The sequence below is a fragment of the Quercus lobata genome, chromosome 11 (genome assembly GCF_001633185.2).
Source record: "Quercus lobata isolate SW786 chromosome 11, ValleyOak3.0 Primary Assembly, whole genome shotgun sequence".
Classification (NCBI taxonomy): Eukaryota; Viridiplantae; Streptophyta; class Magnoliopsida; order Fagales; family Fagaceae; genus Quercus; species Quercus lobata.
Window position 1 is genome coordinate 79,229 of NC_044914.1, and position 72,089 is coordinate 151,317.

Genomic DNA, 72,089 nt, shown 5'->3' on the forward strand with positions numbered 1-72,089 from the left:
TAATTGATATCAAATACATCATTCATGATAAAATTTTAATTTTCAAAAAAGCTAAAAAGTATAGATGATGTCACATCATTTTCATTTATTATTATTATTATTTATTTAGTAAATTGAAATTTTAAATGACAATAGCATGACATTATATATGTTTAGATTCTTGAAAAACTACTTCCTCAAAAACAAAAACAAAAAAACAAAAAAAACAAAAAACTAAATAAATAAAAAGAAAATAAAAAAGGATTCTTGAAAAACTAAAGCAAATGAAGAGCTGTTGATAAAGGATATTAACTAGAATTCGGTGGGGTGCCAATGAAATACCATGGGTCATAATTCTTTTGTATGAAAAATAGAATGAAAAAATGGTATATATGTGGTCCCTGAAATTTAATTCCATTTCTATTTTAATACAGAAAATTTGGAAAGTTTGTAATTAGCTCTTTGAGAATGACAGTATCCCTGAAAATGATGACATATATTATTATTATTATTATTTGTCAATATGGACTAGGAATAACAGATAGACTTTGTAAAATGAAACTTGGGCCCAAACTTGTGAAATTTTAACCTGAATAAAAAAGGGGTTAACCAGTACCCGATCCTTTTTCTTTTTCTTTTTTTCTTTTTCTTTTTTTTATGGGCTGGGTTGGGTTAACCTATCTAATCCACAACTCAAAAAAAAAAAAAAATATATATATATATATATAGAGAGAGAGAGAGGGAGAGAGAGAGAGAGAGAGAGAGAGAGAGAGTCTATGTTATTGGGCTAAGCTCATTTTGCTATGCTAAGACCTATTCTAATGTGGGTTAGAACGTTAGGTCTGACTCACTATTCTAGCAGGACCATGCTAAAGGGCCAGTCTTCACACAAACTCAGCATCCCAAAAATAAAGACAACAACCATTAACAAATACATGTATATTAATTCACAAATGTTAGTACGTATTTATAGATTTGAGAGCAAATATCTTGTGGCAGAAAGATAAGTAACATCGGGAAAAATTAACTAGGGAAGCAATTAACATAACCAATATGGCAGAATGTTAAATAGTAAAGCATAATGTAAAATAACACAGCAAAAATGTAAGAATGATAAGTCCTTCTGCAAGAAGTGAACCAAAGAGAACCCAAACCCTAACTTGGATAACCTTGCTATTGGGTTGAGCCATCAAAGTTGTGCATTCTAGGGAATGGGCCTAGATGACTACTTGTTGCTGCTTTGGAATTTTTAATAGTGGGTTTCTTGTAAGATAGCCTATTGATGCATGCATTTTCTGCCTTTTTTACTCTCTCTTCTTTTAATTCACTCTTTCTCTTTTCTCTGTTATTTCTCTTTGAGTTCTCTCCGTTTTCTTGCTTTAGTCACTATCCTCCTTCCCTTTATAGCTATTGTTCCTATTTATACTGGGCTGATACTATAGAATTTCTTTCTTTTACCCTTATAGCTCACCAAACATTTTTATCTGCTGTGAGCACCTCTTTAGAGCTACCCACTAACCTATTGGTTGCTCGCCCCCACTACATCTGGGCATGCCCATTAGCTTCTCTCTCTTATACTACCCATTCCACAATAAATTCCAACTCGTTTGGTTCTGCCGTGAGCCTTTCCTTCTTGCTTGAAAGGATAAGAATTTGGGTCTCTCTCTACTTATCTCTCAAGAATGCATCAAATGGTCCCAACTGTCTTCCTCCTATTTTGGGCAAAGATGCCATCCCAGCAAAGCATCTCCCAAAAGAGGCCATGACTAGATACCAGAAATAAGCTATTTTCCTTTTTCCACCAAACCACACCCTCTGTAAATCCCTTGACTGTGAGCCCACTTCCCTTGCATTGGTTGGGTATAGGTTGATGGTGCTCCGGCCATAGTGTTGCTGTTCTACTACTCTTTGTTTTTGTTTTCTTTCTTTCCCACACTGTTTCTGCTATTGTGCTCATCTTTGTCTCGTTTTGCTCTTGCTTCTTTTTCTGCCTATGCTTATCCTTTATGTAGGATGGAAATGGGCTTATTGGGCTTACCTCACTTTTGCCTCTTCTTGGGCTTGTGGGCCTGCCTGTTGTTGTTTTCTACCAGGTTGGCCCATTGTACCTTTTTTCTTTCCCTCTTCCCTTTCAAACTTTTATGGCCCTTTGTTTTTGCCATTGCTTACTAACCTCTTTTCTCCATCTCTCTTTGCTGGTTATTGGGCTTTTATGCTATTGGGCACTTTTTATCAAAAAAACGGGTATCAACAAACCCTAAATTTCTACAATGAAACTCATAACATTCTTATCATTATCAGTTTTTGTTACCTTAGAACAATACCAGAACTACGGTCACTTAGTGTACTTTGTTTATTCTAAAAATATTATTACTTAATTTTAATAACTTTTTTAATGTAAGAAATTAAAAAAGAAAAGAAAAATAAATCGTTTTTGGCACTTAACGGCAAATCATCTAACTTTTATGGTGATTAGGGGTGTGCATCAAAACCATACCCAATGAAATTGACCCAACCCAACTCAACCTAATGCGTCGAGTTGGTTTTCATGGGTTGTGTTAGGTTGGAATTTTATTTGAGCCTTGGTATGGATCGAGTCTAAGTTGATAGTTTTTTCAACCCATATGACCCAACATGACCCATCATTTATACGAGTCTGTTTTATTATCGTTATTTCAATTCTTTAATTTAATTGATTTTGGATTTTGGTATTTTGATACTTAGTTAGGATGAATTTGAAATATTATATAAATTTTAATAATTTATACAAGTTTATTTTATTATTTTTATTTCAATTTTTTAATTTAATTGATTTTGGATTTTGGTATTTTGATAACTAGTAAGGATGAATTTGAAATATTATATAAATTGTAATAATTTATGCAAGTTTATTTTATTATCGTTATTTCAATTTAATTGATTTTAGTATTTTGATAACTAGTTAGGATGAATTTGAAATATTATATAAATTGTAATAATTTATTAAAAAAATTGTTTAAATAATTGATGAAAAGCTCCATTTTTTTACAAGGTTATGCATGCATAAACCACTGACCCAGACGTCAGGTTGAGTTGAGTTGAGTTGATAATTTATCAACTTGACAAGGTTAGATTGGGTTGAATAAATTAACCTTTCAACTCAACTCAACCTATACACACCTCAAGTAGTGTTAATATCATTAGTGAACTTTGATGCGTGGAAAACTAAAAATTTTATATTACTATTTAACTTTTATTTTTGAAATTTAGTGTTTTTTGTTCATTATTATCATTGTTATGCGAACAAATATGGGTCGATCTGTAACCTGATTAACTAAACCCATATATACTTAATCGACCTGATCTATTCATACCCCATTTAAGATGATCCATTTTTTTAACCTGAACCCAATCAATAGCCATACTTGACCTGACCAATTTTCCAAGTTTAATATTCACAGGTTTTACTAGATATGGCAAAACAAGTCAAAATTTTCTGACTCGACCCAACCAAAACCCAATTTTTTTGACCCGAAGCAAAAACGGGTTGATTCGTGACTCGACTCGTGTTTTTTTGTGGGTCAACCCAACTTGACCCGCGACCCGACCTGAACCCGAACCATTTTTTTTTTAACTTTTTTTTTTTGGGTAAAAAATAGTAAAATTAAGACAATATTGGTTTAATTGTTTATTGTGAGCTTTTAGGAAACAATGGATACATTTACATAACTGCATGCAAATTAATTGAAAGATAAATGCATGTGGTTGAACATTTTGTAATGAGTAAATATTTTTAAATATCAAATAGCAAAGTACATGCCAAGATAATCTGTAGAGTTAAAAACATAAATTTAAAATTGTAGACATGTGTAGAAACATTCACAAGTGTGAAAATAGTGAAGCCAAAGTATTAAATTAACATAAATTATGAATGCTTAGACCTATTTTTTAACAATTTATATACAAAGTAAACGGCTTTTTAAAATAAATTATGATATTTCCTAGAATATGTGTTACTTAACAATGATATGATATTCATAGAAAAGACCATGTATAAATAAGTAAGCAATCAAACTTTAATGTATATCTCAAATTGAAATAGAGTGTCAACCACAATTGATAATAGATTATAAAATTAATTTTCAAGATTGTAAATTTCTTAGATATTTTTATTCTGTATCAAATGAGTTATCCAATAAGTCATTTGTAATTTTGTTTTATGTTTTGGGATGTTGATATTTTGTAAAAATAAAACTTGTGTTTATTTTGTTTTAGATAGCAATTAGGATTTATATAATTTTAAAATTACTGAATAAGTATTAATAAATTTAACTGAGTTTATTCTTGATATAAGTGGTAAATTCAAAATAATATATTTTACATCAAGTAATTAGTTGCATAACTTTCCAAATGGCAAATATATGTTGTTTTCTTTATAAAAATAAAAAATAAAAATAATTCATGTGAAAAATATGGGTCAATCCGACCTGACCTGCAACCCGATTTAAACCTGCTTAAAATGACTTGTTTTTGACCCGTGATCCATTTGACCCGCAACCCGATTGACCCAACCCGAACCTAACCCGACCCACCCATTTTGCTATGTCTAGGTTTTACGTAATTAACAACAATTTTGTAACATTTTCTAATAACTCAAGTGAAATTGAACAACGACTCCACGTTGAGTATGATACCCACTAGTAATATTAGAGGTAAACACAGCATAACGTAGGTACAACCAACAAATTTTAAAACGGTAAAAGAAAGATGTTCATATGTACGACCCTTTTTCATTTTAAATTCGAAAAGATCTGCACAAATTTTTAATAAAGTACACGTTCCTTTTTCTTTTCTTTTTTTTCTTTTCTTCGTTTTAAGAAACTCTTCCTAGTTTTTTTAAAACTTTCTTTTTGTAATATTTTTTTATGAGAATCTTTTGCTGAATTAATAGTTTGTTTTAAACTAACTGAATGATACATGTACATACACCAAGCTGGAAACTCTACTCCGTGTATTGCTAAGCGTACAATAGTTTATTAATTAATCTCAACATTTGATTTACTTTGTAATAAAAGAGATCAGGTGATAATGTTATTGCAAAAGTGAATTAAGGGAAAAAAAGAAAAAGAAAAAAAAGTGCTTATGCATGTAGTAGTAACACAAAAAAGTGGGAGAGAAAGAGAAAAGAATGTGTACACCAAAGTTTGCGTAAGAAGGAAGCGAAAGTAAAAGGATCAAGAAATGAAAGAAAGCTCTCAACCTTCCCCTTCCCCCAGTGAAGAAGAGGAGGACGCCCTTCACCGTAGTACTAAAAAGATTAAGGATGGACACACCTCTCCATTGCCCAACTCCCCATTCCAAGCCCCCAGCTACAAGACTAAGCTGGTTGGATAGTTACCCGGAGCTTACGAAGTCGCTTTTAACCTCGTTGAACAGATGCAAGAAGACGTTGAATTGGATTCTGAGGAAGAGAATGTGGATGAAGGAGACGTGGTTCTTGCTCTCACAAAGGATGAAGAAATCCGCATCAGATCCCAATGGTCCAAAGCTCTCATTATTAAGACTTTTGGCAGGACTGTTGGCTACTTTTTCCTTTCACAAAGAGTCAGAGAGCTGTGGGGCCTTGCAGGAAGATTAGACTTGGTAGACCTTGGCCATGACTACTTTCTTGCACGGTTCGAACTGGATGCAGACCTGGATCACGTTCTCAAGGATGGACCCTGGTTTATTGGCCAGCATTTCCTAGCCATTAAATCCTGGGAACCTGAGTTCAAAGCCTCCTCGGCCAACCTCTCACAAGTAGCTATTTGGATTCGTCTTTCTGGACTCCCCATTGAATATTATGACTCGGTTATTCTCAAAAAGATTGGATCAAAGATTGGACCTGTCCTAAGAATCGATGGAGACACTGCGTCCAATGCCCGGGGCCGCTTCGCTAGACTTTGTGTTCAAGTAAGTCTCGATAAACCTCTTGCTAAGAATGTCATTATCAGTAAGTTCCGTCAACCAATCACCTATGAAGGCATCCATTCCCTTTGCTTCTCTTGTGGTCAGCTTGGGCACAGGAAGGATGCATGCCCTCAAACCATTAGAGAGCCCACTAAACATTTCAACCATGAGCACGGAAACCACTCTACCCAAGTGCCTATCTCTTCCTCATCTCCCAGCTCGTCTGAACCTTCTTCCTCGGACCGAGTTAGCTCGCCAAGGGAAGCAGTGCCGAACGCTTTTGGGCCTTGGCTGCTGGTTTCCAGGAAAAAACCGAATCCCAAGGTTAAGGCTGGCACTCCTAGCAAGTCACCTCAGCCAGTTTTCCAGGCTCCTTTTCCGCCTACACGGAACAATCCCATCCCCCATCATGTCCCCATTCCCAGCGTGGTTAAAGGAACTAAACCGGGTTACAATAAAGGTAAAAGGAAACAAACTTCTACAACTACGCCTACATTGAAACCAAGCTATAAAACCAAGCCTAAGGCCCCAAGCCCAGCCAAACATTCTAAAGCCCCAAGCCCAGCCAAACATTCTAAGGCCCATTCTCCTAATGTGAACCCAGCCACTCGGCCCAGCCAACCCTCTACCAGTAACTTTAACCTCACCGACCCTCCTTTAACCTCTGATCATTCGCCTTTCTCCTTCACTGCACAACGTTTAGCCGCTGCTTCCCCCACTCCTTCTCACCATGACTTAGGTAATCTGGCACAAGAACAAGATCGTAGAGCTCGGGGACAGAACGATCAATACCATCTATTGGGACCCGCTGACAGTTCTCGGTTGGATGGACAAGGAGTTGATGGAAGCTTGGAGCTTCATTTTTCCTCTGATGGACAAGAGCAGGGTGGACGGTTGCTTGCCGCTAACGGATCCAACATGGCATTACACCCCCAACCCATGGTGGCGGTTCAATCTGGATCGCCCGCCTTTGCTGCCTCCGGGGCAAACGACCTTCAACACCTCAAGCATTCTCTTGGAATCAGACCTCTCCGAAGCATCTCTCGACCTGATGGAGAGGGAATTAGTCCCCTTGGAGATATGTCAGAGGAAATTTCTCACCAGGGAAGCCACCGGAGTGCTAATCCAAGGCACCCTTCCTCAACTGAAGCTCATCCAAACAATTATGGCGACAGCGAGCTTCACGCTCGGGACTCTAACCAAGCAAACGCAGTTGAATCTGCTGGAACACTCCATGACTCTGTTGACGGGAACTCATGTTCCCAAGGAGGACCTTCGGCAGGTGGGATGGACTTGGATGACTTCCAGGAGGGTGTTTGCCCTAGATGTGAGAGACCGCGCCCCCGGCCCATTTTTATAGGAATGTTGGGCCAAACCCATGTGAATGGGTGGAGTCGTGTTATTGTCTCTCAAAGTGGAGATTCGACTAGTTATATTTTTCCCTTTAGATTAAGGGTTTTACAATGGAATCGCCACTTATTTAATTATTGGAAAAATAAGAAAACCATGAATGAAAAATTCCTCATTTTATTAATTTGAAATTGAATTTACATTGATCATAGAAAAATTACATGGTTTTGGTCCTAGATACAATCTAAGATAAAGTACATGGCTTTATTTTCTAGTTACAATCTAAAAATCAAAAATTACATGGATAAGTATTTGATCTACTAACCCTTGATCTAAGCTCGGAGGCTATGTTACAAGATGGGAAGGTGTTAGGCACCCACCTTGCCCGGTGAAACCGGTCTTCTAGACTATGGTGGCCAGCATTCATATCACATCATCTAATATGTCAATCAATTTGTATGTTGAATTTAATGTGTGTGCATGTGATAAACCATAATTCAATTTATTAAGCATGAAATTTGGATTGAAAAATAAACTCTAGTGAATGTGTGTGGATAGTGATAACCTAGATTCAAGGATTTGAAAGAATTACTAAACAAACATGTTTTTCATATTTTTGATGTGGATTTAAGATTAAATCTAGTGATATGCATGAACATATGATGAACAACTAAGAACATGTGAAGAACACATAAGAACAATTAAGAACATTCAAACATATTCAAGAGAATTATGATGCTTTAATCTTAAATTCTCATCATGACAATATAAGCAAACAGTTAGGGAAGGGGATTATACCTTCATGCAAGATCCATGTAATGGAGGAGGAGATTCTTGATGGAGGTCCTAAGGGTGGAGGAAAAGAAGAACTAGGAGAGGGAGAGTGAGTCTCACTCAATACCTTGAGTCTCAAGAAGACCAAGATATGACAAGACTACTCAACTTCACTAGAACTCAAGAGAAGAGAAGAGAAGAGAGGGGGATTTTTTTTGTCTTGAATGAAGGAGAGGGGGGTTTATATAGTAGTGGTGGAAGAAGTATGAATGAAAGACTATTTAATGAGAGTTGACAAGGAATCATGAACCTAGACCTCATTTTAGCCTTTGGGAAAATCTGGTGCATTAAATGGAAAGATTGGTGGGAGTGAGGAGCAAGCCAAAATTCGGTTTTCCCGTAGCTGCTGTCACAGCCTATAGAGCCAACTTTGAAAAATCATATCTGCCTCAATTCTGATCAGAATTGTCTCATTCTTGTGCTCAAATTGAAGCCCCGGATGTCTAGTTTCTGGAAAAAATAACCTCATTCATAGATTCAAAATATTCTGAGAGATATCAATGAAATGGTAAGCAAAGGTCATTTGTTAGAAAATGGTTTCAGCACAATTAACATTAATAGGTCCCCAAATTAGCTCCCAATTAACATTAAATGGCTCCAATCACTCCCATTTCAGACTTAATTGGCTCTAAATTTACTCTAATTAAAAGATAATTGCACAAATTACTCATTGAATAATTAATGTTTAACTATCTAGTTAATTAAGTGTATGCAACTCTACCATAAAATGCAGTCCTAACCAATCAAATTATGACACATCATCGATCTCAAATTGATTATATTTATAACCAATTGAAATCAATTGTTCATAATCACATATAGTCAGACTCAATTTGTAATAGTGCATCTCAGCCATTAAAACTTGATTTGATGATAACTTTCAATCTAATGGTCCGATTAGGGCTCATGACCAGTCGATTTGATCGTTACAACATCAAGATCATTTTGGTGAAATGAAATTAAGGATCTAATGACCAGAATCAAGATGCATATTTCCAATGTGAAATTACCCTTTTACCCTTCATGTGAGGTTAAATACGGGTTGCAAAATTGGGTGTCAACACTAGAATGTGAGTCCTTCAACCCTCATATCTCCCCCAAAATGAATATTTTAATTTGGAACTGCAGGGGGGCCATGAAACCCTCCTTTAGAAGCTCTATCCGTAATCTAACTAATTTCCATTCTCCTGGAATCATCGTCATTACTGAGACCCGTATTAGCGGATCCAGAGCCAGCGACATTCTCCGAGCCCTGCCCTATGATGGCATTCACACTAGTGACCCTATTGGGTTTGCTGGAGGTATCTGGCTCTTATGGCGCAGGGACATGGTCGATTTGGATGTCTTGACTGCTACGGAGCAGGAAATCCACGCCATTGTCAAGGTAAACTCCTCTGTCTCTCCCTGGCTACTCTCTTCTATTTATGGTAGTCCTAGATTTGCTGAACGATTAATTCTTTGGGATAAAATCCGGGCTGTCTCCCTTCTCCATAACCTTCCCTGGGCAATTGTTGGGGATTTTAATGATGTCCTTAATGATTCTGAGAAGAAGGGTGGTAATAGGGTTAATATGACAAGAGCTACAGCTTATAGTAATTGCATGAGTTTTTGTAACATGGTTGACCTTGGTTTTTCTGGTCCTATCTTCACTTGGACCAATCGTAGAGATGTGGATAGGCTTATTCAAACTAGAATTGATAGGTGTTGGGCCAACCCGAATTGGACTCTTACTTATCCTGAAGCTAATGTTACCCATCTTCCCCGTATTAGCTCAAACCACTGCCCTTTGCTCTTTAGCCTCTCTAGAATTTCCGGTTGTAAAGCGGAGAGGCCCTTTAGGTTTGAAAAAATGTGGCTTAGCCAACCTGGTTTTCCTCTCATTATTGAAAAGGCTTGGGATGGGAGCCCCATGCTTGACCAAGCAATCTCCTCATTTGTTAAGTTTGCCACCACCTGGAACAAAGAGGTTTTTGGTAATATTTTCGTTCATAAGAAAAAAAATTTGGCACGTCTTAATGGTGCTCAAAAAGCCATGGCTTCTAGTCCCTCGGCTTTCCTCATTGCCCTTGAGAAAGATCTATCCCTTGAGTACAACACTATCCTTAATCAAGAAGAAAAATTTTGGGCTCTTAAAGCTCATTTGAACTGGCAGCTTCAAGGAGACAGAAACACCACTTTCTTTCACATTAAAACCCTTAACAGAAGGAAAGCTAATAGAATTGATCGCCTTCAAAACTGTGCCGGGGACTGGCTGGATTCGGAACAGCAAATTATAGACCATATTTTGGGCGGATACTAGGAACTTTATAAAACCCAACATGCCCTTCTCTCTCTTAAGCCTTACAAGGCTCCTGGGCCGGATGGGCTACACGCGGGCTTCTTCCAACATTTCTGGCCCAAATTGGGGAATTCGGTCACTGAAGAAGTCCAGAGAATATTTGCTACCCAGAAAATGCCCTCTTACCTTAATCAGACCCTTGTCATTCTTATTCCAAAAAGAATTGGACCCGAATTACTGGGGCATTTTAGGCCAATCAGTCTTTGCACCACGGTTTACAAAGTGGTTTCTAAGGTCATTGTGAGCAGAATAAGGCCTTTCATGTAACAACTTGTCTCCCCCCTCCAAGCTGCGTTTATCCCCGGTAGGAAGGGTCTTGACAATATGATTATAACCCAAGAGATTCTCCATTCAATGGAAAGGAAAAAAGGCGTTGGAGTAGTGGCATTGAAAATTGACTTGGAGAAAGCTTTTGATAGGCTGGAATGGAGTTTTGTGCGCGAGGTGCTAGTCCATTTCAACTTTCCTCCAAACCTGATTGCTCTCATTATGGACTACATCTCATCATCTACTGTCTCCATCCTCTTCAATGGAGGCAAGCTAGATCTGTTCACCCCTTCCTGCGGGATTAGGCAAGGAGATCCTATCTCTCCTTACATCTTTATCCTTTGCCTTGAGTACCTCGGGCTGCTCATTCACGATAAGATTACTCTCAAGGCTTGGAAAGCAGTTAAAGTATCTAGAACCGGCTCTGCCTTCTCCTATTTGTTTTTTGCTGATGACCTTATTTTGTTTGGTCAAGCTACTCTTTCAACGGTCCATGCCATTGATGATGTACTCAGCCATTTTTGCCATTTGTCAGGGCAGAAAGTTAGCAATGAAAAATCTCAAATTCTTTTCTCTAAAAACACCCCTGACTTGATTAAGAATAGCATATGCTCCTCCCTAGGTTTCATGGAGACTAAGAAGTTTGATAAATATCTGGGGTTTCCTCTCAAATTCTCCAACCGGGGCAACAAGGACTTTGACTTCATTATCCAAAATATTCAAGGAAAGCTTGTTGGTTGGCAAGCCAATCTCCTCTCCTTGGCTGGAAGACGTATCTTGATTCAATCTTCTTCTAGTGCTATTGCCAATTATGTCATGCAAGGTGCTTTGCTTCCTAGTAGGGTCTGCCAAGAGATTGATCGTGCTAATCGCAATTTCCTGTGGGGCTCCACACCTGATAAAAGGAAAATCCATTTGGTGAACTGGAATACTGTCACCTTGCCTATTGATCAAGGTGGGCTTGGCATTCATGCCGCTCGGCCAAGGAATTTAGCTCTCCTTGCTAAACTTGATTGGAAACTCTCCACCGGTGAGAACTTGCCGTGGGCTAAGGTTTTGAGAGCTAAGTACATTTCCAGCCGCATCACTTGCTCCCCGTGGCTCTCTAAAGGCGCCTGCTCTCGAACCTGGGCTGCCTGTAAGGCTGCCAAGCCCATTCTTGATTCCGATTTGAGGAAAGTTATCTCTTCGGGTAACTCCACCTCTTTCTGGTATGATACCTGGACCACTCTTGGTGCTCTTAGGTCTACCATTTCTGGCCCCCTTAATCTGCAAGAAGATCAAAAGCTGGTTGCTAATTTTCTTGATGATAATGGGAATTGGTCATGGGATAATCTCTCCTTTGTCCTTCCCCAATCTATTTTGGATGCTATTAATGCTATCCCTATTAGCACCTCCTCTCCTAGTGAAGACTTAATTGCTTGGGCGCCGTCTAAGGATGGTTGTTTCTCTCTCAATTCTGCCTATTTGTTGGCTAAAGGGTTAAATGTTTTGAACCCTCACACTTTTTCTGCTAGCTGGATCTGGAAGCTTAATGCTCCCCAAAAAATTCTCATCTTCCTTTGGCTGTGTTCCTACAACAGCATTCCGGTTAGAGAAGTTTTAGGTTCAAGAGGTTTAACCATTAATCATTCTTTCCCCTTATGCAACAATCACTCTGAGTCAATTATTCACATATTTAGAGAATGCCAAAGTTTTGTCAGCTTCTGGAACCAGCTTGGGCTGCACTCTAAAGTTATTCAATCTTTTGGCTTGCCTTTCATGGAATGGCTTCATTTTAATAGCACCTGTGGCTTTCCTTCGAAGACTCTTGGTATACCTTGGAAAATTGTTTTTATTTTTGGGATATGGACTCTTTGGCTGAATAGAAACTCTATGGCTTTCCGGGGTAAACATATTAGTCCGGATATTGTGAGGCTTTGCATCGTGAAAGCTGTTGAGTTTTACGTCCTTATTCAAGGTCCAAGTTTGCATGCCCAGAAAATCCAGCGCTCTGTTCTCTGGTCTAAGCCAAGTGTGGGATGGTTTAAATTGAACACAGACGCCTCTGTTCTTCCCTCTTCAGGCTGTGCTGGTGGGGGTGGTCTTCTTAGGGACTCTAATGGTGCTTGGGTTCAAGGCTTCTCTAGGCTTATCGGTACCTCTAATGTCCTCCTTGCGGAGTTGTGGGCGTTAAGGGACGGATTAACTATAGCCTCTAACCTTAACATTGATAAACTTATTATTCATGTGGATGCATCTGAAGTCATTAATCTTCTCTCAAAACCATATAACACTAACCGGCTAACTCAACCTATTGTGACTGACTGCAGGAGCATACTCCAAGTTTTCCAGGAGTATCGCGTGCAACACTGTTATAGGGAAACCAATAGAGTTGCGGACCTGCTTGCTAACATGGGGCGCTGTCAAGATGTGCAGTTTATTTCTTTTGTTAATCCTCCTTTTGCTATGTTGGAGGCTTTAGAATATGACTCTAATGATGTAAACAGGCCCTCACGGACCTCTATTGCTTTTGGTTAATATTATGCTTCCTCCTTTGTTTACCCCAAAAAAAAAAAAAAAAAAAAAAAAAACGCAAAAAAGTGAAGGATTGTGGGGCCATGGTTCCCTAGCCTTTTGAACTTTTTTATTAATATATAATAACAATCTCCCAAAAACATAAATTTAAAGTGATCAATTAGTTCGTATATGTAACCTGTGATCAAAATAAAAATAAAAATAAAAATTATTTGTTACGTAACAAACAAAAACAAATCCTATAAAAAAAAAAATCTCAGCTAAAAAAAGAAAAGGCAAGCGACATATGCATTATAACTATATGTTTCATGTGAGGTTCACTTATTTGGGACCTAAAACTAAAAGTTGGAACTTTAGAATTTAATTGTTTATTCTTCACTCAACTCAAAATCTTCAAGAGATATGTGAAACTTTGTAGAATTGATGATATTTTTGTCATTAAACAAGTTTTTTCCACAAGAATCACAAATCATGAAAAACTCATGTTGAAAATAGAAGTTCACCATTATTAGCATAATAATATAGTTCTACATCTGGATTTTAAAAAAACTGTTGGACTTTTTAGAATTGTGCCAATTGCTAATATAGATCAATAGCCTACCAATTTATTTATGAAATATTTGTACTTGTACTTATTCTTTTGGTATTTATTATAACCATGGAACGAGCATTTTGAATCTTAAATATTATAATATACTCTTTGATTTTTTACATAAAAAAAAAAAAAGAAAAAGAAATTATGGTAAAATTTAGTAGAAAATTAATCATAGATGAATTGAATAATACAAAAGAACATTGAGTTCAATTCTGATATATAATAAATGATAAAGTTGAAATATTTTAAAAATGGTTACTTGTATATTGTATCTTTTATTTTATTAATATTTAATTGATGCTAGTTTCATTTTTCATTATTAATTTTGTTTTATATTTTAGTATATATATTATTCTTGAATAAAAAAAATTACTTGATTCATATCTTACCTCCCAAGTCAAATTCCTCGCTCTGTCCCTAGCCACCAGTCCCACCTTTACAATAACAAAAATAAATTAAAAATAAATATTAAATGGAAAACTCATTTTGCCAAACCATCGACAGTGTTTAATTTGCCTCCAGTTTGAAAAGCCCCATATATAGACGTATAACAAAACACATAATACGCCTAATTGATGTAGTAAAAAGAAAAAAAGAAAAAAAAACATTTTGTTATAAATCTGTCTTCAAGATAATTTTTCTAAATTAGGCCCAGATTCTAAACCAAGCTTCGGAGATGAAGATTGTACCAGAAATTCCCTACGATTGGAAGCCCAGCCACTGTTCATCATGACCCATTTCCTCAAACTCAACCGCACCCTAGCAAACAATTAGGCTATAGCACAAAAAATGGGACATTGTAGATTTCATTAAGCACTAACGAGGATATAACTCAGTAATTGAAGCTTCATTTGTTTAGACAAAGTGAAACTCCTGTTGTGATGATGAGGTATTCGATTTAACACTGCTGTGCCTGAAAAATGCAGGTTGGGAGAGTACAGGAAGATTGCGGGAGAAACTATTAAGCATGAGAACGGAGATTCTAGCCTTTTGCCCTTAATTTTGAAAAAAATTAGCAATATGCCCCTTTTTCGAAACTATATAGGGATATGCCCCTGTTTCGATACTCGATTACTTTAAAATCGAGTTTCATTAAAATACTCAATTCGTAGAAAATCGAGTTATTTCAAATAAAACTAAAAAAAAAAAAAAAAAAAGCATAGAACTCGATTTTAGGGAAGTCGAGTTCCAAAACGCCGCCATAGGGCTTTAAAACGTCACTATAGGGTTTAAAAACGCCACTATAGGGCCCCTTGAACTTGGTATGGGGACTTATAAAATTTTTTTGCAGGAAAACGCCGCTATAGGGCTCTAAAACGTCACTATAGGGCTTAAAAACGTCACTATAGGGCCTAAAAACATCACTATAGGGCACCCAGAACAAAGCGATTACACTTATAAAAAATTTTGCAGAAAAACGCCGCTATAGGGCCTTAAAACGTCACTATAGGGCTTAAAAACGCCACTATAGGGCACCGTGAATATGGGCCAATCACACTTCTAAAAATATTTGCATGAAAACGCCGCTATAGGGTTTTAAAACGTCACTACAGGGTTTAAAAACGCCACTATAGGGCTCCCTGAATATAGAGCAATCACACTTATAAAATTTTTTTTGCATCGAACTCGATTTCCTGAAACTCGAGTTCCATGGAAATTTTTTTTTTTATATATATTTTTTTAAGTTTGATCGGGCATAACTCGATTTTCTACAAATCGAGTATTTAATTGAACTCGATTTTAGGATAATCGAGTGTCGAAACAGGGGCACGCTCCTATATAGTTTGCAAACAGGGGCATGTTGCTAATTTTTTTCAAAATTAGGGGTAAAATGCCAGAATCCTCGCATGAGAACCACTGAAGCCATAGATGGTCTCTCAGCAATATTTTCTTGAACACACAGTATAAGCCGATGTGGATGCATCTCCATATTTCAGTTGTTGAATTTCTTCTCAACGTTGGATCTATAAGATTTGACATATTCCCCTCCCTCCAATTTTTCCATGCCTACATGGTTGTATATAACAATATGTACATACAAAATTAAAAAGGAAATACTTCTATTCCTTTTCAATGTCATGATCACAATTTATGATAAATTACCAACTTTCTCTAGAGTCCTAACTGTTATAAACCTGTGAATTTAATAATTCAATCAACGTATTAACAATTCAAAGAAAAACCTTAACGAATTAGTTGGGAATTTGAGATTTATACTTACATGGGTTGGAAGATACTCTACATTCTCCTCGTCACGAAAACAACTATTTCTTTGGCCACTCACAATTTCCAAAATTAACACACCAAAACTATAAACATCTGATTTAACAAAGAAATGTCCATGCGTTACATATTCTAGAGCCATGTATCACTGCATATAAAAGATAATATTCTTTACAAATCATCTTCAATTCAAATGGTAGTAGAGCTTTACAAATCAAGATAATATTCAAATTGTAAGGTTGAATTTAATCAACCATCTTGTTAGCTTTATTTCGTACTAAATTTGCTTATAATTTAGCAATTAGTAATCCTGTGTTTAGGTGGGAATCATGTAAGGGTAGTGTGTGAGAGAGTATGAAGAAATGCTCAAGACTGTACAGTGAAACAGGGACTCACGGGTGGCTCGTGGCTTACAAGCCGCCAGATGATGCACATGAGTGAAGCATGCAGAGAAACTGAACCGTCATGCCAACTATAGCACTACAGGACAAAAAGTCCAGACCGGCCATTCAGTTATCTCACGGCTTGGACTCGCGACTCAGTCAAATTACGAGACCAAGTCGCCAGTTCACTCTGTTATGGAAAAACTCACTCTTTGCATTCCTTTCTCACTCCAGTATAAATACCCCTTATACCCACGAAATATTGAGAGCTTCCAGAGAAAATTTTGAGAGAGAAACCCTAAAGAAAAACAAGATTGACTCATCTACAATCTTCTCATAGTGACTCTTCAAATTCCTCAACTCTCACCCTCTCCATTGTTACATCCTTGAGAGGTTCTTTAACTAAATCCTTTTCTCACCTTACCTATATCTGTGAGAAGGCTTTTTGGTGCTTTGGGAAGCAATTCGGAAGGAACCAATTCATATTGGTTGATGCTATGGTTTATAGCGGAATCCGATAAGTTAAAGAAGAAATAGGTTCGACATAACCTCGTTGGAGTAGGAGCTTGGAGGGCTTAGGTACACTGCGTAGATTAGGGTTGAAGGATCTTCTGCTGCTCATGTATCATAACTACATTCTTTAGTGAATTATTTACCGCTTGGAGGGCGGTGGAGAGGTTTTATGCCGAGGGTTTCGGTTTCCTCTTCAATAACACATCGTTGTGTTGTCCTTGTGTTTGCATCTCTCTTCCCTTAATCTTTGCCATTTAATTTCTACTGTGGATGTGATTTTATTTGGTTTAGATTGTTTATCAATTATGTTATATGCTTATGTTCATATTCCGCACATTAATTGTTTGATAATAAGCTTGAATTGATAATTTAGAAATTGGGGGTCTAAACATTCATAGTGTTTTATACACATATTGAACTTTCAATTGGTATCAGAGCAGGTACACTTATATTGGTTTTATTACCTTAGTGTGATCCTTGAACCCATATTGAGATGGACCAGTCTCAATCTCTAAATGCTCCACCATATTTTGATGGTAGCAACTATGTCTTTTGGAAGGTGCGGATGAAAGCATTTTTGTGCTCTATAGATGAGGCTGTTTTGGATGCAGGTGAAATAGGTTGGACAAGGCCAGACGTAGCCCAATCCACATGGGATAAGGCAGCCCTCGCGGCGTTAAATGCTAATAGCAAAACACTTAACTCTATTTTTTATGGTGTGTCACCAGATGAGTTCCATCAGATTTCTTACATTACCATTACTAAGGAGGCTTGGCAGTTATTGGAGACAACTTATGAGGGAACAAAGAAAGTAAAAGACACGAAGCTATAGATGCTGACCACCCGATTTGAGGAGCTTAGAATGAGTGAGGACGAGTCCTTTGATTCTTTCTATAGTAAGCTGAATGAAGTGGTCATCGGCAAGTTTAATTTGGGAGAGAAAACGAAGGATTCCAAGGTAGTAAGGAAAATTCTTCGTTCATTGCCAAAGAGCTTCCATGCAAAGGTGACTACAATTGAGGAGAGCAAGGACCTTGATGAAATCAAAGTCCAAGAGCTGATTGGTTCTCTCCAAACATATGAGCTTTCATTGCCAAACCAAAGAAAGAGCAAATCACTTGCTCTTAAGATGATAAATGAAAGGGTAGAAGCTCACAGCTCATCGGATGAGGATGTAATCGAAAAGGATGTTGCCTATCTTTCAAAGAATTTCTGCAAATTTCTAAAGTTCAAGAACAGTGGGAAATTTGGTGATAAAGGAAAATTCATGAGTTCTGGAAAGGAGAAGAAGGACTTTAAAAGGAGAGAAGGGAAGGAGTCCCAATCTACTCAAGGAGTCACTTGTTTTGAGTGTAATGGGCATGGCCATTTCAAAAAGGAATGTCCCAACTATTTGAGATCGAAGGCCAAGGCGTATGCCACCACTCTCAGTGACTTAGATTCCTTTGCCTCTGATTCGGAGGATAGCTGTGATGAAGAAGGAAATTTCTCAACATTTATGACTATTGCTCATGTTGAGTCTTCAGAGGACTTGAATTTGCTTGTGCAAGAACTTAGGGAGCATAGTGATGAGGAATCCATGGGAATTGTAGAAGAATCAGATGCTAAAGAAGATGAAGATACAATCGGTCTTCAAGAGAATTACAACTCACTCCTTGAGAAGTCGGGAGAGTATGCAAGGGTGGCCAAGGCGGCGTGAAGAAGATGAAGAAAGCAAAGGAGGACTATTGAAGTCTCCTAGTGAGATACAAGGAGACCAAGTGTGAGATTGAGACGCTAAATGGTGAGCTAACCGAAGCTTACACTAAGGTGAAATTCCTTAAGCTTGAGATGGTTCAAGCAAATGCCAAGCTAGAGCGAGTATCCACAAAAAGGCTTAATGATGTCCTCTCTCTTCAAAAACCCTTCTCCGAAAAAACCGGATTAGGATACATTGGAGAAAGTAGTTCAACTATGAATATCTCCAAAGAAGTGAAGTTTGTGAAGGCCAAAGAGCCGGTTGTAGTTGCCCCTACCATGGAGAAGGCAAAGGTTAAGAAGAAAAAGATCGTGGCTGACCAAATGGTGCAGAATAAACCCCGTAACCAATCAATGGTCAGGTCTAAAGCCAGAGCAAAATCTCTTCCATGATCACAAAGAGGTCCTAGAACGAACCATGTGTGTCATCACTGTGGACTTCAAGGACACACTCAACCCAATTGTCATAAGCTTAGAGCATTGAAGAATGCAAGTAATCAAAGGTCAAGAGGACCAAGAAATGACAAGAATACTTGGGCTGTTAAGTCATCAAAAGGTCGAAATGATGATCCCGATGTGATGGACGTGATGAAAATGATCGGTGCATTCACCACATGCTTGGAAAGTTTCAAAAGAAGGTTTGAAAGCCCTAACTCTCGTACCTAATCCTATAGGGATATCACCCCAAATGCACGTGACGTGTGGGTGAAGAAGGGTACTTATGCATAACATGTCCATTTATTAATGCTTTCTATGTTGTGTGACTATGCTTGGTTGTATGCTTTTTGCAAGTTTGAGTTGAAAAATTCTCTGTTTGTTTGCATTTGTTTTAATTGTTTTTACATTATTGTTTTTTATCAATCTTTTCTTGTTTTTGTGTCAAAAATCCAAAAAACACATAAAAAGTAGAAAATCAAAAAGTTTGATCGACTTTGTTGAGTTTTGTCTCATAGCATGTTTTACCTTGTACCTTTGTACTAATGGCCTTGTGCATTTACGAGCGTAGCTTGTTCCCTATGCACTTATATCATTGTGGGAGAACTCTTGACATCTATGTGACTGTTATAAATAGATCTTCAAACTTGTCATGAATGATTAGTGTATGGTTTTGTTGATCTTGAGACATGCATAGACTTGTGCGTATATATCTTCCCACTCATTTATTTTATTGTTTTTGCTTAAAGAGTTCACCAAATGTAAATCTCCAAATAAAAAGAGATATTGAGTTGTAAAAGCCTATCGCACATACTAGTATTTGACTAAGAAAAAGGGAAAGTGACGTAAAATAAAATGTATGATGCCCAAAGAGCCAAAGGCTAACTCATCAAATTGAAATATAAAAATTTCAGGCATCGATCTCACAATGAGATGTATTGATTCAAAAAGATCAAATGATATGATGTATATGGAGCCAAATGAAAAGCTTCACAAGTTATGTAATTAAGTTATGTGGGAGGTCATATATGCATATTTCTATAATTGAGATGGGTCACATTATCTAATGCTAATTGTGTATGCCTTGGTTGAATTGATCATTGAAGCTTCACATTAGACTAAGGACTATCTCATTTTTTATACCCATACACTTCACACAAGTCTATGTTCAATGAATGTCATATTCATTTGTGTGATTGTACTTGATTAAATGTGTTTTCACATGCTCAATCTTTGTTGATCGAACAAAATTTTTTTAAAAAAGTGTTTTAGCTGTTTTTGGAAAGTATTTTGTTTTTGCAAAAATTGTCAAAATCTTCAAAAACAATGTTGCCCTGTTCTAGCGACTCAGTCGTGGGTTGATCCAATTGCATGCCTTAGTCACGAACCCACATAGAGATTTTTTGCGACTCATTAGTGGGTCAATGTCTCAGTCGTAAAAATACTTAGAATATTTTTCAAAATTTGGTTTTTTAATGTATCTCGCGGCTCAGTCAGGCGACTTGTTCGTGGGTGGAAGGTCTAGTCGCAAGGGGTACACAGAAATTTCCATGGCCACAACACAATCCTCGAACCACTCAAACCCCTTCCACTTATTGATCAAGAGATAGACCAGTCTACATCTATCCGCCGACCTGGAAATGAATCGGTTGAGGGTTACGATCATCTTAGTAAGCTTTTGGACCTCTTTTGCGTTTTGTGGTGGTTTCAAGTCGTTTATAGTCTTGATCTGGTTGAGGTTAACCTCAATTCCCCTATGAGTAACCATGTAGCCTGAAAACTTGCCTGACCACATGCCAGATGAGCACTTGGAAGCATTCAGGCGTAGCTTATGCTTCCTCAAGGCACCAAAGGTGCTGCCGAGGTCCCCTAAATGCTCGGACACCACTTTACTCTTCACCACCATGTCATCGACATAGATTTCGATGCTCTTGCCCAACTGTGGTTCGAACATTCTTGTCATCATCCTTTGATACGTGGATCTTGCATTCTTCAGACCAAACGGCATTACCTTATTGTGGTAATTCCCAGTTGGCGTCACGAAAGCTGTTTTCTCCTGATCCTCTAGCGCTAGTGGTATTTGATGATAGCCTTGGAAGGCATCTAGGAAGCTCATCCGAGGATGGCCTACTGTCGCATCCACTAGCTGATCTATCCGGGGCATAGGGAACAGGTCTTTAAGGCACACTTTATTTAGGTCTGTGAAGTCCACACAAACTCGCCATTTCCCACTTTTCTTCTTGACCACCACAGTGTTGGATAACCATTTGGGGTAAAAGACTTCTTTAATAGCCCCAGCGCGCTTAAGTTTCGTCACTTCATCCCTAATCGCATCGGCATGCTCTTTTGACAGGCGACGGGGCAGTTGCTTCTTGGGAGTGATGGTCGGGTTGACATTGAGGTGATGGCAGATGAAAGCTGGGTCGATCCCAGGAGCATCACAGGCATCCCATGCAAATACATCAATGTTTCTTTTAAGAAACTCGATCAACTCCTCTTTCTCCTGAAGTGGCAGCTGAGCCCTTACCCGAAAGAATTTCTTCGGGTCACTGCCAATAATCACTTCTTCTAAATCTTCGCATTTTGCCTCCTCGGCAGTTGTGTCAGGGGGTGAAACCGGGGCCTTTAATTGCTATAAATTCTTCTCAGCGAAGGCCGAGGACTCCGCATCGAGCCAATGTGAGACGGTCGCTACCACGCATTGCTTCGCTGTGGGTTGGTAGCCACAGATTTCGAGGACTTGGTCCCCTGACGGGAATTTCACCTTCTGGTGCAACGAGAAAGAAACAGCCCCTAAGGTATGGAGCTAGGGCCTACCGACGATGGCTGTATAGGGAGAGTAGGTGTCCACCACAATGAAGTTCACCTCCATTATCTCTAGGCCATCTGAATGGGCAGCCTAACTATGCCTTTAGGAACGATAAGCTTCCCATCGAAGCTCATCAGAGGAGAGTTATAGGGCATCAAATCTTTTGGTTTTAACCTCAGCCCCTTGTAGAGGTCGGGGTACATAACCTCGGCCGCACTGCCGCCATCGACCATCATTCTTTTCACATCGTAATCCCCGATTCTGAGGGTGACCAGCAGCGCATCGTCGTGGGGCTGGATGGTTCTGATTTTATCCTCCTCTGAAAAACTCAAAACGGGACGAAAGTTCATTTCGGCCCTCTTCGGCCCTGGTTGGGACTCCTCGGCAGACAATTAAGCCACCGATAACACTCGTGCAGGGCGCGTGCCTGTTCTCCCTAGCGTGGCCACGATTATGTTAATAGTTCTCGCGGGTGGCCTTAGGGCAACATCCCTCCTGGCTTCTTAATGGCTTTGATGACCACTGGAATGATGCAAAATGTGCTTCAGTTTTCCTACCCGGACTAGCTGGTCCAAGTGGTTCCAGAGGTCCTTGCAATTCTCCGTGGTATGCCCGTGGTCTTGGTGGTATTGGCAATAAGAGTTCTAATTGCGCCTCGAGGGTTCTCCCGCCATCTTATTCGGCCACCTAAAGTATGACTCGTTCTTAATTTTCTCCAACACTCGATGTACTGGTTCTCAAAATACGGCGTTGACAGTTTGTGCGTTGGTTGTTCCGGGTTGCCCTACGAAGTCTCTCCTCGAGCGGTTGATGCTATACCGATCTGACCTAAAATCCCTCCTCTCCTGAGGGATAACCTTCTCTTTTCCGCTTCCCTTTAACTGGTCTTCCTCTACTCGTTTATACTTATCAATCCAATCCATCAGTTGGTGCATACTGGTGGTAAGCTTGCTAGTCAGAGACTTCCTAAGGCCGTGATCGGCTGGGAGACTATTTTTAAAGGTGATAATGGCGACGTCATCAAAATTTTCCTCCATTTCATTGTACGTCTCCCAATATCTGTCTGAGTAGGCCTTTAAGGTTTCTCCGTCATGCATGGATAGCGACAAAAAAGCACTCAAAGGCTAAGGGGCTCTGCGGTTCGTAACGAAGCGAGAGTCGAAAGCTTAGGTCACTGCCTATACGAATTTATGGAGTTCGCCTTCAGACCGTTAAACCACCTCATCGCCACTGATCCCATGCTGGACGGGAAAACCTTGCACATCAGCGCCTCGTTCCTAGAATGAACAGCCATCCTTTGGTTGAACTGGCTCACATGTTCCACAGGGTCTGTTCTACCACTGTAAATGGCGAAGGTTGGCTGCTGGAACCATCGAGGAAGTACCTTCTATGTGATGCGTGAAAGGTGACTTGGAGAGTTGATCCAATGCCCTGCTCATGACATCGTTTCCCAAGCCCCTAGGAGATAGGCTTCTACGCTTACGCCTCCGGTAATGTTCTTCTTTGTGGGAGAAGGTCTCACTTAGGGGAGTTCTCGATCTTCGTCTATAGTCATCGTCACTTTCATCGTCGGAGGGCGCATCAAGCTTGGAACGAGATTGCCTTTGCTGTGCATGGTGAAACTTTCTCTTCAAATTGTCTATTTCTCGCTGCATGGCCCGCTTATCATTCTGTTTCTGGGACATATGGCTTCTAACTTCTTCTGGTTGCAGGGCCCAGTCGTTATTTTGTCTTTGAAGCACGTGACTGCCCACGCGAGAGTTGCTCTTGCTGGTTTGAATGGTGTTTATGCTTCCCTCTCGAAACTTTCCATTCTCTTCATTTCGATCACGTTCGGGGTTAGGAAAGTTACCCTGTTGTTAGGATTTAGCCGGTTCGGGCTGATGGGAGCCTGCTTGATGAGGGCCTGATCCTACCATGCCTGATCGTTGTCCTTACTAACACACAAGCTCTTCCCATAGATGGCATCAATTGTAGGGATTGGGTTTGAGCGTTCCTTCTATTAGACAAAAGGTCTCAAGCCTAACTAACCCAATACAATAAATTTTTAGAGAATGGGTTTAAGAACTAGGTCCTAGCCCGAACTACAATAATTAGGCACGGTTAGGTGTGGGCTGAGTAATAAGGATATGGGTTAAAGTAGGGAACGTCCGAGGAGCTTAGTATTCTTCTTCTTCTTCTTTCAGTACTAGGTTGCAGAGACTTTCAAGATCATGCAGACTGTCACAGTTTTCTCCTTTTTTCTCTCTTCCTGCTCCTTTTTTTAGCGATCCCCATTTTTGGAAGGTCTCTCACATTATATACTTCTTTTTAGTCGATCTTGACCCTCCACCTGTTGATTGTGCAGGTCATTACTCGAGTACTCGTCCCATCAGCCACCTTCCTAAACCTTCTGTGAGTTGCGGCAACCAAGGCCGTACTGTTCAGGGGTCCTTTCCTCATTAATGCGGCCAGAACGTTAGTTGGACGCATTCAATGTGGAGGTGACAACTTCTTCTTGAATTGCTCCTACACCATACCCCTGTGTGTGTCCTACTGTACTCGTCCTTTTTTTTAGGAGCGCTCTAGGAAGCTGCCTTTGATGGCGTGCCATTCTCTCCTTCTGGGGTCTGGAACGCCAAGGACAGGATCGTCCTCGGCAACATCTCTAGGCCATTTGGACTTTCATTATACGTTCTCGGACATTTTTCTCTCCTCGGCGCAGGCCTTGGGCCCAGTACAAAGTGGGCCGAGGTTGCTAAGTTCTTTGGCCCCACAAGTTGATTTTATAATATTTGGCTATCTAAGTTTTTAAAGTTTTACAATTTTTAACATTATAATTATATATATATATATATATATATCAAACTTACCATTAACTATTAATGCATGCATATAAATATTCTCAAATAGTCATACCTTTAAAGAATTCTATACATGCAAGGCGTAAGATGTCTACAAATTTTTTTTTTTTTTTTTTGTTAAATATGACAATTAGTTAGCTGTGATTTTCCATAGTACCTGCTTATTTTGTTAATTAACAAAGGTCATTTTTCTCCCCTACTTATATTGTGATTAGAAAAATATGGTTAGTATTTAGCCATGATAATGTAATAATAATTGTTTATTTTCTTGAAAAAGGTCAACTACATTTTTACTGATAGTGTTGTTATTATTACTGGTAAATTATATGACTAATTGTTAATATTCTTTTCATTAGAGGTTTTAACATTTTTTTTTATAGTATTCACAAACTACCAGAACTTTGTATTTTTCTAGTTGATACCTAATCATAATAGAAACCAAATTTAACCTAAAAAGCATTAAAAGCACCTAAAAGCAAGGAAATAACTACCCTAAACCTAAAATAAAGAAAATTACATAAAAATACCAAATATAACAAATTACAGAAATTAATTTGAAGATTCTGTCTTACACCAATAACTCTTGTAGAACAGTCATCTTTCAATTAGCTATCGTAGTAGTTTTTTCTAAAATCGATTTACTGTCCAATTAATGGTAGCTAAATTATGTTTTTGTTCTATTTGAAATGATATGGAGATGGGGAATCTTATTTTCACTAACATTTCTTAATGCTTCAAGAAATGCATACACCACCACATACAAATTGTAGGGATATGGTAATATTTCTTGCTTTTATGGTAATGATATTCACTTATGACTTATCCTTTTGCAACAAGGAAAGGTAAACAAATTTCTAACTTACTTTCAGCTTTCTTCATTGGGTTCCTCGCTCTTAAACGGATGCAAAAGCAGTAGTTGTCACTACTACAATGATTACAGTTCGAGATGAATTACTTTCCTTTCCTGCAAAATCCGGAACTCTGCTATGATTAAAACATTCCAAGTGTTCAATTTTGGAACAAACATTGCCGCTACAGAGGGCGGTAAACTTACATAAATACAGATTTAACATTAGACTCTCTGAAAACAACCCACTTATTCCAGTTGATCTGCAAGTCACGACTTTTCACCACATAATTGTATTGTTATGTTGTAACTTGTAAGTATAATAGTATGGCAACTCTTCTACTTGTGGCTATAGAACATGATTTTGGTTGATAGAGAGAAAGAACACAAACAATTAACACTTTTCAGCCTCAACAGCTTTTACACTTATAACTCATTCAAGGATATATAATAGACTAAATTTAAGCTAACTTTACAGCTTGTTTGAGAGAAAGGGAAGGAATGGAATAGGGTTACAGTAATTAGAGTATAGTTAAGATTGCTTTAATAACTCAGACTAGATAGAATTACTATAATAGACTTGAACCTTGACTAAAATAATAAATTGGCTTAGGTTTTGACTATCTTTCTTTCTTTTTTTCTTTTTTCTTTTTTTTAATTTTATATAAGATAAAATTTTTACTATAATTTAATCTAAGTGTATATATGTGCGAAACTCTCTCCTAAAAACTTGAACCCAACCCTTGCCAACTACACCTCACTAACATTTATACTTGTGGAGTGACCACCGTACTAAGAGTGTGCAGTGGTTTGACTATCTCTAAAATGCGGTATTGGTTGATGGTCAAGGAGCTGATGTGCTGGCGGTGGTTGTAAGAAAATTAAATTGTGATTGATTGATATGATATTATTATATTTAAGATTTACTTAAATTTTCGGATTAAGGTTCTGTCCTAACATGTTCTATAATACTATCACAAATAATTCCACTACCCAAAATATGATGTGATATGAGAAGCATAAAAAAAGCAATTATTACGATCCCATTACCTCCTTTATGATTTAGGCAGCGATTCGTTAGAGACATCTAAAGTGACTGGGGCAACAAAATAAAAGAAACAGTTGACTACAGATTTAACCTTATTGTATTGGTCAACGAATCACACCAGTTCACAACTGGCAGCAATTGGAATTTTTTGATGAACCCAAGGGGGGCGATTTTTGTGACTCACCCCTTAAATGTGACAATAGGGGCACTCTCGTTAAGGAATGTTAGATTAAGTTATAGTTATTGTGGTCTAGAGTTACTACAGACCTCACCCTAACATCTCGAAAGAGCTGGTAATCAAGGGCTTCTCAGTAGGGATACCCACATTCCTCCATAGGTACTCGCTCAAGCTCGAACAAATGACCACAAAGCTGATTCACGAATCCCAACCACCAGGCCACCCCTCTTGGGACGGCAGCAATTGGAATTCTTTCAAACCCACCATGATAAATTATTATACAAATGGTGTCACTAATTGGAATTCCTTCATCATCATTTGTTTTTATACTATTTGCTTATGCCATGTAGGCCTGTATAGCATATTTTTGTATTTTGTATTTTTAATCATATCTATTTTATTGTACAATTTTAATAATGTTATAAGGAAATATTTTCATATTTAAGACAACTTAATAATCAATTCGAGATCAAAAGTAGTGCGAAGATAATGACACCCAAAAATATAGTTTCTTCTGTCTACGTTGACCAAAGCGTTCGCAATTTTATTGTTCTTGTTGTAGTTTTATTATTATTTATTTTTATTAATTTTGATTAGAAATTCATAAATCTACCCCATCCCTTACTCACTCTAGGCACTTAGACCTTGTTTAGTTGGTGGAATAGAAAAGTGAAGAAATAGAAAGTAAGGAGGGGATGAAAAAAACTTGAAGGATAGAAGAGATTTTAAATTCCCCTCATGTGGGTTTGGTTGGGGTAGAAAACTTGAGGAATGAAAAACTCTTTTATATAGTTGGGAAAAAAAGAGAAAGAAGCTAGAACTATATAAATTTACTTTTATACATTTATTATATAAAATATTATAATTATTTTTTATATATAACTCACAAACATATTACTCACTATTTTTTTTAATTATAAAAATTATTATTATTATTTAAAAAAAAAATTTGATATACTTTGTACTGACTATTGAATAAAAAGAAGAATATATATATATATACTGTTTTTGAGAGGAAAAAAAAATTAATATTAAAGAAAGATGTGTTGGTTAATAGAAAAATAATGGATAATATTGACTTTTTGAAGCTAAAAGAACTAGTAATATAGTTTTCTCTTGTATTTTCTCTCCGATTTGGAAAATTTTAGTTTAGATACCATTAAACCAGCTAAGTCATTGGCGGAGTTCACGGTTCATACTATATGCTTTTGAACACTTTAATGCGCAAATGTACGTAATTTTTAATGTACTTAAAAAAAAAAAAATGGAATATCTAATTTTTAATGTACTTAGGATTTAGGAAGGCTGATTGAGGTGTGAATGCCCGAGGACAGACCGCAAAACTAAAGAATGTCTTTGTTGGACGGATTCTAGAGGTTCATATTTTCTAACGCCTTAGAGCATCCATAGCCCGAAATGTCATCCTATCCCATTTTACCGTCCCAAAAAGCTACTTCATTAATTATATCATACCATTTTACAACACACTCAACGGGGATTTTTTAGAAAATAACAACAAAACCCAAACAATTTCATTAGTTAGGAAACGTTTTAAACTATTTTGGTTTCTAGCAATTCGAGTGAAGACGGGCCGATTTTCAGTTAGTGAAGTGGCCACGTAGGCAGAAATCGAGTTCAAAACTGTCGGTTTGTAAGCTTAGAAAACGAGTTCAAAGGACTCGATTTCCAGGCTCGAAAAACGAGTTCAAACGACTCGGTTTACAGGCTTGAAAACCGAGTCCTTTGAACTCGTTTTTCAAGCCTGGAAACCGACAGCTGAACTTGGTTTCTTTGTGTGCAATGTCGTTCCAACTCAATAAAAACAAGAAAAAATGAATGCCATTGGATCAGAAGGTGCAGGGAAAAGGACGGAGCTGCCTCTAGGCGACGGCGACGGAGAAGGACAGAGTTGCAAAGACGGAATGAGTGAGAGAGACGGAACGGCGACGGAGAAGGACGGAGTTGCAGAGAGGAACCGGATCAGAGAGCGGACCTCCGTCGCCGTTCCGTCTCTGCACCTCCGTCCTTCTCCGTCGTCGTTCCGTCACTCATTCCGTCTCTGCAACTTCGTCCTTCTCCGTCGCCGTCGCCTCTCTACAGCTCCGTCCTTTTCCCTGCACCTTCTGATCCAATTGCATTCATTTTTTCTTGTTTTTATTGAGTTGGAACGACATTTGCACACAAAGAAACTGAGTTCAGCTGTCGGTTTCCAGGCTTGAAAAACGAGTTCAAAGGACTCGATTTTCAAGCCTGTAAACAGAGTCGTTTGAACTCGTTTTTCAAGCCTGAAAATCGAGTCCTTTGAACTCGTTTTCTAAGCTTACAAACCGACAGCTTTGAACTCGATTTCTACCTATATGGCCACTCCACTAACTGAGAGCAAAACCCAGAAATCGACCCCTCTTCACTCGAATTGCTAGAAATCAAAATAGTTTAAAACGTTTCTTAACTAATGATATTGTTTGGATTTTGTTGTTATTTTCTAAAAAATCCCCACTCAACGTCCCAAAACTCTATTTTTTTTCCATTTTATTTAAATATTCTTTTTTAATCCTTTTTTTACTATTTCTCTTTTTCTCTTCCTTTTCCTCTCTTTCTCCCTCAACCTCTAGCAACGGCCTCAACCTCTAGCAAACCCATACCCAGCAAAATCACAACAACCAAATCACAACAAAAAATCACCCAAATCAACATAAACTTAACCAACCATCAAAAAATCACCCACAGCTACACCGATCTTGCCGCCACAACAACTACCAGACAGCCACTGACCCAGTCTTCAAGCCACCGTTGCTGCCACCGTTGCCACCCAAATCCAACCTAAACGCCGGAAACCCATGCTCAACGATGATCTCCACATCTCACGCCCAATGCCGATCTCTACGCCCAACGCCGATCACCACTTCCAACGCCGATCTCCACCCCACACCCAAACATCGATCTTTACACCAAACCCCAAACGCCGATCTCCACGCCACCACACTGATCTGAAACGAGAGAGAGAAGAGAAATAATGAGTGGGTGGTGGCTTTCCATGGCCAGTGACAGTGGGTTAGGCCATGGTGTGGTGGCTATGGGGTTTTGAGTTTGAAGAGAGGAGAGCAAAATGAGAGAGAGAGAAGGAAGATAGAGAAAAGAAAAGAAATAATGAGAGAGAGAGAGAGGAGAGAGAAAGTTGGTTGGAATTTTTTATAAAAAGTATGAGAGAAATAATTAAAAAATAATTTTTAGAAATACAATAGTGGTACAGTAGCATCTTATTAACAAGATGCTACTGTAGCACTATTGTATAAAATTTTACAATTCCAAATGGTTACAAGTCCAAATGCTGGGTGATTTTGGGCTCCTAATACTAAATAATCCTTACATTTCCCATTTGGCATTCCCACCGAAGATGCTCTTACAGAGTTTCTGTAGCGCAGAAGTTATAAAGTGGTGACTATTTTTTCAAAAAAATAAATAAATAACCACACACACACTCATTGTAAAGTGGGGAGCCACCGCCTCCACCCAGTGGGCTACTTTTCTTCCTGACCAGATGGACTTCCACCGAGCAAATATTAAAAAAGTGATCTTCGTTCAACTTAATCTTTGGTGAATGAGTTTTTGAAAATTTATTGTTTCATACTCCGTAATTTATACGATATCCGTATTTTCACATTAGGTCTCAACATTTTTTTAAAATGTGTTTACATTTAACATATGATAACGCATATATAGAAATAGTCACTACAAGAAAGTTTGTTATTTTCAACGGTTGAAACCATCGAAAAAAGTATTAGAAACCGTTGAAAAAAGCATTTTCGACGTTTTAAGTGACCGTTGAGAACCTCCACTAAAAACTATGTCGAAACTTTTTTTCTACATCCTATGTGACCATCGAAAAATGTGATTCACCTTTATCAACAATTATTAAATGTCCAAATATTATTTTAAAAAAATAAAAATATTGAAATATATTAAAAAAAAAAAAAAAAAAAAAACCTAATTTGGATGCAGTCCTTCACTTGATCCAAATTTAATAACCTAATTCAAAATATAAAAATAAACACAATTGTGCAATTCCAAATTAGACTCCATTCTCATATAAAAACCAAAGCACTAGCCTAATTTTTAAGTATTCAAATAGTTCCAAGTTTTCAAAATGGCTAATTAAAAGGAAAAAAAAATTAAAAACCATTGTGCTCCATCAATTATCCTCAAGTAACAGATTTATGGAGAAGTGCCACTTCCCAACAAGAAGGCCAGGCCCATGACAAAAAAATCATTCACCAAAATAATAATGCCATTCAATTAATTTGCCAAAATTAATGAACGCCACCAACAATCAATTGAAGAGAGAGGAAAATTATCCCCAATATCATATATCTATGTTATGCACAAAGCAATTTCCTGCTTTAACCTATCATCTAAAAATCTTATATTTCCTTCCTAGAAGCCATAGGAAGAGGCATCAAGTGGAAGGATGAGGTATGTGAGCACCAGCGCCAGAAGCATCAGCACATATGCAATCCCTTGGTCAATTGAAGTACCTGAATACAACAATGTCCACATGAATCACATTTTTCCATTTATAATAATATAGCACTTATTTGCTTGAATCACACTCGCACGCACAAAGAAATTCAATTTTGGGTTCTTAGATAGTAACGTAGGAAACAAAAATTTCTAATTTGTAAGATTTCGTCAATAGAATTACATTAAAAATGAAATTTGAACAAACAGTGTAAACAAGATACAACACCCAACTCACTTAATCCCTACCACTAATCATAAACTCTAATATATATATATATATATATATTTTGATACATAACTAAACATCATGACAAGAACATAGTTTTATATATTTATAATTTGATAATTGGGAAAAGGGGGATTTGAGCCCTGGCAGTTAATACATAAGAAATTTTGCTATTAAAACCTTGTACTCAATTGCCAAGTGGAGATTCAAAAGTGGCACATTCTGCTTAATTACTATGTTCCATAAACTATTAGTATATCAAATTCACCAAAATAAACAAGTAAATGCAATAACATATACTAAACTAACAGATATAGAACCATCACATATCCCCAAAACCATTTCTCTTTACCCTTTCTTAACAAAAAAATGGCAGCTTGAAATGTAAACAGAAAAGTGTCAAACAAACACAACCATCCAAAGATTACACCAAAAAAAAAAGGAAAAAAAAAAAAAAGAAAAGGTAACAAACCCTTTACTTAAAAGAACAAGTAAAGTTAACAAACTAACTTGATTGGTAAAGTTAGGAAGAATAATCAAATTGAGCTAGCTCAAATGAGGCCATGTTTTTGAGTACTTGTGCTAGCAAACTCTCAACCCGATTAACTTGTGCCTTCAAGAGTTGTACATTAGCGTCACTCTCCTTGCAGTGTTCCTCAGATTCTTTCAATTTCCTTAGAAGGTTAGCATCATTCTCCTTGCTTCTTTCCTCAGATTCTTTCAATTGCCTCAAAAGGTAACCAAATTCGTCAACGGAACGTTAGACTTCCATTTTTACTCCCTTCTATTGGCATATAGTTGGAATCTGAATTTTGAGTAACTCAATGGGCCATGTTCAAACAAAAATAACTCTCTTGATTTGGGTCAAAAAAATTCAAACTTTGTGCTCAAATTGAAGCTCAGAATGTTTACTTTCAAAAACATTCAGACCACGTCTAAGAATTCCTTGTCGTTCAAAAGTTATTGTCAAAACAGCAACCAAATGTCATTTTTCAACACATTTTCAAAGTGATTAAGTCTCATGAATAACAAGCCACTAACGTATTTTTTTTCCCATAATTTGATTTTGGGTGGATTGATCTCATGATATTGGAAAAATATTTTAAAGCCAAATTTGTCAACAGAACATTAGACTTCCATTTTTAGGCCCTTCTATTGAGGCATTGTTAGAATCCAAATTTTTGGTTCCTCGATAGGCCATATTCAAATGACAATAACTCTCTAGATTTGGGTCAAAAAATTTTCAAATTTGTGCTAAAATTCAAGGTCAAAATGTCTACTTTCTAAAACTTTTAGACTACATCTAAGAATTCCTTACCGTTCAAAAGTATTGTCAAAATGGCGATTAAAGGTCACTTTTCAACACATTTTCAAAGTGATTGTGTCTCGTGAATAACTAGCCACTAACGTATTTTTTACCAAAAATTTGATTTAGTGTGGATTGATCTTGTGATATAGAAAAAATATTTTAAAACCAAATTCACGAATGGAATGTTTGACTTCCATTTTTACACCCTTCTATCGACACATAGTTGGAATCCGAATTTCGGGTAACTCAATAGGCCATATTCAAACGACAATAACTCTCCTGATTTGAGTCAAAAAAATTCAAAATTTGTGTTCAAATTTAGGCTCGGAATGTGTACTATCTAAAACATTCAGACTGCATCTAAGAATTCCTTACCTTTCAAAAGTTATTGTCAAAACAACGACCAAAGGTCACTTTTCAACACATTTTCAAAGCGATTAAGTCTCGTGAATAACTAGCCACTAATATATTTTTTACCCAACTTGATTTGGGTCGAAAAACTTCAAAATTTTTGTACAAATTCAAGCTCAAAGTGTCTACTTTCTAAAAGATTCAAAACGTATCTGGGAATTTCTTATCGTTCAAAGTTTAATGTCAAAACAATGAACAAAGTTCAGTTTTCAATACATTTTCTAAGCGATTAAGTCTTGTGAATTACTACCTTATAACACATATTTTTACCCAATTTTTTTTTTTTTTTGGATTTATCTCCCTCTATAGAGAAAATATTTTAAAACCAAATTTGTCAACTTAACATTCGACTTCCAGTTTTACGCCCTTTCTATCGGTGCATTGGTGGAATCCAAATTTCAGGTAGCTAGATCAGCCATATTCAAACAGGAATAACTCTCCTGATTGGTGTCAAAAAAAATTCTAAATTTGTGTTCAAATTCATGCTCAGAATGTCTACTTTCTAACAGATTCAGACCGCATCCGTGAATTCCTTTTCGTTCAAAGTTTATTGCCAAAACGGTGAAGAAGGTAAGTTTTTTGGACATTTTCTAAGTGATTAAGTCTCATGAATAATTTGCATCAAACACATATTTTTACCCAAAATTTGACTTTTTATAGGTTGACCTCTTGGTATAGGAAAAATATTTTAAAACCAAATTTGTCAAAGTATCGTTCAACTTTTAGTTTTATGCCCTTTCTATCGCCACATAGGTTGTGGGTGCAATGGATGGAGTCGCCACCTAGTTATATGGTCTAGGAACCATGAATATTGCGTCCTTTCAATGAAGGACCTTTGATATTACTACTGGAGTTTAGGTTCAGAGTTTAGGTACACTCTTGGGAAGGTGTTAGGCACCCTAGATTGCCCACCATAAGGTTGGCCTCCCATCATTGTTTCCTATATCTTAACCCTATTAAAAGCTTGCATTCTAGACTCACACACACACATTAACATGCATCTAACAAACAACATGGTATCTTTAACCCTAAACACATACTTATCCATCTATCCAAACAAAAGGGAGCCAAACATGTTGAAGAAACCCTAACACTCATCTAACGTACAAAAACCCTAAAACAAAGTGGCAATTAAAACATGACAGCAAGCATATCATCAAACAAAACAAATCAAAAACAAAACATTAACACATTAGAAACCCTAATCATACATCTAAAAACCGTAACATAAATGCATGAACATTGCAAATGCATGACTTACCCATTCACTTACCTCTCTGCAGCACAGCACCTATGGCTTCAATGCATAAACATGTGAATGAATGGCATTAGAACTAAGAAACCCTTAATTAAACCCTAATCTAGACATGTGATAACAAACAAACATGTTAAAATGTAAACAAACAGTTATGGGGCTTGAATGATATGAAAAAAAGGCTATGCAGACAAACATGTGAAGACAGAATCAAAACAAACAAAAATTAGGGTTTCTGGGTAACGGCATCACACACACTAGAACAGGTCTGCATACGCATGAGTTCAGCCTGTGTGTGCAGGCTAGATCATGCATACGCAAATCCTTACCCAAAAAACCTAATTACACAAAAATAGAGCAGCAACCAAACAAGACACAAAACGGAAAATCTAGCAACCTAATATGCTTGAAGATATAAAGAGAACCTAAAACTAACCTAAACAAACATGTGCAAACATAAACTAAGCAGATTAAAACAAAGATTTAGGCAGAAAAGGAAAGAAGAGTTTTAAAGCATATCTTAAAACAAAAGCTCCTAAGCTTGATTTTTGACCATTCCCCTCAGTCAAATCTATCACAATTTAATAAAATAGTGACTAGTAATCTTAAACTCAAAGGATTGGGGCTAAAAAAAGTCTCAATCAAATAAAAATGACTTGAGGGTGTTTTGTGAAAAACTCCCTTTTAATTCACTATTTTCTAGTGAATCTTAGGTTTTTCCCGTGGGATTTCTGTGTGTCTTAAAAAAATACAATGTAAGGCTTTTTATAGTTGAGAAAATGGGGTTTAGAGCGGCTCCCAAACAATGTGTGATTCGTTCCAAACCTTAGTCATTATTGCAGAAAACTTTCCTTTCTTATGCTTCTGAAACCCTAGCTGCGTACGCAAGAATGTGCCTACATACACATGCATTGGCTCACGTACGCAAGCCAAGGGCCACTTTGGTCAATTTATTTCCAAAAATAGATTCTTACTCATTTAAAATGTTATATTTTCCATTTTAACACTCCTCAAGTCAAATTAATATCTAATCAGGCTCTAAACTGGCCTTAAGCCTTAGAGTTTAAGCATCATTGGGGAACGGGGGCCCGATTCGTGAGAGGTACAAAATGCGGAATCTACATAGGTGGAATCCGAATTTCAGGTAGCAAGATGGGCCATATTCAAATGATAATAACTCTCCCAAATTGTGTCGAAAAAACTCAAAATCTGTGTTCAAATTCAAGCTTGGAATGTCTACTTTCTAAAAGATTCAAACCGTGCTAGCGAATTCCTTATCGTTCAAAGTTTATTGTCAAAATGGTGAACAAAGGTAATTTTTTGGACATTTTCTAAGCAATTAAGTCTCATGAATAACTAGCTACTAACACATATTTTTCCCCAAAATTTTATTTTATGGATTGACCTTGCTATAGGAAAAATATTTTAAAACCAAATTTGTCAACGGAACGTTAGACTTCCAGTTTTACACCCTTTTATCAGGGCATAGATGGAATCCGAATTTCAGGTAGATAGATGGGCCATATTCAAACAGCAGTATCTCTCTTAATTTGTATCGAGAAAATTCAAAATTTGTATTCAAATTTAAGCTCAGAATGTCTACTTTCTAACAGATTCAGGCCACGTCTGTAAATTTCTTATCGTTCAAAGTTTATTGTCAAAACGGTGAACAAAGGTCAGTTTTCTGCACATTTTCTAAGCGATTAAGTCTCGTGAATAACTAGCCACTAACACATATTTTATCCAAAATTTGATTTTTCTGGATTTACATCCCGCTATAGGAAAAATATTTTATAACAAAATTTGTCAACAACGTTCGACTTCCAATTTACGCCCTTCTATCGGCACATAAGTGGAATCCAAATTTCGGGTAACTAGATAGGCCATATTCAAACGATAATAACTCTCCCGATTTGTGTCGAAAAAATTCAAAATTTGGGTTCAAATTCAAGCTCAAAATATCTACTTTCTAAAAGATTAAGACTGCTCTACAAATTCCTTATAGTTCAAATATTATTCTCAAAACTGTGAACAAAGGTCAGTTTTCAGCACATTTTCTAAGGGATAATGTCTCATGAATAAGTAGCTCCTAATACATATTTTTACCCAAAATTTGATTTTTTATGGATTGACCTCCCGCTATAGGAAAAATATTTTAAAACGGAATTTGCCAACCAAATGTTCGACTTCCAATTTGACGCCTTTCTATTGGCGCATAGGTGGAATCCGAATTTCAGGTATCTAGATGGTCCATATTCAAACGATAATAACTCACTAGATTTTTTGTCGAAAAAATTTAAAATTTGTGTTCAAATTCAAGCTTGGAATGTCTACTTTCTAAAAGATTAAGATTGCGTATACGAATTCCTTATCGTTCAAAGTTTATTTTTTTAAACTGTTAATAAATGTCAGTTTTCAACACATTTCCTAAGCAATTAAGTCTGGTGAATAACTTGCTACTAACACATATTTTTACCGAAAATTTGAATTTTTATGGATTGACCTCCCGCTATAGGAAAAATATTTTAAAACCAAATTTGCCAAAGGAACATTCGACTTCCAATTTGACTCCCTTCTATCGGCGCATAGGTGGAATCCGAATTTCAGGTAGCTAGATGGTCCATGTTCAAACGATAATAACTCTCTTGATTTTGTGTTGAAAAGAATCAAAATTTGTGGTCAAATTCAATCTCGGAATGCCTACTTTCTAAAAGATTAAGACCGCGTCTGCGAATTCCTTATCGTTCAAAGTTTATTGTCAAAACAATGAACAAAGGTTAGTTTCCTACACATTTTCTAAGCGATTAAGTCTCGTGAACAGCTACTAACACATATTTTTACCCAAAATTTGATTTTTATGGATTTACCTCCCGCTATTGGAAAAATAAACCAAATTTGTCAACAGAACATTCAATTTCCAGTTGTATGCCCTTCTATCGGTGCATAGATGGAATCTGAATTTCAGGTAGCTTGATAGGCCATACTCAAATGATAATAACTCTCTTGATTTGGGTTTTAAAATTTTAAAATTTGTGTTCAAATTCAAGCTTGGAGTGTCTACTTTCTAAAACATTTAGACCACGTCTGCGAATTCCTTATCGTTCAAAGTTTAATGTCAAAACGGTGAACAAAGGTTAGTTTTCAGCACATTTTCTAAGCGATTAAGTCTCGTGAATAACTAGCTACTAACACATATTTTTACCCAAAATTGTATTTTTTTATGGATTGACCTCCCACTATAGGAAAAATATTTTAAAACCAAATTTGTCAAGTGTTAAGTTATGATTTTTCTCATAACATTAGTATTGGCTTCTTCCAGGACAAAAAGTGTTGTAATTACACAAATTTATTTCCTTGTATTTTTGTGGGATTTATTTGTAATGGGTTTAGTATTAAGTGGTGAAGATTTGATCAAGACAGCTGAATGTCACAAGAGAAGCACATGCAGGAAGGTGAACAGTCAGGCCAGGTGTTCAACTTAGTACAGCCTGTCCAGGAAGGTAACTCGCAACTTAGATTCGCGACTTGCACCAGTCGCGAGGGACCCGCGAAGTTCCCCTGTTTTACTGAAAATTGTGACTTTTTATATTCCCATCACTCATACTATATATACCCTCATTACCCACAGAAATTGAGAGGAGCCTATTGAGAGAAAAACCCTAAGAAAGGTTTCTACAACACACCCATCTTATTAGAGAGAGAGCTACTCATTCTTAGATAGAAATCTTTGTAGTCTCTTCTCGTTCCTTCTCCCATTGTTATACCCATTGAGAGGAGATTTGTACTCAAACACTATCCAGTACCCACACCCATTCAAAGTGTTCTCCAGAAGTAACTTCCTCAGCTGCCTGGCTTAATGCTAACGTACAAGCCCCTGCTGACGCAAACCATAATATATCATCATCTCCCATATATGCACTGCATAATTTCTCACAGTCTCTTTAGTATCTTCTATTTCTCAAACCTTGCAATGATTTATTCTTATGCTACCATCAATTTCCTCATCAGCCCGAATAACAAAACGATTAATTCTCTTAACATACGAAGGTTTAAGAGGGACTATGTGCATGCTTTCACTCAACTTAACTACTTTATCATTTCCTGCTCCGCTTCTTCTGTACTTGCCTTAGAGCTGGTTTAGCAGGAAGTTGAAGGCACCTCTTAAATTCTAAGATGACTTTGTTTGACAATTATTCCACTTTCTCTTTTTGAATATCATGATTTCCTTTGAAAATCATTCTTTGTTAGAGCAGATAAAGTTTCCAACAATCCTTTTGAGTCTTTATAACTGATTTTTCCTCTTCGTTCTTCAATTCAGTACTGGAAGTATTCTCTGTCAAATGACTCGAATCTGATGACGTTTTTGCAACACTATAATCTCTATTCATCTTGAGTGATTATGGTTCTCTTGAAATCCATCTCATTAGTTAGGAATTCTTCTTTACTAGTCAGCTTTGTATGATTACCTATACAATCCAAGCTCAACTCGATGGCTAGAGACAACAATATATTGGGCAAAGCTTTTTATTTTGTGAAAAAGGCTAATAATGTCGACAAATCAGCACTAGAAATTAAACATTTTCCATGTGCTCACTTTGAGAAAGCAGGAAAAATTAAGAAATCAAGACTATTCTTAGATATTTTTGTTCTTTAGGACCTCCCACAAAAAAATTAAAAGAACTCCACTAATGAGAACCTAGTCCAGTTACTCGGCAGATTGGATTTGAATTTTTTTTTTTTTTTTTTAAGGAATGGTGACAATAGAAAACATTTTCAGCAACCTCAGCAAGCGTGAGAATCTGAGTCAGAAACTTGATTAGTGCAAACATCACAAGAATCTGACATGACAGAAGGAAACACTTTAAAAATAAAATCCAAAACAAAAACACAGACTGAGAAGAAAAAATTATAGTGTATTCATTGTGATAATTGAAAGATGAAGGCTTGAAGTTGAGCTCTGTGTGGAACATTGCCCTCAATGTCATTTCATGGACCCATCCACTGTTCCAAAGACATTTCACAAGCCTTGATTTCCATTTTGCCCTGAGAATCCAACTCAATTCTTCCATAGACTCTCCTCCTGAGAATCCAGATCAAATTTTCCAAACAACCACATCACCTCATTTAGTTTCTCCTGATTCAAAACCAAGCACCTCTCATCTTGCAAGCTCTTAGCAAAAGCCACTGTCAACACACACTGGAGGAGCAATATATATGTCCCAACCACAAAGATGAATTTGCTATTTTCAGCTCAGTCATAACATCTTCATATTCACTGCAAGTCATCAGAGACCCAGCTGCTAATAGTTGGTTCTCATTTTGAATGCCTTCCAAGTAAGAAAAGTAGCAGTTTGTAAATAGCATCTTTCATAAGAACTAATTGATCCTTTGCCATTATGGAAGATCCTCTGAACCAAAAATTTGGTGTTGCTTTGTCAAGAATTCAAGCTAAATTGAATATTAGTGATGTTATGCGTACTCATACTATGGAAAAAGTTCATTAGCTGATTTGTTGGAGAATCAGATAGTCAGTGTTTATGCATCTAATCCAATTCTATAGGAGCAAGGTTGTCAAAATCGCGATCCGGATCGTAAAATTGCACGATTTTACGATCCCACCTCACCAAAAAGATTAAAATCGTAGCAGGATCGCAAAAATGTTAGGATCGTTTGTAGGATCGTGTAGGATCGTAGGATCGTATGGGATCCTACCGATCCTACCATTAGGCTTTTTTGGCTTTTTTTTTTTTTTTTTTTTTTAAGTGGGATTCATTTGGGCCATTTGGGTAAGTCCAGTAAAATAATGCCCGGTCCACCTAAAGGTCCAATACCCACAAGCCCAATGAATTAAAGTCCCAAATTTACCCCTCTCTCAAAATAAAATCTCCAAAAAACCTATACTACTTTAGTTAAGTTTTCAAAAACAAAACCTAATATTTTAGAAACACTTAAAGCTTCAGCAGTCAGACGCACCAGCTCTGTCCCGCGCGCCTCCACAGTCCCCTGTCATAAACTTAGCACTCAGCCCTCTCAATGGTGAGCTATTGCTGCTTTCAAGCTTTCTTAAGTATTTAGAAACATTTAGAAACATTCAAAAACCAGCACCTTAGTCCCGCACCTCCTCAATCCTCTGTCAAAAGCTCCAGAACGCAGCAGCTCTGTCCCGCGCCTCCACAGTCCCCTGTCAAAAACCCAGCACCTCTCAGCCCTCTCAATGGTGAGCCATCGCTGATTCAAGCTTTCTTAAGTATTTAGAAACATTTAGAAACATTCAGCACCAGCACCTCAGTCCCGCGCCTCCTCAATCGTCTGTCAAAAACCCAACACCTCTCAGCCCTCTCAATGATGTTGCCGTGAGCCATTGCTGCCTTTAAGCTTTCTGGTAATCTTTTTTGGTAGTTAGTACTTATTAAGTTAGTAGTTTATCATTTATTTGTACTTTGATAGCTTGATTCCAGATTGTTGTGTTGTGTTTATGTTTTTATTTTTCTATTTTGTTAACTAAATTAAGTAAAATTTGAAAAATTATGAAACAGGATCTTTAGTATTTGATTCTTTGAGAAATATTAGTAAACACAATTAGTAGTTTAGAATTGCACATAACCTGTTTGATGAATTTTCTATGTGATTTTTTTGAGCATGCTCTGTATCTTGGTGTCTCTTTTTGCAGCTCTAGTACAAATATACAATGTCTAATTTGGCTAGAAAGAAAATTAAGCGAAAAAATGCACCAGGAAATAGGTCTGACCTGGGATGGGAACATGGTGTTGAAGTAGGTTCAAGGCAAGTTCAATGTAATTATTGCAAAGAAATTCATAGTGGGGGTATATATAGGCTGAAGCATCATTTAGCTGGGACTAGGAAAAATGTTTCAGCTTGTCCTAGTGTGCCAGAAAAGGTGAGGGAAAAATTTGCGACTCTTTTGTATGCCCAATCTGAAGCATCTATAAAAAAGAAAAGGTGGTATACTATAGAAGAAGAGGATGATGGCAATGATGATGAATGAGTTGAAGTACAACAACTACATTCATCAAAAGGGAGGGGCAAACACATAGGCTCCATGGATAAGTTTGTTACAAAAAAAAAGCAAGTAACAATGAATCGTGTGTTTAAAAAAGGAGAACGTGATCTAGTGATCCAACAAATTGCTAGATTCTTCTACACTAGTGCCATCCCTTTTAATTGTGTCAAAAATCCGGAGTTTCTGCAAATGATTGATATGATTTCAAGATTTGGGATTGGCCTCAAGCCTCCTTCCTATCATGAGATTAGGGAGATATGCTTGAAGAAAGAGGTAGATTTTACACAACAAATGCTTGAAGAATATAAGGTTGAATGGAAAAAAATAGGTTGTTCAATTATGTCTGATGGCTGGTCTGATAAGTAAAGGAGATCCATTTGTAATTTTTTGGTGAATAGTCCCAAAGGAACCATTTTCCTATACTCTATAGACACATCTAACATATCTAAAACAGCTGAAAAAGTTTGTCAAATGTTAGATGAAGTTGTCGAAAGGGTTGGAGAGGAGAATGTTGTGCAATTGGTGACTAACAATGCTGCTAACTACAAACTAGTTGGAGAGATGTTGATGCAGAAGAGAAAGTGCTTGTTTTGGACTCCATGTGCTGCCCATTGCTTGGATTTGATGCTTGAGGATTTTGAAAAAAAGATTAAGGACCATAAGTACACAATTGCAAAGGGGAAGAAGATTACAACGTTCATATATTCTAGAGCTATGCTTTTAAATTGGTTGAGGGATTTCACTAAAGGGAGGGAATTAATTAGACCCGCTGCCACTAGATTTGCAACATCATATTTGACATTGTCATGCCTTAATGAGTTCAAAGGAGAATTGATGGCAATGTTTTCTTCTGAACAATGGAGGTGTAGTAAATTTGCAAAAACAAAAGAAGGGAAAAGAATTCATGCCATAGTTATGGATAACAATGGCTTTTGGCGACTTGTTGTCAAATGCTTGAAGGCCGCAATACCCCTTTTAAAGGTACTTCGCATGGTTGATTCTGATACACCTCCAATGGGATTCATTTATCAAGAAATGGAAAAAGCAAAAGAAGAAATACAGAAAAATTTCAATAATGTTCAAAAGAGGTAACCATTTTATTTGTATCTTCCTTAAATTTACATTTGTTTTTAATTCATTAGCTTATTAAATATATAGTCTTTTTTTTTAATATAATATCCATTGTTTTAAATTGTAGTTACAAAAAGATATGGGATATAATTGATGATCGATGGGAAATGCAACTTCATAGGCCTTTGCATGCTGCGGGATACTATTTGAACCCTTCTATTCATTATGATCCTTCTTTTGATCTGGGTTCAGATATTAAATTAGGACTATATACGTGTCTTCAACGAATGGTTCCAGAAGTTAGTGATAGGAAAAAGATAGATATGCAACTTGAAAAATTCAAACAAGCAAAGGGACTCTTCGGTATTGAAGCTGCCATACTAGCCAGAGATACTAAACAGCCAGGTAACAATTTTGTTTTTTTTTTTTTGTTTTACATTCAAATTTATCTTTATTAGTTGTAAATTTTATTCTTAAGACTAAGATATTATAATTCATATATGTATCAGCTGAGTGGTGGGACTCATATGGAGATGACTGTCCTGAATTGAAAAAATTTGCTATAAGAATATTGAGCTTAACATGTAGCTCATCTGGTTGTGAAAGAAATTGGAGTGCGTTTGAAATGGTAAGACCAAATGACTTTGGTATATTATGACAAGATGGTTTTCCATTTTCTTTCTTAGTAAAAGTTTGTTTCTTCCCCCCTCCCCTATGTTTGAGAATTCTCAATTAAAATTATTACAACTATAGGTACATTCAAAAAGGAGAAATCACTTACACCAGAAAAAAATGAATGACTTGGTCTTCGTTATGTACAACTTGAAGATAAAACAGAAAAGAGCTAAACCATTGAGTACAAAAGAAGAAATTGGTTTGGAGAATTTGTCTTCTGATGATGAGTGGTTAGCAGCAGATTCTGTAGATTCAGAAGATGATAGTGCAGATTTTGATGAAGACAATGAAGGTATTAATTTATAACTTTAAAGCCTTCCTTTATAGCTAATATTTATACAAGTTATCAATGTATAGTTTGAATGTGTGACCACTAATCACTAATTTATATTTGTATACTTTACTTATCAAAAAATTTTGTATATTTTGGTTATCAATGTTAGGTGATGATGAGGTTTCAAGAGTTGCTGCCAAAGGAAAAAGTGTGCTAGTTCATGATGTTAGTGATGAATTTCATGAGAATGATGATGGTTCTAATGATGATGATAGTGATCAGCCCCCACCTGGATTTGAGAGAGTTAGGGATTTCGATGATTACGCCATGGATGTTGATACTAGGAAGGATATAGATGATGAAATGAGATATGACAATGATAGTGACTAGCTTAGAAGAACTTTATAATGAGAATTCTCTTTTGGATTTTATATTTGTAAGTAGCTAGTTTACCTTAGATTGAGAATTCTCTTTTTGAATTACATATTGTAAATTTGTAGTTAGCTAGTTTTTATATGCTAACTAGCCTAACTTATTTTGGATTTGGAACTTAGAATTTGGAAAACATTTTCCATATGTGTTGATAATATTTTGGTACTTAGTTGCTAATTAAACATGTATTGAAATTTTTAGATATATTATGTCAAAAGTTAAATATATTTTATTTCGTTAGAATAACATAAGAACAATGTAGTGCGTGTAATTTACATTTTATGATGCAATTTTTGTTTTTTAATGGATGGATTCATATTTTAAGTGATTATATAACATACAAAGTCATTATCAATAGGATTTTTTCTTAAAATCTAAAAACAGGTAGGATCTTACGATCCACGATTCGATCCTACGATCCACGATCTTACCTACCTCCCACGATCCTACGTAAGATCCCGATTTTGACAACCTTGTATAGAAGCGCACAAGCACCCCAAAAACTGTAACAAACCAATATTTTATAATGCAATTTTTGTTTTTTAATGGATGGATTCATATTTTAAGTGATTATATAACATACAAAGTCATTATCAATAGGATTTTTGCTTAAAATCTAAAAATAGGTAGGATCTTACGATCCACGATTCGATCCTATGATCCACGATCTTACCTACCTCCCACAATCCTACGTAGGATCCCGATTTTGACAACCTTGTATAGGAGCGCACAAGCACCCCAAAAACTGTAACAAACCAATATTTTGTTTTACAGTTGCTTATCTGCCTTGAGCTAGAAGTTGGACGATCCACCTAATCAAAAATCTTTAGCCTTATCAACATGGACTGATTAGGACCATTGACTACCCAAACCGGTCTATTTTATTTAATTGTTATTTCAATTTAAGTGGTGCGTCAATTTATCTAAATTCGATTAAATTCTATATTGATTTTTTTCCCCTTTAGGAGATTAGACATTCAGATAACATTACTTTCTTAGATTACTGGTTCGTTATTTTAGTTGATGAAGATTGTCCCTGTGCCTAAACTGTATCAACTGGTTGGCTAGCACCTTCAAAACTGGTATTGAGCTTTTCAATGGCAAAGAACCAACCAAATCTTAGAGTGGCAGATTAGTGAAGCATAGCAACTTTCAAAGACCCATTATGGAATTTAAGGGGAGGACCAGCTGAATATTCATCTTGGGTCGCCAATCGGGTTATTCACAAACCAACCTACCTGATGGTTTGGAGCCAAAATACCAAGACATGCAGAGCACAGGAGAAATAGATTCGTGTAAGCCAAAGATAAGGAAACTAATGTTTCTTCAAATATTATCATTGTAACAGAACAAAACCCAATAATTTAATGAACAAACTTTGCATCTCTTCCAAACAATCATGCGTTCTGGGGGGGTAAAATCATAATACAACACAAACTAGAATTTTTTTTTTTTTTTTTTTTAAAAGAAAAAAGAAAAAGTAGCTAAAGTAGTTAAGATATCGCATTCAAAATTTTTTTTCTATTTTTCTTCTCAATTTAAAGACAAGAAGCATAAGATTATATCACTAGCTAATATCCCCTAATTATTACATCCTGTGATGGACAAAGAAATTGTTCAACGTCTGGTGACCAGTTCATCAACTCAACCATCAACACTTCTCGAGGGGAACCAATGTCTGAATTCAAACTGATAATTATATTGAATGAAACGTTCCATCAATGTACGGACGAGGAACAGAACAAGCATGTTAAGCCCCCTGCAGAATTCAAGTCAAGGAAGACATCAAAGCATGAAATTCATTACTTTTCAAACTGAGCTTTTTTTTTAGTAGTATTTTCAAACAGAGATGTTCTCAATAAGCTGTTTATAATTGTAATCCTAAAACACAACCTAAATGATTTGACACACCATAGTTCCTAATTGAAAACATTCTGAAGCAATGTCCCAAGTAGACCCAAAATTAACAGAAGAATTCATTACCTATATATTACAAAAATTGCTGAACTTGGTATACTATGGATTTTGCTGAACTTGCCGGTGTATTTGTAGAATCCAATCTACATAACCATTAGCACCCCCCATCTGGTCCTCAACAAGATTGGAGAGAAGAAGGAAGCCTTCTCTGGGCTGTTCGCCTTGTCTTACAAGATGACACAGATGATAATATGAAGGGTCACTTTCTCTAAATTTCTTAAGTATCCTCATCAGCTTCCTTGACATTTCATTTTCACGCTCAGAAAGGGTAACCTGATTCAAACAAAAATACAGCAACAGGGGAAGTCAGTTACAGATTGATTATGAAAGGAAACAGGTTTTTTGGGCATGCATTTAAGGCACTGGATGCGTATAGCAGCCCCATCCAAACTAATTAAATAAAACTCAGCACCAAGATTACAAATAAAACCATTTAAGCAAATACTAAGGGTTTTTTTTTTTTTTGGTTTAAAACTACAGAACTTTAGAAGAGTTGTTAGGGAGCCCCAAAAGCAAGTCAGCTGCGGATAGAGTGACCGGTATTTGATGCTTTGTAGAAAAAAATTGTTTTATAAGGAAACAGATGTATCTGAAAAAGCTGGTCTCAAGATAAACAAAACTAAAAATCTGTTTATCAAAACAACATATCAAGATTGGACCCGAGCTGATAAATTATTAATTTCCCAAACAGCCTGCCCCTTAGGACAAGCAAAGGCACATCAAAGTCCAAAGTGAAAGGAAAAAGTACATGCTTTGATTCAAATTGGGGAACAAAAGGAGGTAGAAGAATGCCTAAAATAAGATATTAAAGTAGTAGAAAATGACATGTTAATTAAGGAGATAATAGAGATTAAGATCATCAAAAGGCAAAGATCCATAACTAACCCCAAAAACTGGATTAACACTTTTGTTGATCTTGCTGTTATTGTAGTACATGCTTTTTTTTTTTTTTTTGGGGGGGGGGGGGGGGGGGGGGGGGTGGCACCATCACAAGGCTTTTATTTTATTTTACTTTTAGACTTTTATTTATGGGATCCACCATACCTTTGACAATTCTGCTGCAAAGTCTGCACCAAGTAAATTCATGGCCACATCAGGTGAAAGAGCTCTACCAAACCATATATTAAAGCGAAAACCATCATCATATAAATAAAGGCCTCTGGAATCTAAGTTCTCAGCAGCCAGTGGTAATCTTTTCTCAAGGTTTTTGAAGTCATCGACTTGAGCAGATGCCTGCAAACATGAGAAAACCAATTCTGAGAATGTACTAATATAATAATCATCACAAGTGCATAACTGAATCCAGTAATTCATTACCTTCAAAAGATACTCGTCCAGTCGAATCAAGCTAGGATATAGAAGCTTCAACAATTTCTTCACTGGTAGAGTCATCATTGTGTAACCTGCTGAACAGCGCTCATCAAGTGGAGCATCAGCATATCCTCCCCGAAGAGGTGTGGATCTACAAAGTGCTAATCCGTACAAAGGCAAGAACTTCAGAGACTCTGGAAATATTATCCTGCCTCCTAACCGATGTTGCACAGCATAAAGATTTCGATACTCTTTAAGGGCTTTAACAATTCTTAGTTGCACAGAGTTTCGTGCATCTTCGAGTTTACTGGACAACGTTTTCTCAATTGCTGCAAGTTATTATTAAAAAAAAATCAAGATCCACAATCACACATTACATCACCAGAAGAAGGGACCTGTTTTACCATACCTAGCCTGCTAAACACAGAAACAACAGCACCAACATCAGCCTGGCGATACATCTCTCCAAGATCTGCAACCACTGGTGCAGCTGCTGTGTGTACTCTAATACGCCTTTCTCCACATGATGCAGTATATCTATTTATTTGTTAAGGACACCTTGAAAACTTGAATGTCTTATGAACACATCCAAAATAACAGTAACTAATGGAACACCTAACACTGTAGAAAGTCAAAGAGTCATGCATAGGGCCATACTGAGAAATAATGTCCCAGTAGAAATCAAATGAAATAGGGAAGATCAAAGTTTAAAATTTAAAAAATAAATAAATAAATGCCATCCAATTTTTTTTTAAAGCCTAAGAGATGAAATCTGACTTAAAAAAAGTCTCCTAAATATCAAGGAACATGATTATCACAAGAAGGAAACCATGCAATTCATAGTTTGCAGAAATTGTGAAGGAAGGTTACAATGAATAACCAGCTAAAACAATTACTCAAAATACCCATGAACATGAATTTCAGCACAAAAATCATCAAGCGAACGGTTTGCTGAAAACATACATTTACCACGAATGACTCTTCTTATTTCAAAGGATCTCTTAGGAAAATTTAAAAAGGTAGAGGGGAGCTTATCAAACCTTTTTTTTTAATAAGTAATATATGATTCCTCAAACTCTGCCTATGTCTATGCTTAGTGTCATATTTTGTTAACAGCTAGTCCCAAGCCCTGGAAAATGAGGAAGGTTGTGGTAGATTGACAGCTAGTGTAAAATTTAGTCACTCTATTATAGTTTGGTCACGTTCAGAGGAGCAACTAATGGCTCTAGTAAGAAAGAGCAAGTTCGTCCAAGTTGAGGGAACAAAAAAAATGTAGAGGAAGACCAAAAATCAGTTTAGTATACATAATAAAAAAAAGACGTCAATTAAGGAAGTAACAAAGAGTATAACTCTAGCTAAAATAGAATGGAGGAAAACAAAACATGTGGCCGACTCTAACTAATATATTGAGGACTCATAGCCAACCCCAAAGTTTTGGGACTAAAGCTATGTTGTTGTTGTTGTCATTGTTGTTGTAATATATGACTCCTCAAACATAGAAACACCTCATGCATGTCTTTATGCACTTCAAATCAAAATGCGCATCAAATATTTCCAATACAAGGATACAGCAAAGCAACTTGGAAATATACTGTCTGAGTTGTCAATAATGTCTCTTCAAGAGTCAACTGCATTGCGTACGCTTTATCACAATCTACAGCTGGAAGTGCCATTAGATCCGTAGATCTTAGCATAAAATTTCCATGATAAGAGGTAAATCGGACACCTAGAAGCACAAACAAACATAATCAGCAGATGAACGACTAGCATAACCATCAACTCATATGAAAATATTATATATGATTGGGATAGTGTTCCATTGGGCCTAACTATAAACATCAAACAATGATATTATACTCTACCTAAAACTATTAGAATAGATCTACACAATTATAATGAGGTATATATCTTTACTTTAGACAATTTAGTGTATGAAAGCTTGAAAGGAAAATACTATGTTCAAATCTTATAGGAAGAAAAACATCAAGTTTTTGTTGTTTCCTTCAATATTAGTTATTTAATAGGTCACCGAGCTACTAAATGCTTTAAATTGTTATAGAGAATAACCATTTAACACATAGAGCTATAAGGCCTATCATTCTCAAAATGGCACCCATCTAATGATGCATGTGTGTATGCATGATGTATACATGTATGTACTAATGCATGCAGTTAAATATAGGATAAAAATTGTCATGAAGAGGATGACCTTTTCCACATCTTATGCGCATGACAGATTCCCAGGCAGTTTCCCTTGTAAGGTCTCTGGCTAACTCATGCCTCAACTTCTCTCCATGAATGGCAAATTGGAAGCCTGGATAATAACACACCTGACCTCCAGTATATTTTGCCAGAGTTCCTACATTAAAGGATGGTAAATAATGATAAATATTATATCAATAATATTTCAAATACCAAGCAAGATTGTACATTATAAGTCAACTTTTGCAGCCCAGGAATTGAATAAGTTTGTAGATAAATGGGAGAGGGTAAAAAATACAAACGAACAGAGGATGGTAAAGACACCCAAAGAAAGTAGAAATAAAAAACTGAAAGTTGACCGTTTACTTGAAATCAATACAAATGCTTCATTACATAATCAGTCAACATTACAAAAAATGACCAAAAAAGAGAGCATCCTGCATTTTGTATTTCAGACCCTAAATTTGAGTCCATAAGTGGTATTATCAGTACATCCTCTGCATAAGTGGATTATGATTTATGAACCACCAATTGAAGGAAGATTAAGGAAATCTTTTAAATCACAAGTATTACAATAATCAAATAGATATATAACAGGCAAAGCTTGTATAATCCACCTAATGTTTACAATTTTGAACTGTCTACCTCAGTATATTACAGGCCATGCGCACTACATAAAAGGTACTGAAAAAGGTGTACATACACATATTCCAATAACAACCACAATTATCAGGGTCAGCCACATATGCATACTCCAATCTTCTCTAAAACATATCAAGAGATGCAGAATGAGATACATACAAGCTTTGAATGCCATAGCTGAATCAAAATACATCATAGAACCATACTTAAAAAATAATTCATCACAAAAACAGAAAAGTATAACATGTTTGAAGTTCATAGCATATTAACAAAGAGTCCAGAATTATCAACAGATCTCCAAATTTTCTGATATCAGCTTTGAATTTAGTCGCCCTTTACAGAAACATAGAGTAACAGAAACCACTTAGCAAAAAGAACAGTAACACATCTCAAAAACATGTACCTAAAGAGGCTATATCAGTGTACTTGTCACTGAAAGCGTATACATTCACTGCTATCTGGTACTTAGTTAATTCAGCAGCCATTTGCTTGTAGAATTGATCTTCAGGAATTCTTAACATGTGTTCTTTATCTGTTCCATAAACACGAAGATCATCTCCACGCAATTTTAAGCGACCAACACCAAGAGATGGAAGTGTGTTCTGAAAAATTAACAATTTCCCCCCAAGTTGGCTCTGCTCACAGAGAGAGAGAGAGAGGATTAATGCAGTGTGATAGAATAAACAAAGAACTTTAGGGAGGCAAAAACAAATAATTTGAAGACCATATTACTCTGGAAATACAAACATTGGCAAGAAACTAAGATATAACTTATATATGGGCAAAGTTCAAAATGGTGTGCATGGAAAAAACTAACATACCATAACCATGAATGCTGCTTTAAGAGCAGGACCAAAAGCAGATTCCACATTCACATTGTCCTGAAACATGGAAGGCAAGCTATCTAGGAATGTTTCCACCACACTTCTGGATTCGGACAAATTGACAAGGAGATCATCCGGCAATGGTACAAATATGTCATCCAGATCTGAGACAACCATCATTTGCGGCTGTGTCAAAGATGACTGCACAGGAAAAACCACAGGATATTTAGCAAGTTTTTGACTGAAGAAATAAAAATTAAGCTATATCAAACAGTAGCAACACCAATTGCATGCCTTCATATTATAAAAATGTATTGCGCTGTCAAATGTTGCAAATCCAATTTGTGTTCTGGGGTAGCCAGGCAGCTCATCCAAACAAGATCTGATCGTTTGGGCCACAACCTGCAAAAGAATATTCGTTGTCAACATAAATATAAACTATGCACATGCATGCGTATGCACAACACACATAGAGGCATTATTTATTATTAATTTCAAGACCCAAGCAAAAGACAGACCATTTTTTGTTCAGTTACATGAATTGACAATAATCTGCTAACAAACAAAATTAAATGAAAAATCACCTCACAAAAAGAAGTTTAATAATCACCACTCCTGTTTTGATGGGGTAACTGCAGACCCTATCAGTGTCACACAAGAGATCATGCACGAGACGACAAACTCTGGCCAGCCTACTTGTCATACCATTGCTTTATTAGTGATAAATATACTAGGCTACACCCTGGGAGGCTTCACCATCCCAAATCACAACCCTTCCACAAGTTGAACCCAAGACCTTCCCCTCATTCAGAGAGGGATAGGTACAACATGGCTACAAGAATTAACAGTGCTTGCTCATCATACCACTTGGACAAAGCATGCAATATATATTAAACAACAATGGATGATATATATAATTAAGCACAAAATGAACTAGGAAACTCACAATCAATTATTCCTTTTTAGATCCAGGAACATGTGTGATTATACAATCATAAATAAGACTAAACTGAGTACTACTAATGAATAATACTTAAATTTCATAGCAATACGAGATGATATAGTATCAGAAATATTAGACTATTAGTCTTACAATTTCTATAGCTGTATATGAACTGTGTTTCATATGAATAAACATGATGCCATGATATAACACAAGATGAGTTGCAGCAAAATCCTCCATATAAGTGAAAGTTCTTACCTCAATCATACCACTTCTGACTGCAGATACAGAGACATCAATGAGGAAAAAGTATACTGGAGGCATGGGAGGCCGCATCATATATTCAGTTGGAGCAACAAATTCCACACTACCTTTTGTAAGCTCAGGTCGCTGATCCAAATCAATTCTTTTACCAGTGGCATCTAAATGGGCAAAATAGTCTCCAGGAACTGAAAAAGAGAATCAACAAAAATTAGTATCTATGCCTCTAAAGAACAACAATTGAAGAGCTCCACAAACCAAGCCAACCATGACCCACAAAATCAAGTCAACTTGTAAGTTGTAACTGAAAACAAGTAGAGTCTAGCAAAACCAAGCGGCATTTGAAATCAATACACTTTGATTTTTTTTATAAGTAATACACCAATATTATATTGCAGTACTGGTCTATTTATCTTGATAACAAAAAAAATACAACGAATTTAGATTTTTGGTAATATTATTCAAAAGTGTAAACATGATATTATAAACCTCAGCTTAGAAGAAGCTACAGGATGACAGTCTCAAATATATTTTCTAATTTGTTTATGGATACTAAAAATTGTATTAATAATTTTTTTTTTTTTAAAAGCCCCTCAGTTAACAAGAAATATACTTAAAGAGCAACAATGTTGAGAAAATAAACAACTATCTATGAAACCAAGCAAAGAAGAAGATGAATGGTTGGATACAACCATCCACTCATGCAAAGGACACATCAGGACATTTAGATTTTCTTTCAACACCACCCAACCAACACTCAAATAATACATCAATTACTTTTATCCGAATTCATTAAAAATCTTCCTTTTCCTTTTTCATTCTGGGGTTTGCAGGGGTGGGGTGTTGTACACACTAAGAGGTTGAAATTTACCATCATTTAGCAGAGAACAGATGTTGCAACGCCACTTTCTCCCAGCATCTGTAAATGTGACATATGGATTCACGTATGTGCGACACCTTCTACAACGAATAATGCCTGTTGAAACGAAATTAACCACTGGCACTTCTTCCTGAAAAGGTAAGAACAAATAAATGGGCAATCAAAGTATCGCCAATATTAACCATTTCCTATCATTCTGAGTTTAAAGATACTCACCCCATCAGGAGCTTCCGCAAGTGGACACACAACTGCTCCAAGAGGCAAATGCCACCTTGAAGCCAAAGACTGGGAATTTGGAATACCACTGGTTGTAAGTCGTAAAAACCGAGGATTGCAATTCATAGGATACATCTCAGAAAACAATTTTGGCTCCACATCACCTTCTAATGGCCTTGGTAGTGCTTTAGGATCAACTCCTGGATCAATTGACCCAGGAACAGACCCAATAGAGAGAGAGCTGAAGTCTTCGATCAAACCTTGGATGGAACCAGGAGGTCCAGAGCCCGGATACTGCATTTGATCCCTTGACTGCAGACCCAATGGCGCTGCCACTGGTGGAGGTGGAACATAACCTCCTTGATGAGAAAGAAAAGGGGTGGAAGAAGTCGGAGGGGCAGGTGCATAACCTCCTTGGTGAGAAGGAAAAGGAGACTGCATAGGGGGTGGTTGTAAATCCGCATTAGACTGCATCCGAGCATATCCAGGAAATGACGACTGAAAATTTGTCATGGGCGCTGGAAACGATGAATCTGAGACAGAGTAAGGAACATTCACATTAGGTGGTGCAGAGTTTACACTTTGAGGTGGAGCTCCCATTGGCACTGGTGGTATCTGCGGCTGTGGGCGAAAGGAAACTGGTGGAGCAGGAGGTTGAGCTATTGGTTGCCCCACAGGCGGGACACGTGAAGCGGGTGCTTGAACTGTTGAGGGAAAAGGTGGTGTTGGGAAATGCTGGAACAGTCCACCAGTAGGTGGTACATTTGATGCTGGTGGAGGCAAAGATGGATCATTATATCTAGGTGGTGGTGGAAGTCTAAAACCAGAGGATTGGGATCCAGCCAAAGGCCTAGATGATGAAAAGGGCACTGTGGGCTGAGGAGCAGCTGGTGGAGTAGGCCTGAAACCAGAGGCCTCTGATCCAACCAAAGGACCAGATGATGAAAAAGGCATCACATTCTGAGGAGGAGCAGCAGCAAAAGGCGTAGCTACAGGTCTAGCAGGAAAATTTGGACGACCAGGATTTTCAGTCCCCATGGGTTTTTAACTTTTTATCAGCAATCACTTGGTATTTCTGTTATAGCAACACTCCCATGACCTAAACCAACAAGCACCATAAGAGTCATTATGGATAAAGAATAAACGTATGCAGAATGGAACCCATGAATCAACCTTAATAGTTAACTGCTGAGAGAAAAAGCATTTGATACACTGTTAGTGAAATGCTAAGAACTTAAGCAATTAATATACTGGGTAATGAGCATGAAAATGTCTGACCTCTAACTAACACAGCTCCTATAGAATCATAGATTACAATTTCAGGGATAAATCACCCACAAGAAAATAAAAGTACAACTACCAATATAAAAGCAGTGTTTATTTAAAGTCAGACTCAAAGAATAAATCATGCATAGAATTTATTAGCACGAAATTTCCAGAAGAAGTTAAAGGTCACATTCGACTGTTCTCAGGTGCCTTCTCTGCTACACATTCTAACATATGCACGCAGCAAAAAAAAAAAAAATCCATAGCTGTTTATTCTATAAATCCCATCCAATAACTTTGGATGATATGCAACATTAAGCAAGCATCATTAAAAACCAAAAGTGGGTCACCATAATTGCAACCAAATAAAATGGGAGAGCATACGCATTTCAAGTTGGATTCATAGATTCAATCATGCATAGAACCTATTAACACCCAATTCCAAGAATATGGTTCACATTCACCTATTCTCAGGTGCATCTTTTGCTAGACATTCCAACAGATAAATGCAGCAAAAGAAGACAGTTGTTCTCACACACAATGATGCATATCTATAAATCTCAACCAATAACTTAGAACAATATGCAACATTAAACAAACATCATTAAAAAACTAAAACTGGGTTACCATTATTGCAACAAAATAAAATGGAAACTGATCAGCTATAGACTAACAACTAATATCACACTGTTTAACAGTTCCAAACCACAAATTGGATCACAATAACTAACAATCACAACCCCAGAGTCAACTAACAAGTAAAACCATAGAGTTCCATACAGTCCAAACATACATCAAACCCAAATTCAAAAATGCCCACCTGACCAAACTGGTCAAATCGTCAATACAGTAACCCAAAATTCAATGACTGAAATCAAAGTAACAAATCAATAAAATAACGAATACCCACTTTGAGTATATGAGCCAAAAATCAAATTCCTGTCCTAAATTTATTAACTTGGAAACAGATACGCATGTAGCAATCAAAATTGAGCATACGAAAAACACATGCTTTTTCATTTTCTTACTTTAACAGATCCCCAGAGAGAGAGAGAGATTTCAGAGAGATCGAGATCGGCTAGAGAGAGAGAGAGAGAGAGAGAGAGGCACCTGGGATGGATCGGAGGGGGGCGAGAGAGAGAGAGAGAGAGAGGTGTCGTATGGAGTTAGATGTAAATATGCCTTTTTTGTTGAGCTTTTTACAACGACAAATATACGAGAGTTTTCAGTTTTGCTTTAGAAGATAAGAATTTTCTTTTCTAACTAATTTTAGTATGAGTTGGATTGTTTCTTTTAAAAACAAAAGACTGAGTTCGATTTATAATTTTATATTTTTAAGCTCATTTTGTTTCGGTGTAAAACATTTTTAAATGTAAAAATACTTTTATATAATTTTACATGCAAAACATTTTTAGTAAAATCATTTTAGGTATTTTGTGTAATATACAACTAATACAAGTACAAATTATCAAAATTGATAGCTTAGGCCTTGTTTGGGTGTAAAAAAATGATTACTCATCACTCAAATATCATCATTCATCACTCTATAACTCATTTCCTATCACTCAATAATCCCTAAATATCTCCAAAACTCGATTTGGCACCTAAACTCAGTTCTATTTTCAACTTCAAAAACTCAAAAAATTGGGACCCACACTTTGACCTATGCTACTTCTGCACTAGACCCACTACTCGGCCCCTCTTAACTCCACTCACCCCAAAACCCAACTTCACCAAACCAAATTTCTCCATTTCCCCTCGTAGCCTCAACACCTCCAATGTCCTCCACTCAATCGTCACCCACCTGCGTCAACGCTGTCGATGATGCCACCGATTTCTTCCTCCCCTTTTGTCCCTGAAACAGAACCCATAACAGGTTGTTCATCCTTCCTCCATCCTCAGCGCCGAAACCGAACCCAGCATTAAGTTCTTGGTGCTCTGCTCCTCAATCCTGTCAGTGATGGTTGAAGAGACAAACCTCGATCTCGTCGTTAATGTGTGTATCCCAGCCCGATCCTCGCCCTGTGAAAGTTCCGATCATCGTCGTTCCAAAGTGGGTATGTCTTGTTCTTTATTCAATTTTTTTGTGTGAGTAGGGAGGGATGAAGAACGAAGAGGAATAGAGAAAAGTGATGCTCTATGAATGGAGAAAAGTGATAGTTGAAGAGGTCCTCTGTTGCTACTTGGTGTGAAGGGATTGGAGCTCATTAGAGCTATTGGTGGAGTGTGAGTGAAAAGTAGCGTCTGAGGTGACAATGCTCTGACCGTGAGCCCCTTACATATGTGTGTATTTACAAAAATGCTATCATAACTCAGTTTCCATAACTCAAAAATACCTAAAACTTGTTTTCAATTTTTGTAACTCATTCCTCAAAAATGTGAGAATTAAGTGATGGAAACAAAACTTGAAAACAAATCCAAAAAAGCTGCATCTCTGTAGGTTCCCCTATATTTGAGTGATGAGTGATGGAAACAAGGAAATCCAAACAGCCCCTTAGTCATTGAAGCTATTGGCATTGGAAGTTTGGGGACCGAACCTTTGGACTGACGGATTCGATGACCAAATTGCGGGCACCAACAATTAGGTAGGTTGTTGCAGCCATAGTTTAAAAAATTAAATCGAACTGGTCAATTCAATTGATTCCAATCAAGAACCAGGTACCAATCCAGTCCGATAAAAAGCTCCAAAACAGGTCAAAAATCAACCAAAGTCAATCAAAAATCAGGTAAAACTAGGAACTGAGACCAAAATTGGTTCTTTGACCGCGCCGGTTTTTAAAACCACGGCTGCAATGACACAACCACTAGGTGGGAGGAGAGCCGGTGTGTGTTTTGTAAAGTATTTTACAAAGTTAATAAAGATAAAATGTTTTACAACATTTTGTAAAGCATTTTACGGTCAATGTAAACATTTTCAAGTTTGATCAAATTTTGCAATTGAACAAACATGGTAAAATATTGAAAATATTTTTCACTAAACATTTTACAGTGAAACAAATGGAGCATAGTGCCTAAAATTTTATCTAATTTGATTTAAAATTAATCAAGTTCATTTCTGTTAAATAAATTTATTTTTTGCGTAAGTATTCACTCATTAGCCCTAGGACGAGAAGGCATACTAAGGTCAACTCCAGACCAACAAACTAGGAAATTCCAACCAAAACCAAATTCAACATAAGTTCAACCACCTTAATGCCCTACTTTGTTACAAGCTTACACTACTAAGCTCGAGTTAAATAAATTTTATTTTAGATTGTTATATAACATTAGCAATTTATGTATAAAACTATGAGTAATTTATTTATTATGTGAATCGAACAATGTTATTGATACATTTTATAGTGTACATTAGCTATTAGTTTATACTTCTTATTTTGCTATATCTCTAAAATGTTGTGTTTTTAGTCCATGAATTTTATACATTGTATAAGATATTAAACATTCAAACTAGTGATTTGGTGCTGATTAGACAATCAAGAGTTGTGGTTCTAGATAGCTCAATTAATAAAGTCTTTTATCCTTGAATAAAAGATCTCAAGTTCGATCCCTGCTTATACAAAAAACTAATTGATGTCTCTTAGTTTGATGATAAAGAACAATAATTAAGAGTAGAAGCTATAAGTTAAAGACTTTATATACATAAAAGAGTTCTTTTACGTTTTAAAAAAAAAAAAAAAAAAAAAAGAGTTCTTTAACTACCCAAAAGCCCTCCAAATCAAAAATGACCACACTTTCACATTACCAAACCACCACAAAAGCCGCCCCCAACACCTTCCACAAATAAGAACTAAAGATATAAAACTATAAAGAATGTGGTCTACAAGATTTCCCTGCCATTAATTATGATAGAAGAAAGAACTTGTGGAGCCACACAACCTTATATAGGACTTGGGTTGTATATTGTCATGGGAAGTGAGAATCTAATTAATGATTAATGAGAGATGAGGCTAGAGAAGAGATAGAAGGAGATTATAAAAAAAGATTGGTTACTTGAGTAATCCAACTTACAATTTGGTTGAAAAAGTTTATTAAAAAAAAAATCAAAAAACAAAGGGACTATATAGGGAAGATGTGTAATCCAACTTACAATGGGGGAAATTTCAAATTACTTGAGCAATGGTCGGGTTTAATTGATCCAAAAAATTTACTTTCACCCAAAATCTGACTTACACTCACATTTTCAACTTAATATTTAGATCAACTGGCCATTCAAAACCATTTGCGAACCAATAAATGGTGTTGTGATGGTGATGATGATGATGCATATTATTAACATTAAATAATTATTTTTTTGAGAGAGTTTTAACCTATAACATCCACTTCTGATGATGCTCACTAATTAGTTTTTGGTGTAAGCAGGGATTGAATTCCAAATCTCCTATTCAACAATCAAAGACTTTACTAGTTTAGCTAACTGAAGCCTACTAGTATTAAATAATTTAATTTCTATACATCATGCAAGGTTTAAGATGTTGTTTTTTCAATTAAAAATAAAAACCATATACAATAAGTACTCTTATGTACACACTTCTGAATAAAATTGCTTAGTTTTTTTCCTCTAAATAATTAAATGTACACACTCATTTATATAGGGGATTTGTATTTTGTAAACCTAATGGATGCGGTTCCTCTCACAAAAATTATAATAAAAAAAATAAAAAACCTTAATAGATACGTGGCTATGGTGAATTTGTTGTAATTCGTACTATGCACGGAAAAACTATTGACTCTGAAAAAAAATGATGAAATATTTAACTTCTATACTTTTCCATAGTTTAGAAGTATTGTTTAACATTGAACGTTATTGAGTTGCAAGTGCATAGTTACCAAAACCTACAAAGCAATTTACAATTTTTAAATTAATAAAGCAAAACTTCCAATAGTTATATACACACACACACTCAAAACTAATATAAACTGCAAATATATAAACAAATACCATGATATGAGGAAGACACACCAAGTTTCAAATTTGAGTAGCAATATGACTTTCTCGTAGTAATAATAATATAAATAATTCAAAACATGGAACAATATCAAAATTATAATACCTAATTTCATTATCTTTTATGTTGAATCCAAACAAATAATTAATTGAAATTAATCCAAAGTCCAAACAAATAATTAATCAACCAAAAAGTAGAGCTTTTAATAAGAAAACAAAATATCACATGAACCTAAATAAAAAGCATTTAATGTAAAGAATTAAGATTAACCTATTGAGACGCAAATACCAAAAACCCCAAGACTTAAAACTTCAAAATTTATAGAATCCCTAAATTCTACTTCAAAACCAAACCAAATTCAACAAATTTATATATAACATACCAAATGAAAATCTATCGTTCCCTAGGCTGGAAGACATAGGTTGTAGCTTTGATTTTTCTCCAAAAAAAATAGAAATGCTTTATCTGTCATGTACAATAAAAAAAAAAATTAGTAGAAATTTCAACCCAAAAACCATGCCCACAAAAACAATTTCAATATATATATGAAGATTAACCTAAATACTCAAAAGAAAATCAATTCCAAACATAACAAAAGAATAAGATAGAAAGAAAATCTCATGCATATATGAAAGCAAATAAAAAATTTGACATAAAAGATCAAATTCATTAATAACAATAAAAACAAATATACATATATTGAATTGAAATTTTATTAATAATAACAATATAAACAAATTCGACATAAAATTCATTAATCAAAGAAGAAAGTTGAATCAGATTGTTTGCTTTTTTTTTTCTTTTTCTTTTTTTAAATCCTAAAGTGAAGTGAAGTTTAGGGTTTTAAGATGGTAATTACTAAGGTTTTGAGGAGGGAAAAGAGACTCCTAATAGGAGTCCTCCTCTCTTTTTTTTTTTTCTTAATCCTAACTTCTTCTTTTTTGTTATGTGAGTCTCTTTTTTTTTTTTTTTTTTTTTTTTTCTTTTTTTTTTTTTGAACCCTAAAGTGAAGTTAAATTTAAGGTTTTAAGGTGGTAATTGTTAGAACTTTGAGGAGAGGAAAGAGAGTCCTAACAGGAGTCTATCTCTCTTTCTCTCTTTTTCTTAATCTAACATGAGTCTTTCTTTTCTTTTTTTCCAAAGTGATTCTTTTTTTCTTTTTCTTTTTTGAGTCCTATTTTCAACATGAGTCTTTTTTTTTTAGTACTATCAGAATTTTTGTTTTTATATAGATTATCAATGCTTGGGTTTGAGTTTAAGTTAGATTTATTAAAGAGGTAGAGTTTCACTCCTTGTTAAGTTTTGATTAAACAAAAATAATTTTGTTTAAAAAAAAATGATAATAATGAGTTTGAGTTTAAGTTGGACTTGCTGAAGAGATAGAGTTTCACTCTTTGTTAAGTTGGACTAAGCAAAAATAATTTTATTTAAATATTGTGCTAACATGAAAAATTGTGAGAGTTTCAAAGACTTCAGTTTTATATATATATATATATATATATATATATAGATAAGGAGAAAATTATTTTTAGTAGTATAGTATTAAGTTACTGTAAGGACTCAATTTGTAACGACCCCAAAATGATATTGGGTTCGCACGTAAAAAGACCCAAACAATATAATTTGTAGAGCGTGGGTTTGAAAGGTTAGGCCTTGGTCACCGAACGGTAGTTAATCAAGGTCTTCACAGTGATTTGCACCAGGATGAACCTGACGTGTTCAATAATAATCTATTCTGGTATGTTATGAGTGGCTCCGGTTCTTAGACCTTGTCCAAGAAGTTTCATGTCCTTATTCTTCTCCCTTTTTTAGGACTCCATCGTCTGGGAGCCCCCCTTTTTGGCGCATAAGTCTTCACGTTATATAGCCCCTCTCGGTTGATCTTGACCTTCCACATGTTGATCCGGCAGGTCCCTATTCAACTACCTGTCCCATCAGCCGCCTCCCCCTGCTTTTTGTTAGTTGCGCTAACCGAAACCACACTATTCAGGCGTCTTTTCTCATTAATGTGACTAAGACGTTTGTGGACGCATTCAATGCAGAGGAGACATATTTACCTTGAACCACCTCCATTCTGTACCCCCATGTGGGTCCCATTCTACTCGTTTCTTCTTTTGGGGGCCTTTTGGAGGCTGCCTTTGACGACATGTCGCTCTTCCCTTTACAGTCTTGGGATGCCGAGGACAGGGTCATCCTTGGCTGTGTCTCTAGGCCATTTGTTCTTTCCCTACTCGTCCTCGGCAACTACCCTCCTCGGCAAGGGCCCTGGGCCCTAGTGAAAAGTGGGCCAGGTTGTAAGTTTTCTGGCCCCACAGTTACCCATCAAAATGTTTTTTTTTTTTAAATATGATTTTTTTCAATTGTTATATATATATTTTTCAATCTCAATTATTGTTCATTAGACTATATGTTAGATTTAACGTTCCATTTGGCTCACAATTTGCAAGGAAAAAAAATTGCATTGCTTGGGTACAAAAAGAAAGTAAGAAGAAAAAAAATTATTTGTTTTTGATGTAGTTTATTTCTTATTTCCGAACTTTCTCTCCATGAGAAAAATTGGTGATCTCAAAAGACCTTTTTTTCTTCTGGAGAAATAAACACACACACAAAAGAGAGAGAAGGAAATTCTAATACAAAGGCACACCATATACTCCACTCAAAAGTTATGGTAACTTTTAAGAAAGTGTAGGGTAAGTTATACCACATACAACATACTTTCTTAAGTAATGTGGTGATTTTGAAAGACTAATTCTAATTGTACATTTTTTTTTTCTTGTCTCTTTAATAAACAAAACACTAGGAAAATGTTATTTTTCCCATTTTTAAAGATTTACCAAATCTAGTATATATATATATATAAGATAGTCAAAAATCAAAATTATAGGGACTCGTTTCGGTTTCTCTCGTGGCTAGGGTTTAGAGTTTTCTCTCTATCCCGACGTGTAGAATTTTGTACCTAACTTGGTTTAGGTTTTGCATTCCCTTCAAACTCTCAGGTTTGGTAGGACAATGGTTCAATTGTTGTTGTGTTTTGTTGCTTGGTTTTCCTTCTCAAATCCTCTCCGTTCATGGCTGGTCTTGATGAGTTATGGTCTTAGTTCTCTTTAACTGAAGAAGAGGAAGGGGGTGTTGAAGTGTCGCACCAAGTGGAAACTGTGATACATCGGTTGACTAGTAAGTTTTTCACGAAACAAGTTATAAATGTCGATGCAGTGGCTCATACTTTCAACCTCTGTGGAAACCTAATGGGGAACTTAAAATACGAGATATTGGTAATAGCATTCTATCGTTTGAATTTGAGGATGCCTTAGATTTGGAAAGGGTTTTGGAATATGAACCCTGGTCCTATAATAAAAACTTAGTTACTTTTTAGAGAGTTACTACTATTGAAGCTATTCCTTTCATGGAGTTTTCTTGTGTAACCTTTTGGGTGCAAATCCATAATGTTCCCGAGAAGAACCTTACTCCTGAAACTGGTAAAATGATTGGTAAAACCATTGGCTCAGTTGTCCAAGTAGCGGAAAACAAAGATGATGGGTTGGGTAGGGAATTCCTTAGGATTCGAGTGGTGATTGATCTATCCAAACCACTCCCACATTGCTGCAAACTCTAGGCTAATGGAAAGCAGATTGCCTAGTTAGTCTTAGATATGAGCAACTTTCTAACTTATGCTATTGGTGTGGCCAGGTCACTCATGGGGAACGAGATTGTTTTGTGTGGTTGCGAGGTAAAGGAAATCTGAAGAAGGAGGACCACCAATATGGAGAATGGTTGCGAGCTAAACAAACTAGACAAACCAAGAAATCAGTAGCAGTTAGTACTGGTAGTAGGCACTCTAATGATAACTTCTCGGCTTCCTCACAGGGTGGTTGCAAGGGTGATTCTGCCACAGCTAGTGATGCAGACCAATTTGTGGATGCTGTTGTGGAGTTGAAGCGACCAACAGATGGTAGAACCTGTGAGAAAGGGCAGAATGTTGGGAATGACAATGAAAGCCACAGTGAAATGAATGGAAGGGTGGGTGAGGAATATTCCTCATGGATTGAAAGGGAAGTGGTGGGATTAACCATACAGGATGATAACATTTCTCACTCTAGCCTTGTGTTTGTTTTGCAAGCTCATCCATGCCCACTTTTTGACTGTACTAATTAGGGTAGTGCAAATCTTGCTTCAACCAAGAAGTGGAAAAAGTTGGCTCATGAAAACAAGTCTGCTAATAATAGTGAGAGGTTGGGTTTCATGGATAGACATCCTGACTTGGAGTTGAGTAAGGTGGCAGTGAATAAAAGACAGTGCATAGAAATTTTTTACTCTGACAATAAGGAGAATTTTAAGGTGGTGGTTGGTTCCCAGCACCACCGATCCCTATGAGTTGCCTTAGCTGGAACTGTCATAGGATTGGGAACCCATAGATAGAAGATGAACTCATTGCCTTAGTCGGCAATAAAAATCCCAAACTAGTATTTTTAATGGAAAAGAAGGTTGACAAAGTTGTTTTGGAGCAAGTTGGGAGGAAGATTCAGAAGTCTAATATTTTTGTGGTCCCGAGGCATAATATTGGTGGTGGTCTAGCTTTGTTTTGGCCAACTAACATGAGTGTAGATATCCAGTCTTATTCAAATCAACACATTGATGCTATTATTGACCATGAAGTTGATGATGCTTGGCGGTTCACAGGTTTCTACGGAGATCCTAACATCGCAGGTAGAGAAGATTCTTGGTCCTTACTTAAGGCTTTGAGTAGTAGCTTATCTTCTCCTTAGGTGTGCTTGGGAGATTTTAACGAAATTTTACTAATGGAGGAGAAACAAGGATGGTCAGACAAACCCAAGCGGCAAATGCAAGCTTTTGTGATGTGCTAGATTTTTCCAGATTAAGAGATATGGGTTTTAATGGCTTTCTATTTACTTGGAGCAATAGGTGTCCTAGTGTGGTGATCAAAATGTTTGGATTCGCCTTGATAGGGGTGTGGCATCAATTGAATGGATTCTGCATTTCCCTACATCTTGCATTTACAATTTGGATGCCTTTCATTCGGACCATAAACTATACTCTTGTGTTCAGATTCTGAGCTCAAGCGATTTTACAAGGAAGGGCGACCATTCCATTTTGAAGCTTTGTGGTTGAAGGATAGCTCTTGTGAAGATGTTGTGAGAGATTCTTGGGACGTTAATCAGGTAGAGGGCTCGACTTGGTGCCTCAACAAGAAAATATATTCTTGCCAGGACAATCTGAGAACATGGAATCATAATACATTTGGCCATGTCCGAAATTCACTTCAACGAAATTTGACTAAATTGAAAACAATGGAGGAGTCTGGCAGGTATAGGCATAATCCCAATCGAATTCAGGCATTAAGAGAGGAAATCCAAAAGTTGAAGTCAAAAGAGTAATGCATGTGGAAACAAAGATCACGCAGTGCATGGCTAAAAAGAGGGGGATAGCAATACAAAAAACTTTCATTATCGAGCCAACCAAGGAACCGCCAAAATCTAATTTTGGGTTTAGAGAATGAGGCCGGGTCTTGGATTAAGGATGAGTTAGAGATGGGTAATGTAGCAGAGAGATATTTGAGGTTTTGTTTAAGAATTCAAACCCTTTGGGTTTTGCCGAGATTCTTGAGGGTGTTCACCATAGTATGGTAGTAGAGGAAGATATGGAGGTATAGGTGGTGACTTCCAAGCCGAGGAGGTTTATCAAGCTCTCAAGTAGATGGCACCACTAATGGCTCTGGGATCCTGATCGTATGTCCCCTATTTTCTATAAATCGTTTTGGCATATTGTGGGGAATGATGTGACTACTGTTGTGCTTAAAGCTTTGAATTCTGGTAATGTCCCTAAATCTATTAACACCACTTTTATTTCTCTCATTCCAAAAAAAATTGCTGATTTTAGGCCTATAAGTCTTTGTAATGTTATTTATAAACTTATTGCTAAAGTGGTGGCTAACTGATTGAAGAAGTTATTGGTTAAAACAGTGCCTAATTCTCAAAGTGCATTTCTGTCAGGGTGGTTGATCTCTGATAATATCCTTGTAGCATTTGAAACACTTTACTACCTCAAAAGAAAGACCACTAGGAAATTGGGTTACATGGCTCTCAAGCTGGATATAAGCAAAGCCTATGACCGTGTGAAGTGAGAGTTTTTGGAGAAAATTATGATCCATCTAGGCCTTAATGAAAAACTAGTTCGAATTATTATGTTGTGTTTGCACTCAGTTTCCTATTCAGCTCTCCTGAATGGTCAACCTATGGGCAATATTAAGCCTTCAAGAGGTTTACGCTATGGTGACCCCTTATCCTCTTATCTATTCTTATTATATGCCTTTGGTTTGCAGAGTTTAATTCAAAAGGCTGAGGTGAATGAGGATATTAGAGGTGTAGCTATATGTAGAAATGGTTCATGGGTTTCCCATTTATTCTTTACAAATGATAGCGTGCTTTTTTGTAGGGCTACGGAAGTGGAATGACACAAAATTTTGGAGATCTTGGCTGTCTATGAGAGAGGTTCAAGGCAAAAAATTAATCAAGACAAGACTAATATCTTTTTTAGTTCTAATACCCAGGTATATATTCAAACCCAGATCCAAGCACTTTTGGGGGTTCCTGCCATTCGCCAATATGAGAAATATTTGGGGTTGCTAGCATTTGTGGGTCGAGCCAAGAAACAAAGTTTCATTTATCTTAAGGAGCTAGTGTGGAAGAAATTACAAGGATGGAAGGAAAAGTTACTCTCACAAGCGGGTAGGGAAGTCCTTATAAAGGCAGTTATTTAGGTCAACCCTACTTACACTATTAGTTGTTTTAAACTCCCTAAAGGTTTGATCAAAGATTTGGAAGTTTTGACACGTAAATTTTGGTGGGGGTATGGTGGCGACAGTAGAAAGGTTCATTGGGTCAACTGGAAGAAACTTTGCCAAGCTAAAGATGTGGGTGGCATGGGGTTCAAAGAAATTGAAAAGTTTAATGACACCTTATTGGCGAAACAGGTTTGCAGAATGATTAACAACCCGGACTCGCTCTACCATAGAGTGTTCAAAGTTAGATTTTTCCCAGATTGCTCAATCTTGGAGGCTAAGAAGTCAACAACAGGCTCTATGTGTGGAAGAGCATCCTTAATGCTAGAGATGTTATTCAAAAGGGTATGGTTTAACGCACTGGAAATGGTCAAAATGTTCAGATCAAGAAGGATAGGTGGCTACCAGTGAACCCGAATTGTTCCATCACCTCCCCTCTGCCTGCAGTGCTAGCTGAGACCAAAGTTCAGACTCTTATAAATCCTGACTTAGGTGTATAGAAATCATACCTCATTCACCATATTTTCTTGCCTTATGAAGCTACTATAATCCTGGGTATTCCTCTGAGTCAGCGCTACCCACTTGATAAAATAGCTTGGGCTTACTCTCCATCAGGGTTGTTCTCAACAAGCAGTGCTTATAAGCTTCTGTTTGCCTGGGACGCTATCAACCAAGCAGGGAGCTCGACTATTGAGACTCAAAAACATTTTTGGAAGGGTGTTTGGAGGCTGCGTGTTCCTAATAAAATTAAATACTTTATTTGGCGAGCCTGTAATGATGATCTGCCAACTATGAGCAACCTCTATCATAGACAGATTACTCTCTCAGACAAGTGTGAACTTTACCAACTCTGCCCAGAAGACCCATTGCATGCTTTATGGTCTTGCAAAGATGTGGAAAATGTGTGGAGTTCATTCCATTGCTTCCACCAATCGTGCTCCCCTACACCAATCGTGCTCCCCTCCACCAATGAATTTCAGTGACTTACTCTCTCGGTTTTTGCAGGTTCAAGAAGATTATAGAAAGGAGGTTTTTGCTATTTCAGCCTGGTTATTATGGAACAGGAGAAATGCTATCCATTTTGGTCGTCCGGTGCACCCTACCGCTAATATTGTCTCACTAGCAGGGAACATGCTGCAAGATTTCCAGGTTGCTCAAGATCTGGATTCGGTGGTGTATTGCCCCCCCCCCCCCCCCCCCCATCCTTCAACAATGACGCCCCACTAAGTTAAACCAGCACAGTTAATTTTGATGCCGCTGTATTCAAAGATACAAACTCGGCTGGAATTGGAGTAGTTGTGAGAGACTGGAGAGGTGAATTTGTTGGTGTTTACTATCATCCCACCATCTTAGGCTGTCGTTGATATGGAAGCCTTGGCATGTCGAAAAGTTGTGGAATTTGCTGCTGAGATTGGTCTGCAAAAGGTAATTTTTGAAGGGGATTCAGCCATGGTTATCAATGCCTTAAATCATGGCAGTGCTAAATTATCTTCCTACGGAGTGGTTATTGAAGACATTCGCTGTCAAGCTATGGTTTTTCAGTCCTCTATTTTCAATCATGCTAGTCGTTCTTGTAACTGTGTTGCTGATGCTTTAGCTAAAATAGCTAAAGGCAACCGAGGCACTCAGGTGTGGCTCAACAACCCACCTGAGGATATCGCCCCTTGATGTTCACTAAGTTCCTGTTTTTTTCATCAATAGTAGCTCGGGCTCCTTGTCTGGTTTCTCAAAAAAAAAAAAAATCAAAATTATAAATTTAGAAATCTCCTGTTATGCTTGAAATTAGCTAGCCATATGGTGTAAATCAAACACGATGTACTTAGAAAATTTTAAGCATAAGCAGGCATTTAGTTGAGTATTTTCAATTCATTAACACTAGCTACGAAGAATATTACTAACATTTAATGTAATTTGGAATAGACAAAGTTAGTTATGGAAAATGAATTTCCTTTAATGATTAGACATATTTTTGAGATTAACTACTTTTTACAATATTTTTTTAATAGAGGGATGCCTAATATAACAACATTAGCATTGATGGAACTAAATTTTTTAGTTTTTAGCATTTCAAAAACTCATTTTATCCATTTTAAAACATCACTTTATAATACACTCAACATCAATAGTTGTATTTTTTTTTTTTTAACATTTCGATTAAAATAATATAAATAACACATTAAAATAATAATAATTTTTTAAAAAGGTGGAGAGTAGATAAAAAAATGTGTGAAGAGGTAGAGCATGAATAAAATATTAGTTTTTGTAGATAGCTTTGAGCTACAATAATCTGTCATCTAGGGCAGATCACTGTAGGCTGCTCAATTGGTGAAAAATTTAGAAATGACTAAATGTAGCTCTTTTCTTGTGATGTTGGTAGTTAAAATTAGTGATTTAGCTTTTTAGCACCATTAAAGTAATGTTAATGCTTAGAATTGTTCAAATATCAACGGTCAATGCATATAAAAGTCAAGAACTTTTGGAACTTTAGCTTAATAATAATTGAGACTGCACTCATCAAGTGATTCGATTGTTTAGAACTTTAGCTAAATAATTGCATTACGCCTTTTATTTTTTATTTTTTTGGAAAAAAAATTGCATTACTAAACTTACAAGCATTACAGAAAAAGGAAAAAATAAATGGAAAATGTCATTTTAAGTTTGATTTTATATATATAAATTTCCATATGGTAGTGATAATAATCAATTTGGTGTGTTTATTTTTTTGTCCAAAAACAAGAAACACTATTTTTTATTTTTATGAAACAAAGAAGAAACACTCGTGTCAATTGTTCATAATTCAATGTGATTGTGTAAATATTTTTGTATAGCCTGACTTTATTTTGTGTGGGTTTGGATTCAGCTGAAAATCACGTTTTGCGTTTTGCATTTTAACTTTTTTTTCCCCCCTGCAGGTAGGGGACAAGAGCACTGTTTAGCACTGTTGAGCACTGTTCATACACTTTTTAGCATTGTTCACAGATTAAAAAAAATAAAAATGGGTCCCACGGTACTATTTACACATTTAAAAATAATTTTGTTACAATTTTTTCAGTTTTCAGTTTTCAATTTCAGAAAAAATAAGTTGTATCCAAACGGACCCTTTATGTGAAAATGAATAAAATCGTTATTGAATGAAAATTTAAACAAACTTAATTTCTACCTTTAAAACACTCGTTAACTTAATTTTTTTTTTTTTAAATATTAAGTATTTTAACACACACACATACAAGAAGAGAAGGTTTTAAAGAAACTAACAGTGATTTGTTAACTTAAACTTATGCATGAAAAATTAATGAATTATTATTAAAAATATATTTCTTATTTTGAAAAATATATATTAAAACTTATAATTATTAAATATTTATTATTTTTTTAATATTTATTATTGTTATTATTATTATTATTATTATTATTATTATTGATAGGATTAAATATGTATTATTACTCTAACATGTAACCACAGCATTCTCCAAAAAAAAAAAAAAAAAAAACATTAAACATGGACCCACAAATAAAATCGGCTTAAAATAATTGCTTTGTGCGAGTATTTTAAGAATATCTAAGAATATTGCGTTTGGTTAAAAAAAAAAAAAAAATAGAGATATTATTAGCTCTGTCGAAACTCGAAATGAAGAAAAAACTACAGAACCAGTGAAAACCTCTGAAGCATTTTTCTTCTTGCTTTCTCGCTAGTAGCACATTTTCCCTTCCCATTCCTTGAGCTCGTCTCCCTCTTCCATTTCTTATTTCCAACCGTTCTAATTAAGTCTACCCCACACCCAAACCCAGCCCCATTATGGCATTATCTATCCTCCTTCCTGCCTTCCTTTTTTCTTATCCAGAAACAGTCATCAAATCATCCTGCTATTCTCCCATTGTTCCGTCCTTTCTTTTCTTATTCAACTACAGCATCCTCGTCCCCACCTCTTGCGATCATCATCACCCCGGTCGCCCTCCCATCGTCACCTTTTAAACTCCTCAGACCCCACTATAACCTGTCCTATGGAGGTTTCAAACCTCATCTCTTGAACTAAAAATTGCTCCTATCAAGACGCCCATCTAGAGCTCCCTCCAAAGTCCAAACCAATCTAGCCCAAAAACCTCCGGACTCATTCTCCTAGGCAAGCTAATAACATATATAACCCTAGGCACTGCTGTAGTATCCGATGTTGTTACCAGAGCTTGGAGACCAGCATTCTCGATCCAAGTCAAGCGCATGGACAAGTGTGTGTTCATGTTCACATTCCAGCATGAGGCTGACCTCCATAAAGCATACTAGAGAAAACCGTGGTCGATCCATGGAGGCCACCTGATTCTCAAGCACTGGAGCCCTTCTCTAGCGTGGCAAGAAGTTTCCTTTTCATCCTCCACATTCTGGGTCCAAATCGTTGGTCTCCCAGACCTTTGGAAATCTAAAGATAATCTCCTGAAGATTAGTGCAAAAGCCAGCAACGTGGTGGAAGTGGACTTAGCAGGAGAGCAAGGAAGTAGCCAGAAAAGATTCACTGGTGTGCAAATTGATATAGATATAAGCCGACCTCTCATGCCAGGAGTTTTCCTTCCTAGGGCCAACCTACCAGAACTTTCAATTGGTTTGAAATTCGAAAAGCTTGCAGATGTGTGCTATGGATGCGACATTATTGGACATGAGCTCCAAACATGTAAAGATGACATTTTCAGGCTCAGAAATCCATTTGATTATGAGTTTAGAGGCTCGGGCCCTTGGCTGAGGGCAGAAAACAACAATATTTTTGTTGGAGTATGTGTGTTTCAAACTCTCAAACTATGCTTGTGTCCTATATTGGTTAGAGATGAATATCATATAGGTTTATAAACCATTGCACATCTTAAGTGATAGCTTGATAGATAATGGGCTAAGAGTTGGAGTTAGGCTTGGGTTGGACTTAAGCTAGTCTCTATCTCTCTTGGGCCTCATTTCTTTTCCCTTTCTTTTGTGTTTAGCCCATTTTGGTTCTATCCGTTGGGCATTAAATGAGCAGCCCGTTGGGGCATTTAATGTGCAGCCCGTTGGCTTGCACAGTGACTGTTACATGCAGTCCTTCAACCCTCACATTAGTTAGTATATAAAACCCTATAATCCCCTCTTTAGCTCTTAAGTTTTTCAGCTACAGCAGCCATCTTCTCCCTCTGTTTTTGCTCTATTCTTTTTTGCTCATCTCCGCTAAAAATTTCAGCATCAATTTTTAGTTTTAAGGAAAGGCAAATTAAGGTTGTTCCTAGTTCTTCTTACTTGAGTATGTGATCAACTTGAAGAAATTACTATAGTCTAATCTTGGGGGATTGTTCGGCCAAGAGAGTCATTCACATCGAGTTCTACTTCGGGTGGCACAAATCAACCTTTAAAGACAACGCATTTTAAGTGATTCTATAGTTTGTGAGATCTTTCTAATTCTATCTATTTATTTTTGTCATTGCTAATTTTTTGGATTTGTATTGTTGAATCAAAACTTGTTTATTTAGCCATATTTTCCAACAATTTTTACAAAGGCTTTCGTTGTACCCAACTGCTACCCCCACCCATTGGAAGCAGTTGAAATATCACCCACTTAGTCTAAAACCGGCGCTTCCCTGGGATCAAGCTCAACCAGCAAATCGATAGACCACACCAACCACGTCCTGTCCATGACAAAATGTCCTTCCCAGGATCACTCACTCAAGGACGCACAAACGGCCAACCCTAACGTGTCAGTGCAGTACCACCCCAAGACTGGTAGTAGTGCTACTAAGCAAGGGACCCTTTGTGAACAATCTATTAGCTTATCCTAACACGTCAACCTCTTCCCTCTTA

General features: G+C 36.6%; 2 protein-coding genes across 3 annotated transcripts; one reads left to right on the forward strand and one right to left on the reverse strand.

Moving 5' to 3' along the window:
- Nucleotides 1-42,035: 42,035 nt before the first annotated feature.
- LOC115968410 lies at nt 42,036-43,118 on the forward strand. Its single transcript, XM_031087808.1, has 3 exons — nt 42,036-42,652; nt 42,763-43,040; nt 43,114-43,118. The coding sequence occupies exons 1-3, from the start codon at nt 42,036-42,038 to the stop codon at nt 43,116-43,118; spliced, it is 900 nt and encodes a 299-aa protein (XP_030943668.1).
- A 2,231-nt stretch (nt 43,119-45,349) lies between these two features.
- On the reverse strand, nt 45,350-55,798 carry LOC115967975 (protein transport protein Sec24-like At3g07100). Of its 2 annotated transcripts, none has more exons than XM_031087157.1 (14): nt 55,649-55,798; nt 53,273-54,371; nt 53,048-53,186; nt 52,174-52,364; nt 51,267-51,374; nt 50,970-51,173; nt 50,552-50,783; nt 49,514-49,663; nt 48,874-49,030; nt 47,714-47,841; nt 47,311-47,633; nt 47,038-47,226; nt 46,000-46,266; nt 45,350-45,775 (listed from the first exon to the last, which is right to left on the reverse strand). In XM_031087157.1, the coding sequence occupies exons 2-13, from the start codon at nt 54,308-54,310 to the stop codon at nt 46,033-46,035; spliced, it is 3,093 nt and encodes a 1,030-aa protein (XP_030943017.1). In that variant the 5' UTR covers nt 54,311-54,371; nt 55,649-55,798; the 3' UTR covers nt 45,350-45,775; nt 46,000-46,032. The 2 variants fall into 2 exon arrangements, with proteins under 2 accessions (XP_030943017.1, XP_030943019.1); XM_031087159.1 differs by lacking the exon at nt 55,649-55,798 and adding an exon at nt 55,567-55,606 and having other exon boundaries at nt 45,541-45,775.
- Between the last annotated feature and the right edge of the window lie 16,291 nt (nt 55,799-72,089).

Bases quoted from the DNA above. Each gene is read 5' to 3' on its own strand.
- LOC115968410 (XM_031087808.1), top strand. From the start codon at position 42,036: ATGTTAGATGAAGTTGTCGAAAGGGTTGGAGAGGAGAATGTTGTGCAA. The intron at 42,653-42,762 runs GTAACCATTTTA...TTTAAATTGTAG, and splicing joins TTCAATAATGTTCAAAAGAG to TTACAAAAAGATATGGGATA.
- LOC115967975 (XM_031087157.1), bottom strand. From the start codon at position 54,310: ATGGGGACTGAAAATCCTGGTCGTCCAAATTTTCCTGCTAGACCTGTA. The intron at 51,174-51,266 runs GCATGCAATTGG...TTTCCTGTGCAG, and splicing joins TACATTTTTATAATATGAAG to TCATCTTTGACACAGCCGCA. The intron at 50,784-50,969 runs GTATGTTAGTTT...CTCTGTGAGCAG, and splicing joins AAGCAGCATTCATGGTTATG to AGCCAACTTGGGGGGAAATT.